Consider the following 60948-nt stretch of genomic DNA (forward strand, 5'->3'; position numbering starts at 1 on the left):
TTGTTGTGATGGTATGACTAGTCATATATTTAACTGCATTATTTAAAAATTGTTGAAATGAAATAATAAGTCATGCTGGAACCTTTATTTAATTATGGAAACTCAGGTATAGTCCTTTAAATTTAAATTTGTTTTGCTTTAATTATTTTGTTTGACTAGGATATCAGTTGACTTGTTCAAGCTTTATAACTAGACATCGAGAATCTTTTAATTAAAGGCTGTTTAGTCAGATGTGCATTCAGGAAGTCAAATACAGAGTTATATTTAAATTAAACTCTATTAGTTATTTAATTAAAGGCTGCAAATTAGCAGTGGTTTTATAATTGAAAAGATTATTGATTTCATTTTGAGTTCTTACTATAGTTATTTTTAAGAGTTTTACTTTTGTTAATTTTATCTTAATTTCACTCGTGTCTTTATAGAAATTTAATGGGGTCACTTTTCCAAAAGCAATGTAAGTTTCTATTGTGATGGCAAAGTGATTAGGACATAGTGATTGTTATGCTTGGGTCTTGGCGAGAATGCTTTCCCATAATTGTTTTTTTCAGTTTCATTGAAGTTTGTTCTAGCTTAAAACTTGTTTTGCTGCAGCAACTAAATTTGTTTTTTATCCTTTGAAATTCATTAGATACAGAAGAAGTCTGTGAAGTACAAATTTCGCTGATGGAATTTTCAAATCTACCAAGCTATTTCTCCCCAGTACTGGGCTTCATTAACCAACATATAATAAGTGTCATTGACCAACATATAATAAGTGTTATTAGATTTCTAAATTTGTGACAACCTAGGTTTGAATCTCTGAAACAGCCTTCTGACTTGTTAATGGTTACTTTTGCTTCCTTCATCAATTTTATAATTCATGCTTATCGTGGTAGCATGGTGTTCTTGAAATCAGTCTGGATCTGATGAGAGAAGTATACCTGGGAACACTGTTGCTGTTCATGCAGACATGCCGTTTGGTGGCCTGACAACATTTGGAGGGGCGTTCTTATCAAAATTTGAGTGTGCTCAAATGCCACATCCAGTGAGTTAAATTTTGCTTTTAAGTTAAGTTGACTTGTGTCTATCACCTATTTACTCTGGTATTTATCACAATCACTGTTGTTAATTTGCTTACAGTTGCTAGATGAAATCACAATTGTTGACACCCCTGGAGTTCTATCTGGAGAAAAGCAACGAACACAAAGGAGTTATGATTTTACTGGTGTTATATCATGGTTTGCAGCAAAATGTGATCTCATTCTTCTGTTGTTTGATCCTCATAAGCTTGATATAAGTGATGAGTTCAAGAGAGTAATTGCATCTTTGCGTGGTAATGATGATAAGATCCGTGTTGTTTTAAACAAGGCGGACCAAGTTGATACACAACAGGTTAGATGTTTCATTCCACAACTGCCTTTACTTTTTAGTGGCAGAAATTTAATAAATATGAACAATTGCTCACTTTCAAACGTCATTTTATAGTTGATGAGAGTTTATGGGGCACTAATGTGGTCACTTGGAAAAGTTTTAAATACTCCAGAGGTTGTGCGTGTTTACATTGGGTATGTCCTTTATCCTTCACACATTATTTTTTCTCATTAACTAAATGTGTCCTCGTACTAGAAAGCTACCATTTCATTAAATATTGTATATTACTTCAATATGTAGCAGATGGGTGAAAGACGGGATAAAAGGTTTAATGCTTTTGGAGCTTCAGTTTCTACTTGCTTCATGCGATTCACAAACTTGTCATTTTGAGATTTTCTTTTCTCAACATAAATTCGAAGTTCTCTCATGGGCCACAGTGCTTATTTTTAATTATAACTACCAATTTCCTTTTGGTTGCCTTTTATTGCGTTTGCAGTTCGTTCAATGACAAGCCTATTAATGAAGAAACTGTCAACCCAATGTTCCGTGAACTTTTTGAAAAAGAACAAGATGATCTTCTCATGGACTTGGTTGATATTCCAAAGAAGGCTTGTGATCGGCGTGTATGTATGCTAATGCCCTTTATGATTTTCATTATTTTGGAAATACGCATACTTAAATTCTATCTGTGAATGTCTTATGTGCTTAGGGCTATGAGTAGGAAATGATGGTTTGTTGTTACTGTAGATAAATGAGTTTGTGAAGCGTGCTAGAGCAGCTAAGATCCATGCCTACATAATTAGCCATCTTAAGAAAGAGATGCCTGCCATCATGGGGAAGTCTAAGACTCAACAACGGCTTATTGATAATCTTGAGGCGGAATTTGCAAAGGTCTCTCTATCCTTCTCCACACTTTGCTTCATTTGTTCCGCATGTGTGTTCGTATTGGTTGAGTGTTTACTTTTCATTGAGCAGGTCCAAAGGGAGCATCATTTACCAGCTGGAGATTTCCCGAATGTGAATCATTTCAAGGAAGTGTTGAATGGTTATAGCATTGATAAATTTGAGAAATTGAAGCCTAAGATGATACAAGCTGTTGATGACATGCTTGGCCATGAAATCCCAGAGCTCCTAAAAAATTTTAGGAATCCGTATGCGTAAATGACTATGGATTGGAAGTGAAAGGGTAGTGAATCATTCTATGGTTATTGTTCCTGAATGATGTTTGTTTTGAGAGCGATGGAAACTTTGAAGATATTCGAGATTTGAGCATAATGATAATTCACTTCCTGGGTATTAATCTTGCTTGTGTTAATTTATTTATAATTTTATATCCAGACTTGAAGCAGATATAACATTGGGCTTGACTATTCTTCATAATAATATGATTAATAATTAAAACTTTATTAATGGAAAAAAAAAAAATCAAAACTGCCCTCGCCCATTCTTCTCGTCTCTCTTAAATATTGCTCACTTAACCTTCCTTTTCCTTATTCAAGTCCCTTGCTCTCTCTTTTTGAGTCGTCTCATTCAATTGCATGTGTTTCTATTTGTTGTTATTTGCTAATTTAAGTCCATCCAATCTCTCTTTTTTGCGGTTGTTATTGCCATAAGTTTTGGGTTATATGTTATGAGTGTCATTTTGTATCATTTGGATTTGTTGAATTTGAGTTGGTTGTATAATTTGGATTTGCTTGTATACAACAAACCTGGGGATTAAGTTAATTTTGAATTTCAATAAATTGAATCAAATCAAATCGATTTTTATAGGCTTATTTTGATTTGGTTATTCATATAATATTAATTCAGTTCTGATACTACACAAGAATCGTTCAAAGTAGGCTGTAAGCTGTCACTATAGAACCTTATGGCAAGAATATGATAGGTGAGTAACGCGGTTCCACTTGAGGGAACAAAGATCCGAACACCTCAACACTCGGTTCATCATAGAGACTCGCCTTCCTCTGAATAGGTCAAGTCTTGGTATAAAATTACCATTATCAAGCATAGTCTAGTGTATCCCAATTATGCTTGTGATCGTGGGATCATCAATCTATTAGCTAAAAATATCCTTTATCAAGCAGCCGGCTATATTATCTTCGGATCATTAGAAAATGGTATATTTATTTTCATCTTCTTACTCTAGTATACTGACTTGAGTATTGGACTGGCTATCGTGGGTATTCACCACCTCACGTTCTCTTTCTTGCAGGTCTAGCCAATCACAGCATAACTCTGTTTTCTGATCACATCATTTGGTTCATTGCCGGGAAATTCATTGAATCCTCTCTGTTCATTTGGATTATGATCTGTCTCTTACTTTTTTTTCTCGAAAAAAAAATCTCTCTCTTTTCTCTCTCAAAATAGCCAGTAGTTCATAAGTTGCTGCTAATATTGCTATCAATGAGAGCATCATCATTTCTTCCATCCCTAGCAGTGGATAAAACATGCCCCTAATGGTCAATGAAACATATCTCAATAATCTAAATAACAAGCAAATGCTCTAATACATCTAAAAGTTGCAGGCTACCCTCGAACAGCATAAAGTTTAGGGGGAGGCATTAAATATAGCTCTCAGGAGAAGAGAGGTGTAACGACCCGAAAATCGGACCGCTACTGGCGCTAGGATTCAAATCGACTTAAGGTCGTCGGAACCCATAGCAAGCCTACTATACATCCTGTGTACCTGATAAAAATCTCATACATGATCATACATTTTCATAAAAATTTAAACTTTTCATATATCAAGTTCGACCTGTGCATGCATCATATACTGCACACATAAAACCCACACTAGAACCCTCATCAAATGCTCTAGTATGGTAAACATCACGTGCCTCAAGCTTGGTTCAACATAACTTATCATTAAAACTTTTACATAAAAATCATGATAAACAGGGATTACAAAACATATACTAGGGCCAAGCATATTTCTAATCCATAAAAGAAATTACATGTCCACTCTATACTATTACATAAGCTATACCAGCTACTATACCGACTTCCCGCTCTATCTCTGATCCTGCAAATCTGGGGTTAGGGGAAACGGATAAGCTACAAGAGCCTAGTGAGCAGAACCATAAAAAAACAGTTTAATAAACATATGCTCATATGAAATGCGTCACATCACAAACAATACACATCAAGGATGGACTTGTCACCAGTAACCCTCTACATATTCCAAATAATGCCCGGCCCTCGACAGAGCTCCTCAGGACTTCCTCTTAAACATATCATAACATATCCAACTGTGCCAGGGGCATAGAATGGGCAAGCCCTGGTCTTTCCCTTATATCGTGCCAGGGGCGTAGAATGGACAAGCCCTGGTCTTTCCGTATCATATCCTATCATAACATCTCGAGGGCTAGTGGGTCATCCAACATCCATCCACACCAACAATAAATTATGCAATACAGCATATTCGTGAATTCTAATGCAAACATCCTAATACATAGACATGATATTCATGATGCATGAACATGCTTTAAAAGTTTGATTACTTTAAAACAATAGATTAGTTTAGTTCTACTCACCTCTGACTGACGCTCGACTACAACTGTAGCAGCTGACTCACTGCTGGCCTCTACGGTCTCTCGGGTCCGATCCTACACAGGTGGACTCAAGTGAGGGACCAAACACAGCTAAAATGTGACTCCATACAACTCTCCAAAAACCCCCTAAAACATCACAAAACATGCATGTAAAACAAGCAAAGGAAGGCTGGGCAGAGGACTTTCGGCGGCACCTTCAGCGGCCGAAGGTCCGCTACAGATCCGAAAGTCGGGGTCCTTCAGGGGCAGGTTCGGCAGTCGAAACTCCCTTCCAGATTCAAAAGTGCATGCTTTCGGGGGCATGTTAGGCAGCCAAAAGGCTGCCTTCCATGCAGGTTCGGCAGCCGAACCCTGCTTCGGCGGCCGAATCTGGGTTCTCCAGAATGGCAGAACCCGATTTTGCCTCATGCATTTCAATCCCGAAACTCTCAAACCCTCACTCCCAACTTCCTACAACATGCATACTCACTCCAACATGCATAAGGGGTATAAAAACTAGTCTAAAACCCTAATAAACAACAACAATACACAAGAGAGAGCATACACTCATCAAAACTCAACTCAAAGCCTATAACCTTAGATCTAGCCATATCATGCATTTTTAACCCTTACCCCTTTTAAAACTTACTTAAAACATATAAAAAGGCAAGGATCTACACTTACCTCTTGAAGATCTAAGGTAGATGCGACCCAAGCTTGGAGTTGAGGAGAAACGGTCTCCCAAACTTTAAAATCTTTGATCCAAGCTTAAAACTTCAAAAAAATAAACGAAAACTCATGAAAATTTGAAGGAAAAGCATAAAATCATCAAAGGAAAGGCAAGAACTCACCTTTGCCTGAAAATGGAGAGAGAAACTCCCCCATTTTCGAACTGGAGGCCTGTAATACCCGGCTAGACTCCGGTATCGGAATTCCTACCGTCCGGTGGAATCTCGGATGTCGGAGACCTCTAGAAGGGTAAAACCATGTTTTCATAAAATGTTTTAATGTGTTTTATGGTTTTAAGCAAGATGGAAATGAGTTTTTGCATGAAAATAACCTTGGAGGAAAATCCAGGTTCGGCCGCCGAACATGCAGGCATTTCGGGTGTGCCTTAGGCCCCCGAAGGCATAAGTGAGGGAAGTCCAGGTTCGGCCGCCAAACATGGCATGCATGCAGAGGCACGTTCAGCCCCTGAACGTGGCCTGGCCAGCCACTATAAAAGGGTCCCTTAGCCGAAATGGGCGAGCTTTTCTCCCCATTTTTGGCCAAGGTGAGCTCTCCGCCGTCCCTCACCAATCTTTGAGTTCTTCCTTCAAATATTTCACGATTTTCACAAGTTTTTATCTTGTTTTGAAGATTTTCAAGTTTTGAGCAAGTTTTGAGCTTGGAGACCCAAGGAAGTTGGAAATCTCCCATCTCCAAGATTAGGTCGTCTCTCTCTCGATCTTCAAGAGGTAAGAGCCGATCTTAAGCTCATTACATGTTTTAAATAAGTTTTATGAAGATCTATGGGGTAGAATGCATGTTTAGCTTATGGTTAGGTTTGTGAGTTTATGTTACGTTTTTGAACAATGTGAATGTTTGATGTGTTGTAGATGGGGTTTTAGATGGTTTGAAGCCCCTAGGAGCTTGTATGCTTGTGTATGTGTGTTGTAGAATAGGTCTATGCATGTTTGGTTGGTATGGGAGGCGTATATGCATAGAAGAGCTGAGTTTCTGCCACTATGGGAAAAACCAGGTTCGGCAGCCGAAGGAACTTTCGGCCGCCGAACATGCTTGTGGAGACAGCCTTCGGCTGCCGAAGCTTGCTCCCGAAAGGAGACTTTTGTCTCTGTCTGGGAGTTTCGGCCGCCGAAAGTGCCGCCGAACATGCATGAGTTTCGCCTCTGTCTGGGAGTTTCGGCCGCCGAAGGTGCCGCCGAACCTGCCTGACTTTCGGCTCTGGAGGGACTTTCGGCCGCCGAACCTGCCGCCGAAAGTGCCCTGTCCAGCCCTCTTTTGCATGTTTTTCTATGATTGTTTCATGATGTTTTAGGGGTTTTTGGGGGATGTTTTTAGAGTTATGTTCATGTATGTTTGGTCCTTCATTTGAGTCCACCTGTGTAGGTTCGGACCCGAGGAACCGAGGACCCCAGCAGTGAGTCAGCTGCTCCAGTGTCTAGTCAGAGCTACCCAGAGGTGAGTGGAATAACTTTCTTTGCTTTAAAATAAATAAATCAGTTTTAGCATGATTCACGCATTATGAATGCCATGAGATATAATAGGATGTTGCATTAGAACTCACGAATATGTTGCATTGCATAATATGTTTGATGATGTGGATGAATGTTGGATGATCCTTTAGTCCTCATATGTTACGATATGATGATGATACGGTACGGAAGACCAGCGAGGCCCATTCTACGCCCCTGGCACCATGTAAGAGAAAGACCAGTGAGGCCCATTCTATGCCCGTGGCACAGTTGGACCATGTTATGTTATGTTATGTTATGTTATGTAAGGGAAAGACCAGCGAGGCCCATTCTACGCCCCTGGCACAGTTGGACCATGTAGGGGACTATTGGTGACAAATTCATCCTTGATATGATTAGCTGTGATGTGATGCATTGCATGTTATCATATGTTTTAAATGTTTTATTATTCTGCTCACTGGCTTTATAGCTCACCCCTCTCCCTTAACCCCCAGGTTTGCAGGTACAGGGTAGACCAGGAGGTCAGCAAGAGTAATGAAGTCTTGATTATGTAATAGATAGTGTGGACATGAAAAATGTTGAGATGTTATGTATAAGTATAGTATAGAATATAATGATGTTTATGGATGTTAGAGGTGTGCTTGACCATAGAATGTTGTTGTCCCTTTTAATACATGATCTTAGATGTTTTATGATGTATATGTAAACCAACTCAATGCATGTTATGTCACCCATTGGGACATTGATGAGATCCCAAAGAGGGGTCAATGTTATAACTATGTTTATGTTCAGTGCATGCACAGGTTGAGGTTGGTACTTGAGAAATGCACAAAAGAAAAGTTTTAATTTTTATGTATGTTGTTGATCATGTATGGGATTAAACAGGTTCACAGGATGTATGTTAGGCTTGCTACGGGTCCCGGCGGCCTTAAGCCGACCTGGATCCTAGCGCCGGTAGCGGTCCGATTTTCGGGTCGTTACAAGGCCTCTTATAGGTGGCTGGCCAGACCACCTTCGGGGGGCCAAAAGGAGAGCTCCTGCGGCAGCACCATGTTTGGCGGTTGAACCTGGACTTGTCCCTCAAAAATATTTTTCTTTCATTTTAAAACTTTAACTCAAAACCAAATAATAAAATCATGAAAAACATTTTGTAAAAATATATTTTACCCTTCTAAGAGGTTCTGGTATCTGAGATTCTAGATTCCAACGGGACTCCGTCGAAAGGTTAGAATTACGACACCGGAGTCTAGCCGGATATTACAAGAGCAGGCATCTGTAAACACCTCAAAGGTTCAGACAAAAGAGGTCAAATCAAACGAAGCTCCGAAAGGTATTGATTGAAAGCTAGTGCGGGCTGTGCAAAGGTACCAAAAGGAACAACAAGAGGATTTCGGCCTAGATGATGCCTCACCTCTTTTGGAAGAAATCTTAGCGGAAACATACCCAATCAAGTTCAAGCTGCCTAGCTTGGACAAGTATGATGGAACATTAGATCCTAGAAGCCACATGGTGATATTCAAGATGACTATGCAGCTTCGAGATGTCAACGACTTTGTGTTATGCCGAGTGTTTCCATCAACACTCACAGGTTTGACTTAGAAATGGTACCAACATCTAAGCTCAGGTTTAATTCAAAACTTTGTGAAGTTTGCTACATTATTTAAATATAGATTTATTGCTTGTATACCTCTAAAAAAATTTTCTCTGACTTGCGAAAGATCCGCCTAGGAGAGAGCGAGTCTTTAAGGATTTTTATCTTACGGTTTAATGCTAAAGCAATATAGGTGAAAGAATTAAATCATGAGATAGTGTGTGAAGTATTGAAGAAAAGAACACACAACATCAAATTCATGGATTTCTTAATTAAAAACTCAACCGCAACATATCAACACTTGATAAATAAAGTCCAGAAGTATATCAGGCTAGATAATGAAGTCCAAGTATTAAGAGAGGATAAGAGGGGCGAACCAAAAGCAAAGTCAAAAGCCGAAAAGGCGAGAATATGAAGGAGATCACAGAAGTTATTCCATCTCCTGAAAGAGGAATGGCCAAAGTAAGTATAAGAATTATACTCCATTGAATGACTCACGAACAAGTATTTTAATATGAGTAAAGAAAAATGATAAGGAAATCAGGTGGCCGTCGAAGCTCAATCCCGAGAAAAAGGAGAAGCAAGACAGGACCAAGTACTGCTATTTTCACGAAGATCATGGTCATACGATGGAAGAAGTATCGAAAACTAAAAGATGAGATTGAGAGACTGATAAGAGACAACACCCTTTGAAAGTTCACCAAGAAGGACAGAGAAGAGAGGAGACATAAACTCGAGGCAACAACTCCCGAAACCACCCATGATCGAGAACCTGTAGGGATTATTTATGTAATAACGAAAGGACCTAGGAATAATCAGCGAAAATAAGTAGATTACAAATGTAATTGCTGGTTTGATAAGTTGGGCAAGAACTGAAAAAGACCGTTTAAAGTCTCGAAGGTCATTCACCTAGAGTCTTATAAACTGGCCAAATTAGATGGCTGAGTGATTCTCCAATCCCAAGATATTTGTAATATAAGAAAATTTTATCAAGTTAACGAGGTATTTTTCCATATGTTGTGCTCTTCAGTGATAAAAAACGATGGGATTGCCTTCCTAAAAATTGATAGAGGAGATAAGAAGATAGCCACAAGGTGGGTTTTTCCATACCACAATCAGGGCATTGATCCCACTAAATAATACCACAAGGCAGGTTCTGCCAGGCTAGGTCATAAGACAGGTTTCACTAGACCACAATTAAGGCATTGGTCCCACTAAATAAGGCCACAAGGCGGGTTCCACCAGGTCAGGTCACAAGGCGGTGTTAGTGTAAGTTCTAGTCCCATGTACATTGTAGAGACATTTTATCTACGATAAATAAAGATGAGGCATTTGTTTTATCACTTTGTTTATTACTGTGCATATTAAATTGATAAAACATCCTTGAATGTTGGTCTGTTCAAGTTATCAAATGTGAGGCACTTAATAGTAAAACCTTGAAACTTTAAATAATAACATTCTAAACTTTCCTAGTCAATCATTGTCATGGAAGTGACATTGAACTAAGACTAGTATAGTCTCTGTGAGATGATTATGTTTTACGAGTCATAGGATATTGAATATCAATCAAAGAACATAAATACAAGTTAATAATGTTGTATTTGGAAATAATTCACTTATGAGAACACTACATGGTTGAAAGTCATAAGTGTCTCTCTAGTGATACTTGTACTAGAAGTTCTTAGATTGGAAATCTCTATGGATGCCTAGATGAGTCCTCGTATACTTTGACTTACACCTAATGTGCCCGTAAATGGATTGGCAAGTACGAGTATGATTGGGCATGCCACAATTCATGCTAAGCAATATGAGAGAAGTGAAAGGATTGCCTCTCTCGAAGAAAGAGAAAATATCATCGGCCATTTGACTAGTGAAACTGAGAAGAGTATGGCCACACCCAAGTTGTATGATAAGAGTTAGCATTAACTTGATTGATTTAGTATCACTAATAGGTCAAGAAAAATAATTTAGCAATGAGTAAGGATGATTTGTTTCATATCTTATGCAAATTATGATGTCTTATGGCAAAAGGATTGTACTAATTCACTAGTAAAGTGGTTTTCTTAGCAAATTCATAACTATTCAATTTGGATAATTATAATGTCTTATTAGAGAACAATTATAATTTATGGGCCTTTAAAATCTATTGCCAATATTGAGTAGTCCTACAAAGTCGCACATGATAAATTTTGGATAAATGGTACTTTAGTCTTTTCCTTATCGGGCTATTAATAAGTGTTATATTTAAAACATTATCAACGGGTTCATGTGAATTTTGGCACACTTTTTTAGACTCACTTAATGTGGCTTAAGGTATGATATAATTAGTTAATTAAAATGTTTAATTAATTAGTTAAGGGAGAGAGAGTTCTAATAGGATTAGGACTTATTTTAAGAAAGTTTATTTTGAATTAAATATCAATATCTAATTAGATATGAATTCAAATTAAATCAAACTTTCTCTCTAGGTTTTTTTCTTATTGAGACCAAATTTGAGTGACTATAAAAGGAAAAATAAAACCCTAATTCGTGGCTCAAGAGATGCGGCTACATAAGTGAGAAAAAGGAGAGAAAAACTACAACTTCTTCCACCTCCTCTTTTTTGTCGAACCTCTTAGAGAAAAGAAGATTTTTCTCCTACTTGCTCTAAATTTTTTAGCACTAAACACATCAGGGATTGATAAAGATCAGATTTTTAATTTTCTATCTAAGCCGAATTTACAAAACTGAAAGGAAGAGACAAACATTCAAGGTGCTAGCACACTTCCTTTGGCCAAGAATTTTAGTATGTGAAATTGTAGAGGGGAGTCACTATTGGGCAGTCCCTTGATCACGTTTCGTTACTGGAGAGGAGATCAAAAAGGTGATTTTGATTCGTTTCATTTTGGTCTGGTCTTGCAAATAATTCAGCAAAGATAACTCTTGCAACTTTAATGTTATTATTGCATGTATCGACTCTTGATTGTTCTTATGGATTAAAATTATTTTGTTTTCCGCTGTGCCAATCTGATATTAAGCTCATAAGATTTCCAACAAGCGGGTTCTGCCAGACCACAATCCAGGTATTAGTCCCACTAAATAAGGTTATAAGGCGGGTTCCGTGACCATAATTCGGGTTTTGGTCCCATTAAACAAGGTCACAAGGTGGGTTCCGGCAGGCTACAATCCAGGCGTTGGTCCCACTAAACAAGGCCACAAGGCGGATTTTGCCAAACCACAAGACTGGACATTGGTCCCACTAATAAAAGCATTCATAAGAAGCCACAAGGCGGGTCACGTCAGGTATTAGTCCCCTATAAAAAATTCTAAGGCATGTCCAAGACCACAGGGCAAGTATAAGCCAAGCCAAGCCAAAAGATCGAGCGTTGGTCCTACTAGTCGAGGCATTTATACCATGCTACGAGGAAGATTTCGCCAAACTCAATTACTAAGTGATAGTCCCATATAAAACTTTCGAGACATTTGAGACCCAAGCCACAAGACGAGTGTTCATGGATGAGCACTAGCCTCAAACTGATAAGAAATCCTATAAGGTATTTCAAACCTGAGCTAGACATTCGCCAGTAGGGGTGTGTGCATCGGTCGGTTTGGTTCGATATCAAATCAAACCAATCAAAATCAATTTAACTAAACTTATTGAATCTACAGATTGAACCAACTCGAACAAGTTAAAAAATCAAATTGAATCGAATTAAACTAATTCGGTTCGATTCGATTCAGTTTGAAATTAGTTTTTAGGCCTTTTATGAGCTTATTTAATTAGACTTTGATTTCTCTAATTTCATTGAATTCTACTATAATTTGGACCTAATAACATTTAATTTGACCCTAATATATTTAATTAATCATAAAATTCAATCAAATTAATCATAAAATCCACTGATTTCTAACCTAATATATTTAATTAAACATATAAGAACAATTAAATTATACTTATCAAAATAATTCAAACAACATCAAAATATAATAGTAAACAGTCCACATTCCATATTACATATAGTCCATATACTTCATATAATCCACCAACAATCATATATCCATATCCTCCATTTAATAAACATAAAATCAAATAAAGTACTTAATTCTAAAATATCTATCAATAACCATATCACCAACCATCAAGTCTCCATTCTTCAAACGCCAATTGATTTCTATAAAAACATGGAAAAAAACATTAGAATTGTTAAAAAAAATGAACAAATTGATTAATTGATACATATATATATATATAAATAATTACCTTCAACTATCCAAATTTTCCATATTTTCATTTGTACCGCTTATGTCCACATTTGCAAATGCTGAAAAATTAAAAAAAGTAAGTAAATTATAATCATGATTAATATTTCAAATAAAAATAAATAAAACATAAAAAAGTAAATTAAATAAGATTAATACATACATTTTTCAAGTCTTTCAAGATCTACAATTTGTTCTTCAATCGGTTTGTAATGTTGGGATTTTCACAATCAATCTTGTGTGCATATTAAGGCTTCCACTATTTTAGAAGTTAAAGTACTTCTAAAACAATCAAGCACTCTACCTCCAGTGCTAAACGTTGATTCTGAAGCAACTGTAGTTATAGGAATTGCTAATATATCTTTCATCATGTGTGATAAGATAGAAAACCTATTAGCATTCATTTTCCACCATTTTAATATGTCAAAATTCTTTTTTCTCATCCAACACTAAAATGTCCTTATTCAGATAAGAATCTAAGTCAGACTTGCTCTTTGCTTCACCAATCTCTATTTTATGTTATATGAATTGATGTCCCAATCTCATTCTAGGTTTCTCTTTTGTTCCTTCCTTAATGCTCTCACTTACATTTCCAATTTGTTCATTTGCATTTTCATATTGAAATATTCTATTGTAGTCATCAAACAATTTAATCTTCTTTACCAACTATGTACCTTTTTCTTTTCCATATACAGTTGAAAGAGCAAATTGCATAAATTCTAACTTATATCAAGGGTTAACCACTACTGCAATGTATATAATTTTTATTCATCTTATCAGGACCCTCCCAATATTTATCAAATTTAAGCTTCATCTTCTCTCCCATTCATGACAACTCCAAGTCATTACTTGATTTCCACTCTTGCAATAAACAGTCAACAGAACTAATCTCTTCAAAAAATATATTAGAAGTAACATATCTAAATCCAGAAATTCCCAAAGTAAGTTTATAAAAATGTACCAAAAATTCAATAATCTTTTCAATATATTCCCATTCTAAAATATCTGGCACCCCATTACCTTCATATGATTAAAGATCAATTTTAAAGTATGGATCTACAGTTGCATATCTCTCAAATGCATTTTCAAACTTCAATGCAGAATTTAACATCAGATAAGTAGAATTCCATCTATGGACATATCTAAGCATAAAGGACTTTTACTTTGAATCCCTTCTATCTCACAACATGTCTTAAACCTTTGCAACCTCACAAGAGATTGCCTAATACACCTAACCACATCTCTAACCTTTTTAATTGGAGCAAGACCATCCTTTATTCCATAAATAACAACTAAGTTGATTATGTGGGTAATGCATCTCATATGAAGATATTTGCAATTTAGAATGCTAAACCCCAGGCATTGATTTTCTTTTTCAAATAGAAAATTGCAACATCATTTGAACTGGTATTATCTACTGTTACAGTAAAGACTCTCTTAATTCCCTAATTAAGCAAGCAACTTTTAATTGTCATCCCTATTTCATCACCTTTATGACTTGTAATAGGACAAAAATTAATAATTTTCTTCTGCAGTGTCCAATTATCATCAATAAAATGTGCAGTGACACACATATAATTGATACTTTGCAATGAAGTCCATGTATCTGTAGTAATACAAACCCTTTGACTAGTCTTCTAAAAAAATTTTTAAAATTTTTTTCCCTTCTAAATACAAGTCATATCAATCCCTAGATACTGTCCAATTGAATGGTATTCGAAATATAGGTTATGTGTATTCAACCCATTCTTTAAACCATTCCCCTTCTACAAACATAAATAGAAGCTCATCAACAATAATCATCTTAGCTAGTTTTTGTCTCGAAACATTCTGATCAAAATATCATGTACTTAATGTAGCTAATTGTGTCCCCACCTCCCTCTTGTGTACTACAAGTAGGTTGCATAGACAGTTGGGATTGTCTTGTAGTCATACTATAAGGGTTCTTTATACATGTGGACATATGATTTCTAAGTGAAGTAGTACCATTCTTTTTTGGATCAGAAAAAAATTCCGTTGATCAGTCCAAATTTAGACCATTTTATTATGATGTTATTAATGTTAATTTACACTTTTTCTGCTCAATTTTGTGGTTTTGATCTTATTTTGCAGAAAATAGTGTAAAAAGGTGATTTGGTGAAAATGCTTCCAAAACTGCCTAAAATAGGATAAAGGAGAACAAGCATTCTTGCACAAGCCAAGTTGCAGCTGAAGAGGAGCTAAATAAGGAAAGTACATTCAGCCAAGTAATTTGAAATTCAAATTTCAAATCTTCAAGAACATTCAAAATTCAAAATTCAAAATTCAGCTTATTCAAGAAGCTAAATCTCAAGAAGATGCACTTGCCTCTCAAGCATGCAAAATTCAAAATTCAAAAGAAGGCTCCACCTCATAAGGAAACTTAGGGCAACACTTTCAGCCTATAAAAGCTTCAAGTGCCACACGCCCCATGCTTTCCCTTCTCCTTCAGAAGATTTGGCCGAACCTCTCTCTATCTCTCCCATTCGGCCACAAGCCGCCCATCTCTTCCCACCGCCGGCCACCTCTCTTCTTCTTCCTTTCTTTTATTTTTGATTTTGTTTCAGTCATGAGTAGCTGAAACCTCTTTTTCTAGTTGAAGATTAGGTGAAACTTTAGTTTTTTTATGGATTGGGAGATCTGAACATACATTGTTTATCTTTTATTTTTTAATATTTATGCAATTTCATACTTAATTCCATTGTTGCTTTGTGGCTTAGATCAATAGGGCCAATTGATTCTTGATTGCAAGATAATAATTTATTAGTTTAGGATAGTTTTAAGTCCGTAATTGCTTGGATTATTCAAACACAAGTAACTCTTGGTATAAAAACTAAGAAAATTGCATGATCTAGCAATATCACCATGCGTTTGGGTAGCTAGAATTAGGTCTCTCTATTTCTTAATGCAATTGACAGTTGTTAGATGCCAAAGGCCTAAGGACGTTCCTTGGCAACTTGTTTATTAGTAATTAATTAGAGGATGTTCCCCAATTGATTTATGCTTAAGGAGGGATATGGTGGTGAGAAGCGTATTCCATCTTCATAACTAATTTATTAAATCAAACAAAGGAACCTAAGTATCAATGATCAATCCCAATAACTGAAGTAGATCCAATTCTTCAACTAGAGCTTTTCTCATATTTGAATTCCTTTGCTTTAATTATTTGCTTTATTATTGCTTTCAGTATTAATTTAATTCAATCAATCTCAAAACCTCCCTTTTTATTTTACTTTCAGTTTATTTACTTTCAGTTTGTTTGCTTGGTCTTGATAAGGAAAATATGTAAGTATCAATTCCCTGTGGATTTGATCCTTTTGTCATTATCTGCAGTTGTAAAATTGTTGACAACCAAAAAGGTTATTTTGACCAGTTTCGACAACCGCTCAGTCAACTATCGATAAACTTGGTGAAGTGATCCCAAACAGTTGATCTTGGCTTCATACTCTTTCTCTTCAATTTGGAAGTAACTTCTCATGCTTCTGTTTGACTTGAAGCAATTGGAGGTTGATTAGACATCAAAAGAGGATTATTTGGTACTCCTTGTTGTGCCTCTGTCATCTTCAAATAAAGATTATTCTGTATACATTAAAAACATAAATAGTTACACAAGTGGCAGAAGGATGTTAAGGCATTATATAGGTCTTAAAAGCAGGATAGATTAGCTTTATGCCGATGAATAGGTTATGCTGGATGAATTACTAGCAAAATTAGAAGTGAAGAAGACATGAATAAATTAACCTGAGCAAAAAAAATGGGATTTTGCAAAAATGAATAACTAGGAATCGAACAACAATTATGATTTGGTTATGTCCCATTTTTCAAATTCTGAAGTGCTATTATAACTAAAACCAGTTCTTGAAGCCAAACAACAATCCTTTTGATGCAAAGTACAGTTTTTTTTCCTTTCTTCGCATTAAATTTCGCTTACTGTTGAAGCATCATTAGTTAAGCAATTAAAATTCTAATGGCAAATTAGATCCCAGAGCTACAATTCTAAAAAAACCCTTATGAATATGCAATCTAAGAATTTGGAAATGCAACTGCTCAAATCACCCAACACTTGAAAGAAAACAAAATCCATGTAAATTAGGATCAGAAGCTCAAAGAGCTTCTGATCTTGAAATTACAGTAGCAAACAACAAATGACAAGTAAATTGATTGCCCACTTCTCAAACAAAAAACAAAATCATAATAATAATTAAAAAATCAAATTCAAAATCACAAAAAAAAGAGAAGTCTCAGAGAATTAATTAACAAACCTTGCATTGGGCTCCAAGTGCCTAACAGGGCTAGAAACCTTAGGAAGGAGAACAGAAATAGATTATTAAGTTAAAAACATAAAACAATGGGATTAGAAAATACCTGAGTTGAAGATTAAGATCTAAGATAGCATCGGAGAGATCATGAGCAATGGCCGTGAGAGAGACGCGAGCAACGGCCATGAAAGAGAGACGTGACCGAGGATAGAAGACTCTAGCTCTAGCGTGTGGGACTGGCGACTCGCGACAGGGTGGGTGGGTGGCTGCAGGACTGGACGACTACTGGTCTGAAACTTTCAACAGCGAGTCCAAGCCATTATCTTTTAAGTTTAACCTAATATAAAATGCACCGTTTATGACAAAATTCGGTCGGTTTGGTTCAACCAAAATATTTTGTCTCCAAAATCAAACCGAATCGATCAACTTAAAATTTTCAAAAATTAAAACCGAACCAAACTGATTTTATATTAAAATCGAACCAAATTATTAAATCAAATCAGTTCGGTCGGTTATTTCGGTTCCAACCAAATAGTGCTCACCCCTATTCGCCAAGCCATATATCCAGGTGTTAACTCCACTGTTCAAAAGTTTTTAAGTTATTTATCACCATTATGATGGACAGGTGTTAACCCTCGGTTTAATATGGTTATTAAGGCAGACGAATCAAAAAGCCACCAAGATTCTCCAGCTATTAGGATGTAGTTGGGCAACTAAAAGCTTGTAGTACTGAAGAACATCAACAAAAAATGGGTCTATAGGGAACCAAAAACCTGCCTTCAGCTGCTCCTCGAAGACCATAATAATATCCTCTACAGGAATCAAGTCATTCACACGAACGCATGGGGAAGGAGTAAAGACACGAAAAGTCTTTCGAGGAATTTGGTAGATATCATAAAAGCAGTCTACATCTTGCTCCGATAAGATAAATGGGATGTCACGCCTCCCTCAATGGAACGATAGGGGCTGGGGCATGGATGGGGCTATCAGAGAATGAGCTTAAGGTGGAACCTCCACTAGGGTAAGAGAAGAGAAAGTATTCCTATTCATTCTAAGAGGAAAGAGAAAACATAAATTATCATGAAAGCAAGAAGAGTATGATCGAAAAGGAAGGAGCGATCGTGTAATACCCGGCTAGACTCCGGTATCGGAATTCCTACCGTCCGGTGGAATCTCGGATGTCGGAAGCCTCTAGTAGGGTAGAAACATGTTTTCATAAAATGTTTTAAGGTATTTCATGGTTTTAAGTATGAAAATTTAATGAGTTTTTGCATGAAAAGTCTTTGGAGGAAAACCCAGGTTCGGCCGCCGAAAGTCAAGTTCGGCCGCCGAACATGGCATGCATGCGGAGGCACATTCGGCCCCCGAATGTGGCCTGGCCAGCCACCTATAAAAGGGTCCCTTAGGTCCGCACGGGCGAGCTTTTTCTCCCCCGTCGTCGGCCAAGGTGAGTCTCCACCACCCCTCCCTCGATCTTGAGTGTTTTCCTTAGATCTTCTATGATTTTCACGGGTTTTAACTTCTGTTTTGAAGATCTGTGAGTAAAAAGCGAGTTTTGGGTACTTGGAGGTTCAAAGAGCTCAATCTCTCCATCTCCAAGCTAGGATCGCCTTTCCTCTCGTTTCTTCAAGAGGTAAGCTCGGATCCACCCTTGTTATGTGTTTTTAAACAAGCATTAAGTTGTTTTATGGGTAGAGATGCATGTTTAGGCTTGTTGATGAGTTTATGGGTTTTGATGTTTTGATGAACAATGTATGTTGATTTTTGTGTGTTTGAAGTGTTGTAGTTGGGGTATATGCTAGTTTGAGAACCCTAGGTGTAATGTATGAGGTGTATGCATGTTTTAGAACAAGTTTATGCATGATTTGAGAGTTGGGAGGCAAATGTGCATTTAGGAGCCAAGTTTCTACCCTTTGGCAGAAACCAGGTTCGGCAGCCGAATGCACTTTCGGCCGCCGAACATGGCTGGGGAGGCAGGCCTTTCGGCTGCCGAAGTTGCCCCCAAAAAGAGACTTTCGTCTCTGTCTGGGACTTTCGGCCGCCGAAGGTGCCGCCGAACATGCATGAGTTTCATCTCTGTCTGGGACTTTCGGCCGCCGAAGGTGCCGCCGAACATGCATGAGTTTCGCCTCTGTCTGGGAGTTTCGGCCGCCGAAGGTGCCGCCGAACTTGCCTGACTTTCGGCCGCCGAACCTGCCGCCGAAAGTGCCCTGTTCAGCCATTTCTTGCATGTTTTTCTATGTTATTCCATGATGTTTTAGGGGGTTTTTGGGGAGTATATTAGAGTTATGTTTATGTATGTTTGGTCCCTCATTGGAGTCCACCTGTGTAGGTTCGGACCCGAGGAACCGAGGACCCCAGCAGTGAGCCAGCTGCTACAGAGTTTGTCAGAGCTAGCCAGAGGTGAGTGGAATAAACCTTAAGTTTTAAAATAAATGAAATATGAATTTTGAGCATGATCCATGCATCATGAATGCCATGAGATATAGTAGGTTGCTTGCATTAGTATTCACGAATATGTTGCATTGCATTTATGATGTTGATGTGGATTGGTCATTGGATGATCCTTAGTCCTCATATGATATGATGATGTTATGGCATGATATGGTATGGAAGTCCAGGTTGTACCCATTCTACGTCCCTGGCACAGTTGGACTGTATGATATGTTACGTTAAGAGAAAGACCGGTTGTACCCATTCTACGTCCCGGCACAGTTGGACTATGTAGAGGACTATTGGTGACAATACCATCCGAGATGTGATTTGTTGTGATGTGTTGCATTTCATGAAAGTATGAAATTTTAATATATGTTTTCACTATTCTGCTCACTGGGCTTTGTAGCTCACCCCTCTCCCCTAACCCCAGATGTGCAGGTACAGGGTAGACCAGGAGGTTAGCCAGAGTTTTGAAGTATGTCTATGTAATAGTTAGATTGTGGACATGACCATTGTACTTTGATGTAATATAAGAGATTTCAGTATGTTATGTAATGAGGTATATCGAGGTTATAGATGTGCTTGACCCTATGAGTATTGTTATCCCTTTTGATACATGATCTATAGAAATGTTTTATAATGTTCATGAAAGCCAACTCATCTCATGTTGTATCGCCCGTTGGGGCATTGATGAGATCCCACAGAGGGATCATGATTATGACCATGACTATGTACATGTATGTTCAGGTTGAGTTGGATGTTTAAAAGAAAAGTTTAAATTTTTATGCCTATTGTTGATCATGTATGGGATTATACAGGTTTTCAGGATGTATGTTTGGCTTGCTACGGGTCCCGGCGGCCTTAAGTCGACCCGGATCCTAGCGCCGGTAGCGGTCCGATTTTCGGGTCGTTACAGAATGGTATCAAAGCCCTAGGTTCATAGGATCGGACCTAGAGTGTCGGGCTCATAGATGTTATAGAAGGTCAAGCACAATAGGAAGATCATGTCCACTAGGATAGGATGTGGAGTCCTGTCTTGTATGATGATGTGAAATGCCATGGTTATATACATGTGCATTGATGCTATGATATGAATGATGTATATGTGATGAGGGTTCATGTGTGCCCACATGAACCATGTGATGCTAATGTTTGTATGATGTGTACTGTTTTTCAGAAAACAGGATGAGAGGAACTCATCGATCTGCACGATTGACTGGAGTGCCACCTGAGGATGAGGGCACGAGCGCCCGTCCTCCTACATTGCCTAGGGCAATGTCTTGTAGAGCCAACAGAGAAAGGGTGTCAAGGGACCCTAGAAGGTCTTTTGATGTTAGCAGAAGGGGGACTGATAGAGGAGGAAGTTCTTCAGGAGTGAGGGAGGTTATGGAAGAGGATCAGAGGAGGGATGGGAACCTGGATGTGAGCATGGAGGAAGAAGGGACAGGGGAATCTCAGGGAGGCATTCAGGCCTCGGGGTATGATTTTCCACCCCACTATCCACCCTTCCCACAGGGTTCAGGGTATCCGATGGGAGGTACATCGGATTACTCCAGCTTTAACCCCTACCCTACCTACATGCCTTATCCACCTTTCTATCCGCCCTACACACAGTACCCAGCTTATCCACCCTCACCTTTCTATCCAAACCCGGCAAACCCCACCTCGGGGAATGCTGCACCTCCACCTCCACCACCTACAGAACCAGCAGCCCCAGTTACTCAACCTCCTAGACCTAGCTCAGCTGATGGGAGCAAGGTAAAGATGATAGATTACCTCAAGCTAGATGCTCCCAAATACAAGTCAGGGGATGACCTCTTTGAGTATCTGAGAGTGGTGAAGACAATAACTGATGAGCTAGGGGCAAGTGACAGCAGGGCCATTCAGATGGCAGGGTTCACTTTGAAGTGCAAGAAGGCACGGGAATGGTTCAAGTGTTATGTGGACCCGAGACTAGACGGAATGACATGGGAGGAATTTGCGAATGAGTTCGCTGGATGGGCTTTTCCAGACAGTTCCAGAGAACTGAAGATGATTGAGTTTGAGCAACTGAGGCAGTCAGAGCACATGGGTGTAGAAGAGTTCACGGATAAATTCTTGGAGCTATTGCCTTTTTCAGGACAAGCTCTAGATACAGATACGAAGAAAGCCAAGAGGTATGTTATGAAGCTGCATTCCAGGTACTCCTCACTGATTCAGTCAGCTGAGAGAGAAAGTTTCCACACTGTGGTGGATATGGCTCGAAGAATGGAGGCAAGTGCTATAGTTGAGGGGTCAGTGAAGCAGTCAGTGACCCAGTCTTCAGGGGTTAAGACCCTAGGCAGAGGAGGACCAGGTTTCTCTTCTCAGAGCTCAGGTAAGAAGAGGTGGGATAACACCACCAGGAAGCCGAAGAAGAATAAGTTTTGGAACAAGTTGAAATCCGGTCTGGGATTTGGCGGTGGCTCGAGCTCAGGCTCAGATGGTACAGAATGTCAGAGATGTGGAAGACCGCACAAGGGAGTGTGTCGAGCTGGGACTAATTCATGTTTCAGATGTGGATAGGAGGGACACATGGCTCGGGATTGTCCTAGAGCGCCTTTTATGGGCCAGCCCCAGCAGACAGCTTCTGGTAGTGTGGCACAGCCAGCAGTTCCAGCCACAACTCAGGGCAGTGGCAGAGGTAGAGGGAGAGGGGCAGCCTCTTCTTCGGGTTCCCGAGGTGAAGGTCCATCAGCTCCAGCCAGGATCTTCACCATGACTCAGCAGGAGGCTAACACATCCAACACCGTGGTGTCAGGTAATCTCGTCATTGGGTGTTCTGATGTGTATACATTAATGGACCCGGGTGCATCTCATTCACTTATTACTCCGAGAGCCGTTGAGAGGTTGGGACTGATAGTCTCTGGGTTAGAGTGTCCCCTATGGGTCAGTGGACCCAAGTGTGACCCGTCAGTGGCAGTGTCAGTCTGCCAGTACAGTCCAGTTTTTGTTGAGGGAAGATGCCTCTCCGCCGACCTTGTGGTTCTAGATTTGACAGACTTTGACGTCATTCTAGGGATGGATTGGCTATCTACCCATGGTGCTACCTTGGACTGCAGGGACAAGGTAGTCAGGTTCAGAGATCAGAACGGGTCAGAGGTCGTCTTCAAAGGAGACATGAGGGGCACACCTAGAGGTCTGATATCATCTCTTCAGGCTCGTAGGTTGCTTAGGAAGGGATGTCAGGGGTACTTAGCTCATGTGAGAGAGCTAGACAGTCAGGTCAGGGAGCCGGCCTCGATGCCAGTTGTCAGAGAGTTTCAGGACGTTTTTCCAGATGAGCTTCCAGGATTACCACCTGCTAGGGAGATAGAGTTCGAGATAGAGTTGGTGCCTGGAACTAGACCGATCTCTATCCCTCCCTACAGGATGGCCCCAGCCGAGTTAAAGGAGTTGAAAGAGCAGTTGCAAGAGCTGGTAGAAAAGGGTTTCATCCGACAGAGTACCTCACCTTGGGGTGCTCCGGTCTTGTTTGTGAGGAAGAAGGATGGGTCCCTTAGACTTTGTATCGACTACAGGCAGTTGAACAAAGTCACTACCAAGAATAGGTACCCTTTGCCAAGGATCGATGATCTATTCGACCAGCTAGCCGGAGCAGGTTGTTTCTCCAAAATAGATCTGAGATTGGGGTACCATCAGCTAAGGATAAGGGATGAAGATGTGCCGAAGACAGCTTTCAGGACCAGATATGGGCACTTTGAGTTCCTTGTAATGCTGTTCAGGTTAACCAACGCCCCTGCAGCATTCATGGATCTCATGAACAGAGTGTTTAGCCAGTACCTGGATCACTTCGTTATTGTCTTCATTGATGATATCTTAGTGTATTCCAGGAATGCAGAGGAGCATGCCCATCATCTGCGGTTGGTCTTGCAGACCTTGAGGGAACATGGCTTGTATGCCAAGTTCTCTAAATGTGAGTTCTGGCTGAGGAGCATTTCGTTCTTGGGGCATGTAGTGTCAGAGAATGGGATAGAGGTAGACCCCAAGAAGACAGAAACTGTGGCTAACTGGCCTAGACCCACTTCAGTGACGGAGATCAGGAGTTTCTTGGGTTTGGCAGGTTACTACAGGAGGTTCGTTCAGGACTTCTCGAAAATAGCAGCTCCTCTGACCAGACTAACCAGGAAGAATCAGAAGTTTCTGTGGACCGACCAGTGCGAAGAGAGTTTCGAAGAGCTTAAGAAGAGGTTGACTTCAGCACCAGTTTTAGCTCTGCCATCTAGTGATGAGGACTTTACAGTCTTTTGTGATGCGTCCCGTGTGGGACTGGGTTGTGTACTGATGCAAAATGAGAGGGTGATTGCTTATGCTTAGAGGCAGCTAAAGAAACATGAGTTGAATTACCCCACACATGACCTTGAGATGGCAGCAGTAATATTTGCACTCAAGATGTGGAGGCACTACCTCTATGGGGTAAAATGTGAGATCTTCACAGATCATAAAAGCCTGCAGTACATCCTGAGTCAAAGAGATTTGAATTTGAGACAGAGGAGATGGGTAGAGCTGCTGAGTGACTATGATTGCAAGATTCAGTACCATCCGGGTAAGGCGAATGTCGTGGCAGACGCCCTAAGCCGAAAGTCACTAGGCAGTTTATCCCACATATCGGCAGAGAGGAGGCCAGTGGTGAAGGAGTTCTACAAGCTTATTGAGGAAGGTCTACAGATGGGGTTGTCTGGTATAGGTGCCTTGGTGGCCCAGATGAGAGTGGCACCCGTGTTTCTGGAGCAGGTGGCTCAGAAACAGCACGAGGACCTGGAGTTAGTGAAGATTGCCAGGACTGTTCAGTCAGGCAATGATAGTGAGTTCAGATTCGACAGCAAGGGGATCCTCCGCTATGGGAGCAGACTATGTGTACCAGATGACATAGGGCTAAAAGGAGACATTATGAGGGAGGCTCATAATGCAAGATACAACATTCACCCCGGAGCCACCAAGATGTATCAAGATCTAAAGAAGGTTTATTGGTGGCCAGCTATGAAGAAAGAAGTGGCACAATTCGTGTCAGCCTGCGAAGTGTGTCAGAGGGTGAAGCTGGAACATCAGAAGCCGGCTGGAATGCTTAACCCGCTACCTATTCCAGAATGGAAATGGGAAAATATAGCTATGGACTTTGTAGTGGGGTTACCGGCGGTGTCCAACAGAGTGGACTCCATATGGGTGATTGTGGACAGACTCACCAAATCTGCTCACTTCATTCCTGTCAGGAGTAGCTACTCTGTGGACAAGTTGGCGCAGGTATATGTGGATGAGATCGTCAGGCTGCATGGGGTTCCTGTTTCGATAGTGTCAGATAGAGGGCCCCAGTTCACCTCCAGGTTTTGGCGGAGTCTGCAGAATGCCATGGGTACTAGATTGGATTTTAGTACTGCCTTCCACCCCCAGACTGATGGACAGTCAGAAAGGACCATCCAGACTATCGAGGATATGCTCAGAATGTGTGTGCTGGACTTTGGCGGTTCTTGGAGGCAGCATCTACCTTTGGTGGAGTTTGCCTACAACAACAGCCATCATACTAGCATCGGGATGGCTCCATATGAAGCTTTGTACGGAAGGAAGTGCAGATCACCTGTTTGCTGGGAGGAAGTTGGAGAAAAGGCCTTGGCAGGGCCTGAGCTAGTAGAGATCACCAGCAGGGTGGTACCCATAATCAGAGAGAGAATCAAGACTGCTGCAAGCAGACAGAAGAGCTATGCAGACGTCCGCAGAAGGCAGCTAGAGTTTCAGGAGGGGGATCTGGTATTGCTTAAGGTGTCTCCTATGAAAGGAGTGGTTCGCTTCGGGAAGAAAGGTAAACTAGCCCCACGATACATTGGACCCTTTGAAATCTTGCAAAAGATTGGGAATGTGTCATACAAGCTGGATTTACCTGCTTCAATGCAAAGAATCCATCCGGTTTTCCATGTTTCAATGTTGAGGAAGTTTGTGTCAGATCCGAGCAAGGTTCTTAGTGAGCCTGATGTGGAGGTCCAAGAGGATCTCACCTATGTTGAATAGCCAGTACGGATCATAGACACCCAGATCAAAAAGTTAAGAAACAAGGAAATCCCGATGGTGAAAGTCCTTTGGAACCACCACAATATGGAAGAGTGCACTTGGGAGACACGGGAGTCTATGCTCCAGCAATACCCTCATCTCTTTTAAGGTTAGATCTCTATGTGTTTATGTGCTATGTATGTATGTTGTGTTTTATGCCATGCTATATGTGCTAGTTGAGGTACATTCGGGGACGAATGTTCTTAAGGGGGGGGAGAATGTAATACCCGGCTAGACTCCGGTATCGGAATTCCTACCGTCCGGTGGAATCTCGGATGTCGGAAGCCTCTAGTAGGGTAGAAACATGTTTTCATAAAATGTTTTAAGGTATTTCATGGTTTTAAGTATGAAAATTTAATGAGTTTTTGCATGAAAAGTCTTTGGAGGAAAACCCAGGTTCGGCCGCCGAAAGTCAAGTTCGGCCGCCGAACATGGCATGCATGCGGAGGCACATTCGGCCCCCGAACGTGGCCTGGCCAGCCACCTATAAAAGGGTCCCTTAGGTCCGCACGGGCGAGCTTTTTCTCCCCCGTCGTCGGCCAAGGTGAGTCTCCGCCACCCCTCCCTCGATCTTGAGTGTTTTCCTTAGATCTTCTATGATTTTCACGGGTTTTAACTTCTGTTTTGAAGATCTGTGAGTAAAAAGCGAGTTTTGGGTACTTGGAGGTTCAAAGAGCTCAATCTCTCCATCTCCAAGCTAGGATCGCCTTTCCTCTCGTTTCTTCAAGAGGTAAGCTCGGATCCACCCTTGTTATGTGTTTTTAAACAAGCATTAAGTTGTTTTATGGGTAGAGATGCATGTTTAGGCTTGTTGATGAGTTTATGGGTTTTGATGTTTTGATGAACAATGTATGTTGATTTTTGTGTGTTTGAAGTGTTGTAGTTGGGGTATATGCTAGTTTGAGAACCCTAGGTGTAATGTATGAGGTGTATGCATGTTTTAGAACAAGTTTATGCATGATTTGAGAGTTGGGAGGCAAATGTGCATTTAGGAGCCAAGTTTCTACCCTTTGGCAGAAACCAGGTTCGGCAGCCGAATGCACTTTCGGCCGCCGAACATGGCTGGGGAGGCAGGCCTTTCGGCTGCCGAAGTTGCCCCCAAAAAGAGACTTTCGTCTCTATCTGGGACTTTCGGCTGCCGAAGGTGCCGCCGAACATGCATGAGTTTCATCTCTGTCTGGGACTTTCGGCCGCCGAAGGTGCCGCCGAACATGCATGAGTTTCGCCTCTGTCTGGGAGTTTCGGCCGCCGAAGGTGCCGCCGAACTTGCCTGACTTTCGGCCGCCGAACCTGCCGCCGAAAGTGCCCTGTTCAGCCATTTCTTGCATGTTTTTCTATGTTATTCCATGATGTTTTAGGGGGTTTTTGGGGAGTATATTAGAGTTATGTTTATGTATGTTTGGTCCCTCATTGGAGTCCACCTGTGTAGGTTCGGACCCGAGGAACCGAGGACCCCAGCAGTGAGCCAGCTGCTACAGAGTTTGTCAGAGCTAGCCAGAGGTGAGTGGAATAAACCTTAAGTTTTAAAATAAATGAAATATGAATTTTGAGCATGATCCATGCATCATGAATGCCATGAGATATAGTAGGTTGCTTGCATTAGTATTCACGAATATGTTGCATTGCATTTATGATGTTGATGTGGATTGGTCATTGGATGATCCTTAGTCCTCATATGATATGATGATGTTATGGCATGATATGGTATGGAAGTCCAGGTTGTACCCATTCTACGTCCCTGGCACAGTTGGACTGTATGATATGTTACGTTAAGAGAAAGACCGGTTGTACCCATTCTACGTCCCGGCACAGTTGGACTATGTAGAGGACTATTGGTGACAATACCATCCGAGATGTGATTTGTTGTGATGTGTTGCATTTCATGAAAGTATGAAATTTTAATATATGTTTTCACTATTCTGCTCACTGGGCTTTGTAGCTCACCCCTCTCCCCTAACCCCAGATGTGCAGGTACAGGGTAGACCAGGAGGTTAGCCAGAGTTTTGAAGTATGTCTATGTAATAGTTAGATTGTGGACATGACCATTGTACTTTTGTAACAGCCCGGAAACCGGTACCCCTCTGTAGCGGCTCCGACCTGCTCGGCGCTAGGATTCAGATCGGCTTAAGGCCGCCGGAACCCGTAGCAAGCCTCTAAACATCCTGAACTTTAGGTATAATCCCGCGCATGATCAAACTTTTTCATAAAACTTAGGCCTTGGTCTCATAAAAACCCTTAAACTTGTTTTCCTTTCCTTAGCTTGACCTATGCATGAAAACATAGAACCTCATACCAAATGGGTCATCAAGCTTTCTTTAAAAATATAACCGCTTTGGGTCAAGGGATTTGAAACCCTTTCTTCCCTCACGGGCCATTCAAAACTCATAACATTAAAACATCTCATATAACTTGAAAACATTCTTAAAACATTTCTTTAACTTTCATATTGATCATGCAAAACCAAGGGATTTACCAACACTCCTAGGCAAAGCACAATTCTATACATCTCAAGCATATACTTTTCTTACTTGGCTCTATCTCTTTATAACATTACTCTTTCTATTCTTTCATATTCTTTATATACATAAGGACCATACAACAAGTCCATCTATCATGTCCATATATCATCATGTCCACAACTAAACTATACAAGCATACAAGCATTCATAGCATTACATAACATATCATCTCTTTAGCAACTTACATTACATACTATCTCCATAAACATATACAATAAGCAGCTAAGCTATTACAACCAAACATGGCAACCCATGCTTGAACCTCTTCTATCCCATAGCTCTTTCTGACTTACTCTGGCTTACTTACTCTGGCCCTGCAAAACTGGGGTTAAGGGAATGGGGTGAGCTACAAGAGCCCAGTGAGTAGAAACAGAGAAAAACATTTGATTTAGTTCCTCCATTTTTAGGTATATTATTATGCCTTTTATTGTTCCACCCTTTTTATGTATTTTATTATAAAGACATTTAAATCAAATCAATTATTCTTCTTATTCATGCATTCATGAAATGCGTCATACCACAAATATATCACAACAAACATCTCACCCCCGCTTGAGTTCATGCTAGCAAATCTCTTCCTCTTGCGGGTGATTTTAGAGGGTTCACGTAACGTCCTTCCCCTCAGGGTTAGACATGACCCCAACGTTCCCTCTGTCAAAACTTGGCCCCGAAGGAGCTCTCATGGGGCTTTCCTACATGTACTCGCCCGATTGACAAAGACTCATTGACAGACTTGCGGGCTATTGAGGTCGCCTTGGTCCACCCATCACATCATATACGTAGCACATTATGCAATGCGTCACCTTCGTGAAACTAGTGCAATCATCCTATAACATATAAACATGGTGCATGAGCATGGTGAACTAGTGCAAACATCCTATTACATAACATGATGTATGAGTATGCTTTAGGCATTAGATTTTCTTAAAAGAAAAGATTAAGTTAGTTCTACTCACCTGGAGTCGCTGCTCAGCTAACTCTACTGGCCAACTAGCACTGAAGCTAGACACCTCGATGTCTCAGGTCCGATCCTACACAGATGGACTCACATGAGGTACTAAACACATTCTAACAACTCATAAGAAACTCCCCAAAAACCCCTCTAAACATCACTGAAACATGCATAGAAAACAGCCATGAAAAGGCTGGACAGGCACTTTCGGCGGCACCTTCGGCGGCCGAAAGTCTCCTCCAGAGACGAAACTCGGGTAGGTTCGGCGGCACCTTCGGCGGCCGAACCCTCACTCCAGAGACGAAAGTCAGGCACTTTCGGCGGCCGAACATTACCTTCGGCGGCCGAAAGTCTGCTTTCAAGCCACAACTCAACTTTCGGGGGCAAGGTTAGGCGGCCAAACCACGCATCCATAGGCACGTTCGGCGGCCGAAACCACCTTCGGCGGCCGAACCTGAGTTCATCAGAACTCAGCCTTCGTGCATACCAGCCTCCTAAACCTCACAAAACAACCCCAAACCTCACATACTCTCTCCCAAGCATGCATACACACTCCCACAAGCAAAGAGAGCAAAGAAACTAACTTAAACTCCTCAACACATCATCACATAACATACATTGGGCATAAAACCCACATAAACCCTTAACATGCACATCTACCCATACCAACATAAAACCTTCATAAAACTTACTTAAAACTTCATGAAAACTCAAGGGAAACCAAGATCTACACTTACCTCTTGAAGATCGAGGGTTGGTGCGATCCCTAACTCGGAGGTGTGGAGAATCCAAGCTCCAAAAGCTCCAAGCTCCCAAAACTTCTACTTTAGCTTCAAAACTTCAAACCAAGGGTAGATCTTATGAAAACTTGAAGGATTTTGAAGAGAAGACACACAAGCAACCAAGGGAGGGCAGAAACTCACCTGAGTTCGAGAATGGGGAGAAAACTCGCCCATTTCCGATCTGAGGGCCTTATATAGGTGGCCTGGTCATCAACCTTCGGCAGCCTAACGTGCCCCCTAAACTCATGCATGTTCGGCGGCCGAACCTCACTTTCGGCGGCCGAACCTTGGCTTGCTCCCACAAGACTTTCGGAGGCCAAAGGCGCTCCCGAAGCCTTCACATGTTCGGCGGCCGAACTTCACTTTCGGCGGCCGAACCTGGCAAACGCCTCCTTGGTCTTTCCTCTTCAAAAACTCAACTCTTTTCTATTTAAAACCATAAAACACTTAAAAACATTTTAGAAAACCTTTTCCTTTACCCTTGCTCTACCCCCCAAAGAGGATCCGACACCCGAGATTCCACCGGACGGTAGGAATTCCGATGTCTGAACGAGCGGGGTCTTACATTCTTCCCCCCTTACAGAACATTCGTCCCCGAATGTTCAAACAAAAACACAAAAACAAACAAAACCTCAAACTTGCGCTTGCACGCCACAAGCTTCTGCTGCGCTACTCTGATCCTTACTCTTCTTCTTCCTTCACTGATCTTGCTCTTCTCTTCTCTTACTCTTCTCTGCTATACTCTTACTCTCTGCAGGTACCATCCCGAAAGGAAAGAGAGAAATGGTTATGGGTACCAAGCACCACCTCTGAACCAAACTCTACCTCCCTGATTGATGGCCAACCTGACACTAGCCTGAAACCTCTGAACACTCGCTCTATCTATGGCACCAGGGCTGGTTCCTAGACCTGCCTGCTGCCCTCTCAAACTCAACTAAAACTCTCTACTAACCATTCCCATACACTCTACGAGCCTGACAGCTGACATCAACCTTCTAGGCATCCTACACGGTCCTCTCTGAAGCCTACCTCAGACCCACTCTGCATTTCGATCCCGACCACCTTGCGCTGCAGACGCAAGTATCACCAGCTCCACAAGTAGAAAACCAATCCATCCCCCGGCTGACATCCAGACACTCAAGTCTAGGACCTCATGCACGGGTGGAAGGCATCTACTCTCATCGGACACTGGCCTGAATCTCAGCCACAGATGGATCCTACCCGGTCTACAAACCCAAAGAGAACACTCTACACCCAGAAGCTATCAACTCAACCTCTCAAAGGCTCCTAGAGCAACAACAGAAAAGGGAAACACACTAGAGCACAAACACACACATCAGAACATGAACAAGTGAGCGTACCTGGCATCACTGCTTTCGATGTGTCTGCTCCCCTTCCTGGAACACTGGCTTGAGCCACAGCACCTGAAACTCGCTGCTGGGACCACATTCTCCTGGGCGCAGTAGGACATTCACGTGCGAAGTGCCCTTCCTGACCGCACCTGAAGCATGCCGTTGTCCCAACTCGACAAGGCCCTCTGTGCAACCTTCCGCACCTCAAACATCTTGTAGGACCTTGGCCAGAACTCGAGCCATCTTCAGCATCAAGCCTAAACCTCTTCCACAACCTACCCTTCCTAGTCCTGCCCCATTGCTTAGGGGCTCTGGCTCTTCCCCACTTCCTACCTCTCTTGGTAGCTGTACTCAGCATGGAGGGATCAACTTCTCCTGAACTTGAACTCTTAGAAGCCTTAGACTTTTCCATACTTTCCTCATCCATGTTCACTTGCAAACTAACATCCCTCCTCTGCACCATAACTTCTCTGCTGACTTCTACAGACCCTTCAGGGTCTCTTGCTCTGTCATCTCCACCTGACCTTGCAAGGGAAAAAGGCTCACTTTCCCACTCAGATGGATCTGACTCCATAGAGCTCCTAGCACCTTGCATCTCAGCTTGTCTGAAACACAACAGGCACACAAGCACACATAAGCATCACATCACATCATGTGGTCCATGACAAACACATGAACTCACAACACATAGCATAGCATCATATCATATGGTCCATGTGATAAACACATGACCCCTCAAGCAACATATATCATGGATGAACCTGTCACCTACAGCCTCAACATAGCAGAACATGCCATGACCAACTGTGCCAAGGGCCACACCTGGTCTCTCAGCTCATCTCATATCAGTACATATCATGCCATCTCGCAGCTAAGGGACTATCAACATCCATAATACAACATAAATGCACATGCATCACACATGGCATTACACATCATCATACAAGACAGGACTCGACATCCTATCCTAGTGGACATGATCTTACTCTTAATCTTTCTTAATGTGCTTGCCCTCCTAACATCTAGCACAACCTCTTTCCGATGTCTGAGCATCTTCGCATCAAAACACCGTACTCTCGAGGAACCGATGCTCTGATACCAACTGTAACAGCCCGGAAACCGGTACCCCTCTGTAGCGGCTCCGACCTGCTCGGCGCTAGGATTCAGATCGGCTTAAGGCCGCCGGAACCCGTAGCAAGCCTCTAAACATCCTGAACTTTAGGTATAATCCCGCGCATGATCAAACTTTTTCATAAAACTTAGGCCTTGGTCTCATAAAAACCCTTAAACTTGTTTTCCTTTCCTTAGCTTGACCTATGCATGAAAACATAGAACCTCATACCAAATGGGTCATCAAGCTTTCTTTAAAAATATAACCGCTTTGGGTCAAGGGATTTGAAACCCTTTCTTCCCTCACGGGCCATTCAAAACTCATAACATTAAAACATCTCATATAACTTGAAAACATTCTTAAAACATTTCTTTAACTTTCATATTGATCATGCAAAACCAAGGGATTTACCAACACTCCTAGGCAAAGCACAATTCTATACATCTCAAGCATATACTTTTCTTACTTGGCTCTATCTCTTTATAACATTACTCTTTCTATTCTTTCATATTCTTTATATACATAAGGACCATACAACAAGTCCATCTATCATGTCCATATATCATCATGTCCACAACTAAACTATACAAGCATACAAGCATTCATAGCATTACATAACATATCATCTCTTTAGCAACTTACATTACATACTATCTCCATAAACATATACAATAAGCAGCTAAGCTATTACAACCAAACATGGCAACCCATGCTTGAACCTCTTCTATCCCATAGCTCTTTCTGACTTACTCTGGCTTACTTACTCTGGCCCTGCAAAACTGGGGTTAAGGGAATGGGGTGAGCTACAAGAGCCCAGTGAGTAGAAACAGAGAAAAACATTTGATTTAGTTCCTCCATTTTTAGGTATATTATTATGCCTTTTATTGTTCCACCCTTTTTATGTATTTTATTATAAAGACATTTAAATCAAATCAATTATTCTTCTTATTCATGCATTCATGAAATGCGTCATACCACAAATATATCACAACAAACATCTCACCCCCGCTTGAGTTCATGCTAGCAAATCTCTTCCTCTTGCGGGTGATTTTAGAGGGTTCACGTAACGTCCTTCCCCTCAGGGTTAGACATGACCCCAACGTTCCCTCTGTCAAAACTTGGCCCCGAAGGAGCTCTCATGGGGCTTTCCTACATGTACTCGCCCGATTGACAAAGACTCATTGACAGACTTGCGGGCTATTGAGGTCGCCTTGGTCCACCCATCACATCATATACGTAGCACATTATGCAATGCGTCACCTTCGTGAAACTAGTGCAATCATCCTATAACATATAAACATGGTGCATGAGCATGGTGAACTAGTGCAAACATCCTATTACATAACATGATGTATGAGTATGCTTTAGGCATTAGATTTTCTTAAAAGAAAAGATTAAGTTAGTTCTACTCACCTGGAGTCGCTGCTCAGCTAACTCTACTGGCCAACTAGCACTGAAGCTAGACACCTCGATGTCTCAGGTCCGATCCTACACAGATGGACTCACATGAGGTACTAAACACATTCTAACAACTCATAAGAAACTCCCCAAAAACCCCTCTAAACATCACTGAAACATGCATAGAAAACAGCCATGAAAAGGCTGGACAGGCACTTTCGGCGGCACCTTCGGCGGCCGAAAGTCTCCTCCAGAGACGAAACTCGGGTAGGTTCGGCGGCACCTTCGGCGGCCGAACCCTCACTCCAGAGACGAAAGTCAGGCACTTTCGGCGGCCGAACATTACCTTCGGCGGCCGAAAGTCTGCTTTCAAGCCACAACTCAACTTTCGGGGGCAAGGTTAGGCGGCCAAACCACGCATCCATAGGCACGTTCGGCGGCCGAAACCACCTTCGGCGGCCGAACCTGAGTTCATCAGAACTCAGCCTTCGTGCATACCAGCCTCCTAAACCTCACAAAACAACCCCAAACCTCACATACTCTCTCCCAAGCATGCATACACACTCCCACAAGCAAAGAGAGCAAAGAAACTAACTTAAACTCCTCAACACATCATCACATAACATACATTGGGCATAAAACCCACATAAACCCTTAACATGCACATCTACCCATACCAACATAAAACCTTCATAAAACTTACTTAAAACTTCATGAAAACTCAAGGGAAACCAAGATCTACACTTACCTCTTGAAGATCGAGGGTTGGTGCGATCCCTAACTCGGAGGTGTGGAGAATCCAAGCTCCAAAAGCTCCAAGCTCCCAAAACTTCTACTTTAGCTTCAAAACTTCAAACCAAGGGTAGATCTTATGAAAACTTGAAGGATTTTGAAGAGAAGACACACAAGCAACCAAGGGAGGGCAGAAACTCACCTGAGTTCGAGAATGGGGAGAAAACTCGCCCATTTCCGATCTGAGGGCCTTATATAGGTGGCCTGGTCATCAACCTTCGGCAGCCTAACGTGCCCCCTAAACTCATGCATGTTCGGCGGCCGAACCTCACTTTCGGCGGCCGAACCTTGGCTTGCTCCCACAAGACTTTCGGAGGCCAAAGGCGCTCCCGAAGCCTTCACATGTTCGGCGGCCGAACTTCACTTTCGGCGGCCGAACCTGGCAAACGCCTCCTTGGTCTTTCCTCTTCAAAAACTCAACTCTTTTCTATTTAAAACCATAAAACACTTAAAAACATTTTAGAAAACCTTTTCCTTTACCCTTGCTCTACCCCCCAAAGAGGATCCGACACCCGAGATTCCACCGGACGGTAGGAATTCCGATGTCTGAACGAGCGGGGTCTTACAACTTTGATGTAATATAAGAGATTTCAGTATGTTATGTAATGAGGTATATCGAGGTTATAGATGTGCTTGACCCTATGAGTATTGTTATCCCTTTTGATACATGATCTATAGAAATGTTTTATAATGTTCATGAAAGCCAACTCATCTCATGTTGTATCGCCCGTTGGGGCATTGATGAGATCCCACAGAGGGATCATGATTATGACCATGACTATGTACATGTATGTTCAGGTTGAGTTGGATGTTTAAAAGAAAAGTTTAAATTTTTATGCCTATTGTTGATCATGTATGGGATTATACAGGTTTTCAGGATGTATGTTTGGCTTGCTACGGGTCCCGGCGGCCTTAAGTCGACCCGGATCCTAGCGCCGGTAGCGGTCCGATTTTCGGGTCGTTACAGAATGGTATCAAAGCCCTAGGTTCATAGGATCGGACCTAGAGTGTCGGGCTCATAGATGTTATAGAAGGTCAAGCACAATAGGAAGATCATGTCCACTAGGATAGGATGTGGAGTCCTGTCTTGTATGATGATGTGAAATGCCATGGTTATATACATGTGCATTGATGCTATGATATGAATGATGTATATGTGATGAGGGTTCATGTGTGCCCACATGAACCATGTGATGCTAATGTTTGTATGATGTGTACTGTTTTTCAGAAAACAGGATGAGAGGAACTCATCGATCTGCACGATTGACTGGAGTGCCACCTGAGGATGAGGGCACGAGCGCCCGTCCTCCTACATTGCCTAGGGCAATGTCTTGTAGAGCCAACAGAGAAAGGGTGTCAAGGGACCCTAGAAGGTCTTTTGATGTTAGCAGAAGGGGGACTGATAGAGGAGGAAGTTCTTCAGGAGTGAGGGAGGTTATGGAAGAGGATCAGAGGAGGGATGGGAACCTGGATGTGAGCATGGAGGAAGAAGGGACAGGGGAATCTCAGGGAGGCATTCAGGCCTCGGGGTATGATTTTCCACCCCACTATCCACCCTTCCCACAGGGTTCAGGGTATCCGATGGGAGGTACATCGGATTACTCCAGCTTTAACCCCTACCCTACCTACATGCCTTATCCACCTTTCTATCCGCCCTACACACAGTACCCAGCTTATCCACCCTCACCTTTCTATCCAAACCCGGCAAACCCCACCTCGGGGAATGCTGCACCTCCACCTCCACCACCTACAGAACCAGCAGCCCCAGTTACTCAACCTCCTAGACCTAGCTCAGCTGATGGGAGCAAGGTAAAGATGATAGATTACCTCAAGCTAGATTGAGGAGGAGGAATTGTCACAAGATAGCGCTTCTACACATGCCGCTTCTGGATTGAGGAGGAGGAATTGTCATGAGCCTGGCTTCAGTCGACGACCACCAGCGACTATGAAACTGTAGAAGATGTGTTGAAGGACAGAAATGATGGCAATTCTGAGGGCAAAGATGTGGTCGAATGGAGGATAGAACAGATGGGAAATGGGTCTGTTGAAGCTGTGACGCAAACAAATCGCAGATTGGAGGAACCAGATCACTGATTGATGGGACCAAAGAGACGAACGATGGAACCAGATGGCATCAATAGGAGGGGAGAGATAACAATCATGCAAGTAAGAGAAGGTGACCCAAGGAAAAAATCTTGGGCGGAAATGGTGAGCAATCGATCTAAGAAATCATACTACGAAATGAGGTATTTTTCGCCTTCAATTTCCAATGGTAAAAGGGTAGTAAAATTTCATAATTCTGAGTTGAAATCTGAAGAAGAAAAATGGAGGACTGCTCTTATTGGAATTGTTATTGGAGCTGCCCCTAGATTTATTTGGATAGAGAAATATGCTATGAGTAGATGGAGGAGGCATGGTTTGAGGATTGTTCACATGGTGAAAGCAAATGTATTCTTATTTGTAAAATTTCATAATTCTTAGTTGAAATCTCAAGAAGAAAATGAAGGAATGCTCTGATTGGAATTTTTATTGGGGCTACCCCTAGATTTATTTGGGTAGAGAAATATGCTATGAGTAGATGGAGGAGGCATGGTTTGAGGACTATTCACATGGTGAAAACAAATGTATTCTTGTTTGTGTTTGATAGTGAGGAAGGGAGAGATTTAGTTATGGAATGGCCATATACTTTTGATAGGCGACCGTTTATACTAGTGCCTTGGCAACCCAGAATGAAGATGGAGATTGATAAACTGCAAAAGTTACCAGTTTGGGTCCAATTCCCATATTTACCTTGGAAATTTTAGTCTTTTGAGATGCTTAGCAGAATTGGGAGTACTCTAGGTAAGCCATTATTTTCTTATTCACGTACTTTTGAGAATTTGAAATTGGGCTATGCTAGGGTATTGATTGAGAAGGAAATTAATGGTGGTTTTCCAAATGAAATCTTCCTTGAAAATGAATATAGGGTACAATTGTATCAAAAAGTTGTGTATGAATGGAAACCTATTAGATGTATAAATGGCATGGGCTTTGGGCATGAGGCATCCTATTGTAAGTCGTGGGCTAAACAAGGAGGACAAGGAAAATGTGAGAATGGGGTTGGAAAGGTGGAAGGAAATAGTAAGGGGAAACAGATGATCTCCAATGGAAGTGCGAGAATGAAGGGGCTAGGGAAAACTCTAGTGAGATAGATGAGCACAAGAAAATGATTGAGGTGGCAAAAATTAAAGGGAAAACTAAAGTAGGGGTTATTAGTTCTAACAATAGTGAGGGGGAGAGTATGGCTAGATCTGAGATTATAATGTCACATAGAGTAGAGAAAGGAGATGGAGGGAGGGAAGTGGGAAGGGTGAGGATTTCCCCTTTCAGAAGGGGATGATTGGTTCCTAAAATATAAGGGGTCTTAATGACCCCAGAAAGCAGTCAGAGGTTCACTCTCTAATTGTGAGGTCTAATTGTGAGGTGTCGGTTAAAGGTAGTAGTAATTTTGAAGACAAGAGTTAGGGAGTATAATAAAGAAAATGTTCAAAAAGGCTTGAGGCTGTGTGGATGGGATGTGGTCTGTAATTACCAAAATGCATATTTAGGTTGGATTTGGGTTTGTTTTGATATGCATTGGGTAAAGCTGCATGTAATTATGGCTACTGATCAGCTGATTCTCTCTCATGTTGAGGTGGAAGGTAAAAGGTTTATTTGGACAGTCGTGTATGCAAATAACACTAGTATGGAGAGGAGAAGTTTGTGGGAAAGGATTGAGCATATTTCAAGTAGTACGGAAGGAGTATGGCTAGTGCAAGGAGATTTTAATACTACCCTTGTTGCAAATGAGAGGTTGGGAGGATAGAAAACTATGAATCTATATGATAATTTCAAAGACTATATTGATAATGCGGGGTTGGTAGAGGTACACACGAAAGGATTGTAACAGTCAGCTACCTGCTTCCGCTGCGGAATCCGTCGGGAGATTATAGAAAATCAAAATTGTATATAATAGCTAGCATGAAACTACTAAATAACTTGGGTTAACCATTTTGGGCCAAGTGGAAAGTGAGTCTAAAAGTTATTTAGGTCAGTTTGGGCCGGACTGTTTCAATTGGTATCAGAGCCACCCTGGGTCAGACAAATTGTGCAAAGCTAGTGGGCCTGCGAGGAAAGGGCTATCTAGAGAGACGAGGTGGAGCCGCTTGAGGTACTAGCGAACCACAATACCCGAGGGTCTAGTTCTGGTTTAGCAATTATATCCGATTCAGTTGCGACGAAGACATCGCAAAATTTAGCGGGACCGAATGTAATGGTCAGCTGCCTGCTTCCGCTGCGGAAGCCGTCCTACATTGGGAGATTATAGAAAATCGGAATTGTATATAATAGCTAGCACGAAACTACTAAATAACTTGGGTTAACTATTTTGGGCCAAGTGAAAAGTGGGTTTAAAAGTTATTTGGATTAGTTTGGGCCGGGCTGTTTCAAGGATGCTCTTTTACATGGACAAAAAATCAAGCTAGGGAGAATAGAATCTGGCGGAGGCTTGATAGATGTCTGGGTAATGTCTACTGGATGGATGAAATAATAATTGTTGAATATGAAGCTATGCCTCTAGGTGTTTCAAACCATTCACCTTTGATTATCAGATTTATGAGTGTTGTTAATAGGAGAAATGTCCCATTCTGATTTTTTAATATGTGGGTGTCACATCCTTAAGTATGAGGAGATTGTGAGAAAAGTTTGGCAAGAGGGAAAATGCTATGTTTAACCTCTGGTATAAGCTAAAGGAGCTCAAAAGAGAATTGAGAAAGTTGAATAGAAGAGAATTTTCTCATATATTAGGGAGGGTTGATAGTTATAGGCAGGTATTAGAGCAGCTACAAGAAAGGTTACAGAGTGATTTGATGAACCTGTACTTTTGGATGAGGAGAAGGCTGTGATAAATTTTTTTAGAAATTTGTTAAAATAGGAGGAGAAGTTTTACAAGCAAAGGTCACGGCTCATCTAGGTCCAATCAGGAGATTTCAATACCAAATTTTTTCATAATTTAATGAAAATCAGGCGGGTAAGAAATTCAATTCCTAATTTAGTAGTTGAAAATGGTGATGTTATTGAAGACCAAATGCCATTAAACAAGCAATGGTGGGTTATTATCAAGGTATTATGGGAGTTGAAGTGTCATTAGGTGCCATGCAAATGCAAGAGTTATCACTGCGGGTCTGGTGGTTTAGGAGAATGAAGCTTTGGTATTGTGTGAGGAAGTGTAGGAGAAGGAAATCAAGATGGCTTTATGGTCTATTGGGAATGATAAGGCGTCAGGCATTGATGGTACAATAGCTACTTCTTAAAGAAGGCTTGGGGGGCTATAGGAAGAGACATTGTGAATGTGGTTAGAGAATTCTTTTAGACTTGTAAGATATTGAAGAAATTTAATATAACTACTCTAACCATAATCCCTAAGACGGAACATCCTAATAGCCTTAGGGATTATAGACCCATTGCTTGTTGTACAGTCATCTATAAAGTTATTAGCAAAGTGCTTGCCGGAAGACTAGGGAACATTTTGGGTAGAATTATTAATCTCAATCAGTCTGCTTTTGTCATAGGAAGGAAAATTATTGACAATGTGTTGATTGCACATGAGATTATTAGGAATTATCATAGGGAAAATGGTCCTCCTACATGTGCATTAAAGGTAGATTGCTATGTAGTATTTGTCCAGGTATTTGGTAGTGAACCGCCCCTTGTCTTTTAAGTTTCACAAGAACTGTAAATGTGTGAATTTGAATCACCTATGCTTTGCGGATAATTTATTTTTGTTCAGTTATGGTGATGTGAAATTTGTGAGATTTTTTACTGGTGCACTACAATACTTCCAGAATGTACAAGGTTTACAGATTAATAAGGATAAAAGCTTTATTTTCTTTGCTAATATTGATAAGGAGGTTAAAGTTCAAATTTTACAAGCGTTAAGTTGCAATCTGCCTATGAAATATTTGGGATTGCCTCTTGTGTCTACTGCCATAAAAAAAGTGCATTGCCAGAAGTTAGCGGATAGAATAGTTGCAAAAATGCAGTGTTGGTATACAAAGCATCTATCGTATGTAGGGAGGGCTCAATTAATTAATGTTGTATTGAGAAGTATGTCTGTTTATTAGTGCAATGTGTTCATTTTACCCAAATTAGTTGTTAAAGAAATTGATAAGAGATGTAAGGTGTTCTTGTGGTCGGAAACAACTGAAGAGAAAAAGGGAGGGGTGGTTGCTTGGAAGAAGATTTGTAAACCTAAAAATGAGGGTGGTTTAGGAATAAAAGAGCTTGAAACATGAAATAAAGCGGCGGTAGGGAAACTCATTTGGGAATTGATAACTTCTGAGAGTTCCTTGTGGGCTATATGGGTTAATAGGAATAAATTGAAGCACTTGAGTTTTTGAAGGGATTACTAAACCGTTGGATGTAAACTGGGCCTAGAGACATACTATGAAGATTAATAGTGTTTTCAAGTAGTTTTATAATTACAAATTGACAAACTGGGCAGGGGGTGACATATCCCTCTAGTTTGACCCTTGATTGAATGGTACTAGTATTTCTGATAAATTTCTTGACTTCAATTTTGAAAATACACATGCGCCTAAATATGAGAAGGTAAATGACTTATGGAGGCAAGAAAATTGGAGGCTACTGGACCCTAGTGATATAGGTACTGTGGCAGCTTGGGAGGAGGTGAGGAATTACGGGGTGGCTGATAACCAAGATGATGTCATTTTATGGTAGTTAACTCCCTCAGGTAAGTTCTCTATTGCTACTGCTTGGAAGGCAATAAGAGAATCCAATAATAAAGTGAGCTGATGCCAATTAATTTGGGACAAGTTTGTTGTTCTAGACATAATTTTATTACTTGGTTAGCATTGATGAATAGGTTAGCTGTTAAAACTAGATTGGTGAGATGGGGAGTTATTAATAACTCTATTTGCTGATTATGCTTAAGTGGTGTTGAAACGGTTGAATATATTTTCTTCTTTCTCTAAGAAGATGTGGACCATTATTTTGCGAAAATGTAATATGAACAGGTTTATTATGAGATAGAGAAGGGAGGTAAGTTGGTTTGTGAGGAGAATTAGAGGGAGGAGTGGGTTGGCCGCCTATAGGAGAATGGCTTTCAATGCGGCAATTTAATTTATTTGGATGGAGAGGAATGCTACTATTTTCAAGTAACAATCTCTTTATGTAACTAGAGTTTTGCAGAAGATTTTTTTCATTGTTAAACTGAAATCAGGTGAATTTTACAAGTCTATAGATTGGCAAAAGTGGAAGAGAATTGAATTTTATCTAGAATGTCGAATGTGTATAGTGTTATGTGGTTCTATTTTTCTATTTAATGGTAATTTGTTACTTTGGTTTGCAATAAAATACTGCTTATTAAAAAAAGTTTTGAAAATTTTAAATAATTTTTTTCAACTGGGTTAAGAAATTTGTTGAATCATTAAATAATTTTAAAAAACTTTCTTTTCTTCTAAAATAATGAAAATTACTTTTTTTTTTTTCTCATTCAATTGAATAGCTTCAATTTTGTTGAGGATGTCGATTGAGGAATATGTCTGGAATATTAGTGTATTAATATTTAGCATATTTTCCTTTGCTTCCGACGTTCAAATTTTAGAGGGTTTGATCATCGATGCCAGGATTACTCCCGCATTATTAAAAAGTTCAAGCAATTGAAATCTTTTGGCATTCAAAATAATGTTTGCTCTTTGCATTAATAGTTGGTAATGAGGACGGGAGCCTTTTGTCACCATTCGAGAGGAAACCAACCGTGAAGCGTTCAAAAGTAGTACTTGGTGTCTATAAAACTTTTAATTTTTTACAAAAATATTCTGTTGAGATGATCGTTTACTCATTGTACAATGTGTTGCTCACTACTCATGTATATGTATGCCTTTGTCTTGTCATGCGGAAGAAATCACCCGGTCCTAATTGATTGCAAGTGTAACAGGACGATTAAAATTAACTTAAATAATTTTTAAAGTTATTTAAGAAATTTTAAGTTAATCTCTTTATGTAGGAATGTTACAACTCCAATTTCTTTTACTCAAATTTGTGATGTCTTTATTATAATTCTATTATATTGAATTGGATATAATTATTAAAATAGAACTCGTCAAATATTGCAATTCACTAGTGTTTAAGATAGCTCCACTTTGTAATTTCTTTTTATCTATTCTTACTTGTTCCGCATTATTTTTCTGATTTTTATCTATTCTTACTTGTTCCGTATTATTTTTCTGATTCAAAGTGGATATGATATCAATAGTAAAATCTTGTTAAAACTAATATAAATAACTTTTGAAATCACATAATGGTTAAACTTATTCATTAATTCTAAACTAATTTTCTGATTCATTAATTCTAAACTAATTTTCTGATGTGGGATGCAGGGAAGGTAACTTGTTTTTCTTCTCTTTCCATTTATATTTCCTGAATAGTCATTAAAGTACCTTTCTTAGGGGTTTCTGTTTCCTCAATAGTCATTGCACATGGTTCTCAAGATACTTGCATCCTTGTGGGGTGCTTGAGAAAATTACAAAAATGGTACCTGTCGTCGATATTTGATGAGTACCAGAGGTTTGCTACAGCAAAAGCTTGAGTTTCTGATCAAAGGTTCATAGAGTTGTTTGATTTAGAGCTTGAAGAACACACCAATCACATTTTGAGTTTTGTTCTATGGATTATGATTAGATACTAATAATTTGGTGTTGGGGTTAAGGGTTGATGTTAGGGGTTAAGTTAGGGATTAGGGACTGAGGCGAGCGGTTATCAGATTGGGGTTTAGAGTTAGGGTTTAAGTTATAAGGTTATGGTTAACCATTAGTTCTTATTGGTTAGGAATTTTTTAATTTAGATTAAAGATTAGGGATTAAGGTTTAGATTTAGGGATTTAATATTAAAATTTAAATTTATGATTACATTTTGAGATTAAAGGTTAGGAGTTTGGTTTTATAGTTTAGGGGTTATGTGCTAGAGTTAGGGTATAGCATTTGGGGTTAAGCATTAAAAATTATGTGTGAGATATTAATGTTGTAGTGTAAGGATTTAGGATTAATGTTAGTTTTATTGATTATATTTAGAATTAAACCCTAAATTCTGAACTCTCAATCCTTAACTCTAAACCCTTGAATTCTAAATGCTAAACTCTAACTAATAATTTGGTGTTTAAAAGTTAAGTGCTAATAATTTAGTGTTAGATTTAGGGGTTAGTGTTAGTGGTTCTAATGAGTGTCAATTCTTAGGGTTGGGGTTTGACTGGTCCAATTCTTACCTTTAATGTGATGATACTGTTGTTTGAACCATGCATCTCTCTCTGTGAACGAATTGGAATTATACCAACTAGTTCTGATAATTCACCAGTATGGACTGATGGGATATTGTTTAGTTTGCCTCTTGGCATGGACAATAGACGGAATGACGGGGATGATGAAACTCCAAACTTTTTTTCTAAGTTTCTAAATTAGGAAAAAAATTACTTCATATAAAATAAAGTGAAAAGTCTTTTTGGTATTTATAAAATTCAAAGTTGATCAATTATTTTTTAACCAAATAGGCCCCTTTTTATTTTTTTAAAAAAAAAACATCAAATAGACACATTCCTTGTAAAATTAAATAAACAAGCCCATATCACCTCACGTGAACAGACAAACTTGTCCATTTACCGTTTGTTTCTCATTCTCTCATGGTCATTTTGCCATCACACAAAATCTTTTGATGTTATTATTTTACTTTTGACAGCCTAAAATAAGCTTTTCTTTTTGTTAAAAAAAAAAAATCAGCTTTGAACTCAATTAGCGGTCTGGTGTGAAATCTCGTTACAAAAGACGTTTTACATGAAATTAGACTAACAAGATTTTAATGTTAATCATGTAAAAAGGTCTATTTTTAACACGCTGTCACATTCGCATCAGCAAATTGCCGCCCGCTACTTATCTCTAACGGATAGATGAGCAATCCTAGAAGGCTAAATTGATCATGTTTTTCGGGGATGCATTAGCAGCACCAAGCCCTGTCGGTGCAGTTTATTTAGTGGTTTGCTCAGAAAATTCTTAGAATTTTCAAAGATTTTAAGATTAAGGGTTAAAAAATTTTTTATAATAAATATTTTTTATATTTTCCAGTATCTAAAACACTCATAGAATTTAGTCAAAAAAAATATTTTTGAATTAAAAAAATAAATTATTTAAAAAATTAACTCCCTTTAAAAATTATTTCCAGAGTTTTTTAAATTTTTTATATATAATTTATTAATAAATTTTATTTTTTAAATTAAAATTAAATAATAAAAAAATAAATTATCTTATTAAAAATCATTTTCCACTGAAAATATTTTTTAATATAAATTTTTTCTACAAATAAATAAAGTTTAAAAATCTAAATAAAATTTATATTGATTAGTGAGTTTCTTCTTCGTTTTGCTTTTATTTTTTTTAACTTCCATAGACATTAAATATTTTAAAAATATATATATATATATATGTGTGTGTACCAGGTGAACAAAACCACCAGGGTGCTTTACAGTATTAACATTACAACTAATCGATCAATCTGATGATATAAGAAATGAAAACAGAACTACAAAACACAATTTCGAAATACATTGAACAGCTCATGGCAGCAAAAATAAGAGGGGGTTACACAATGGAACAAAGCAGGAGAAAGCACAATAAACAACAGGCACCTGATACATGACCTCAGAAAACATTTACAAGGGCCTCACATATGCAATGGCACTATTGTGAAGGACTAAAAAAAAGCAGTATTTTCTTGCTGGCTTAAAACATTCTCTTCATATATCAATCACTATTGGGAAACATCGAAACAATCTTGGAACCTTGCAACAAGTTCAAAAGGTGGCTCAAGGTTTGTTATATGTGATTGCTTGGGGAGCGACCAATGAGTCTGCATTGTTCTGGTAGCAAATAGGAAATTACTTGCCCATTAAGCGGAAAAAGCTCACCATCAATTCCGCAACCATTGTGGGTGTGCTTCCCAGCCTTTATCTTCACAGATTTCACCTGCAGAAGCTTGGTTAGATGGTCTCAGCACAATCAATTTTACCATTCAAGACTATGCTGCCACTAAGAGGAACAAGAAAAACCAACACGACCAATTGCATTTTCATCAATTCGTACATCAATTAATAATTGTAAGCAAGGGTAACCTTTCCATCCAAAAACAAAAAGCAGAAGATGATAATTCAGCATCCCCATGCACACGTGCATAAGATCACTGCACAGATACCCAAAAACAAAAACCACAAATATCTCCTTCTCCCTCTCTTTCCTGTCTTATCTTTTTATCTTTTTCAGTTTCATTCTCAATGACTTAGATTTGAACAACTTTCAGTTGTGGCATCATTTTCAGATCTCAAATAACCTGCCAAAGTAGAAATGCACCAAAAACACCCGACAACTCCATGATACATATGTTTCCAGTGTCAAGTCCAACTCAAATTTGGGAAATGGCTATATTGCTTTTAGTTTAATTTTATTGAAGTAATTCCAGACACAATATGGAGTTGGATTTAAAATAAACCTCTATTTTGAAAGTGCACAAGCATCTCTAGAGCACATGTTCATACCTTGATATATTCAACATATGGGAGTGAAAGATGCCGTCCCATCTGCAAGAGTAAGAAAAATCTCAATAGCCTTAGTCGCCCACTACCATGAACTAAGAGCATATCCATGGTGTTATCATCATGCTCAGCACTTGGTGCTACCACCTGGGAACTTTGAACAGTTCTGCAAGCATGGTTACAGATCAGGATGCCAAGAAATTGACCCTTCTTCAATTCCCATTTATCTTCAAACCTAGGTACAACTTCCTTTTTCATTCCTGCTTCTACATCATCTGATGGCCCTGGCAATTCAATAGGGTTTTCTAGATCCCAATTAGGTTCGGTGTCCCATTTTGGTTCAGCATCCCAAATTGGACCTGGATCAGACAATGTTGAAGATATATCCTCTCTATCATTTGTCGCTGCATTTCCCCAAGAACATCGAGAGGGATCATGTGCAGATGTCAATCCAGTCCATCCTTTGTCTGTCCTTGACTTTGACCTGGTCCTTGGCCAATTTGGAGTTGTTGACAGTGGTAACTGAGGATGAATAACTTCTGGCTCTGCCATTACGTTACTCCTTCCAGATGACAAGCGTTTTGCTTTTGGATCTAGGCCACGAACATACTCAGATGGTTCAGTGCTAGCATGAGTGCTGCTGCAGGTTGTGTCCAACTCACCTCCAGACATTCTGCTAGGAGTCATTATTGAGTCAATACTTGATAAGCTAGAGGCTCTAGGCATGCCTTCTGTGTTTGTCCTCTTCATGACATCTGTGTATAGGTCTGACAAGTCAACTACCTCTCGCTCAGGCTGTTTTCCTTCTCGGTCTACTTTTGATGCTGGAAGATATTCCACTTCATAGCTGTATTTTGGTAAGCATAAGAACTTGAGAAATCCAGCAACAAAGTACCGAAGAGGACCAAAGCGTTTCTGATATTTCTCAGAAAGTTCCAACACTGAAGAACATAGGAAATACCAAAAAGATTATTAACAAATAATTTTACCATATAATCATCTCTGAAGAAACTTGAGTACATGCATCTTTCTAGAAAGAAGCTACAAACATAATTCTAGTCTTTATATGCAAAAGCAGAATATAAATTGCTCTCTAGAATTTAAATATCTAATTTCTTAGCAAGCATTTTCTTACCACTAAGATAATGGATGACACAAACGGAACCTTCATAAAGTATTTGGTTTTTTGGTTTTCTGTGCAATTAGAGAGAATCTTTTCAATTCTTTTCTCATCAAATGTCTCATATGCGTCTCAAAACATCATACGTAAGGTGCATAGGATTCATATTCTTAAATTAGTGGTATTAAGGTTTCTACACGCTTCATTCAATTTCTAATGTGTTCCTTCCTCCAGTCAATCAAAAATTCATAGAAATAAGGAAGTGAGTGTCAGAGACTTAATATACCACATGAGACCTTTTCTTAATATTTTAATTTGAATAAAAGTAACTGCTTGTCAAGTCTTTGAATACTTTCCCCATGGACTTGGATGATAATCAAGAACTTACCATCACCAACAAAACCATAATATGAAACAGTCAATCCAAAGTGAATAACACCAGTCTGAATCCACTCAACAGCAAAGACATCTGTAGCAGTTAGACCACCCTAAAACAACAGAAATAAATCAATAAAATATAATTTCATAGGACTTTATGTACATAACCAGAATATCGGAAATTCAAAGACAGTGAAAATATGTCTGTGCATGTGCACCAGCACAATGAAACAATTAGCAGCTTCTTAAAATATTTAAGGGCTTCTCATGCGGAGAAATTAAGTGGGTGTGCTTGACTTTGAGTAAGATGTTGTCTCCTATTTTGAAAGGGATTTCTTGTTGTCTCCAACTTTGACTCGAATTTCTTCTCTTTCTTATTCCTATGTTATTTAGACTTAGACTTCTTATTTAAGTTTCCTACTATTTCTCAATTAGTTTTAAGATTCTTTTATTTTATTTAGGAAGTTATTTAGTAAATGCTATATTTGTTAGGATTAGTTTATTCCTATTTTAGTAGAAGTTGTCCTCCTAAATTATAGAGTTCTATTCTATCCTAATGGGAGCTAAAACTGTATACATATTATATACCCTATTATCTTATGTCACAGCAGTTCATATTTCACTTCAATAAACAGTACAGCAAAGAATTTCTTTCCACAAGTGTGTGTGGGAGTGTAACTTAACTACGCCACATCAGTTTCAGATCTAGGGAAAATTAAGTTAACACTTGTGATGGACGTTTGTTGCCTCATAGTTCAAGTTGGGGTTTGAAACCCCTTTCAAAATTTCCTGATACATGGTATGAGACAACGAGCTATTAGATTTTGTTTTCTTCCAATTTAAGCATACACAAATAATCATAGCCGATTCCATTTTTCTTTCTTATTTCCATGTTTACAAATGCAAATAATTGAAGGGTTTTATGGACATTTGTTAAAATATGTAGGGAAAAAGTTGCATTATGTGTTTGGTTGCCAAGCTAACAAAGGAAAACAAAAGAAAATAGTTCAAGTTATTTTTTAGATTTCTACTCAAATTAATATAATATTATAAAATTACAAATGAGTTCATATATCCATAGGTTTGAATTGGGAAGTTTCTATAGTAACTTTATTTTTATATTAACAACAAAATCTGATATAATGGTGAAAGGAACAACAAATAAAAGAAGTACATTAACAACAAAGCAACTACAGAAAACACCTTTAATTAGATTTTCCATGTAAGCATGCCACCTTAGCGTGGACACATGGCTGAAAGAGAGAAAATTGATCTGTGACTATAATTCTTCCAAATTCCAAGTAGCAAAATTTATAACAACTGCTCAGAATTTATAAAGAAGTGGCTAGAGTAGAAAACTTGCCCTCATCTTTTTTTCTTTTTCTAAATCATTCACCAATAAAAACTTTATGAATAAATGAGATACATACACCAGAAAACTAAACCTTTTAAATATCTAAATTACAGAAATTCCTACTTATACTATTATCTATGATTTCCATCTATAGCAAATTACTGTGCAGGCCACCACCCCTTATAATTCATGCCTAGGGTTGTCAACGGATTGGATTAATACCAAAGTAAGGCATACATTAAAAATGAGACTAATAATAAAACAGATTTAACAAATTTACTTCTTCCAGTTTATAATTTCAAAGCTCATCAACAAATTATTACTTTAAATAATTTATTAAAAGAACTAACGAAATATGATATGTGGAGAATTCTTTCAATATATTTGACACAATTAAATATAATGAATTATGTTATCCAATACTCATAAATAAACACAGACAAAAAAACAAAAGACGGGAATAAATTGAACAGGGATCATAAGTGCAGTAAATAGAAGTTCTAAATTTATTAATTCTTATTTTCAATAGGATCAGTACAATCCATATCCGATTTGTTGATAGATTCATTAGAAACAGATCAATTTTGAACCAAAATCCAGTCCAGCAACAGCCCTATTTCTACTCCCCAATTACCAAACCACCCACAAAAGAATAAGTAAATAAGTGTAGGGACTCAACAATTCACAAAGGTTCTGAATCATCACTTCATCATGTAAATAGCAACTTGTCTCCAAAATTGGTTCACACTGTCCACAGTACCACAGTACTACAATCAATGTTACTTGGATGCGGATACATGTGTCAGAAATGGGTGCATATCCCTAAGTTTGACTTCTCAACCATCTAAATAGAAAATAAAGGGATATAGATTTAAGTTTAGACACGAGTGCTTGGATACGTTATGTTATATAAACAAACTAGAATAGAAAAATATAAACTTATACAATAATAATTATAGTTTAAATAGATAATCAAATACAACTAAATACATTACCCAAAATACAACCAAATAATTATTTTTATCTAAATACATGTTCTTTATCTTGAGAGAATGCTAAATATGCATGAATATGTCAAGTGTTGGAGTGCATGAATATGTGTGGAGCACATATTTCATACTGTATCCCATGAAATGTCATGTCGACACTGGTATGGCATGGAAAAATGAAAAGTTGAAGTATTAAAGACTACATAAAATAAACAATGAAATAGAAGTTGAAGTTTCTGTAGTCAAATGCATAAATGTGTGGAAGAGAGTTTAAGTGCAGAAACAAAGTAAATCAACAATTGAAATCTGTTTTAATCCTGAGTGTAGCTATCTAGCAATAGGGACCACAAATGACTATTCTTTCTGCCTACTCCCTCCCCCCCCCCCCCCCACAACAACCCCCTTTTTTCCAGAATCAAAATTCACTCCCCCATAAAATTAATCTCACAAAACTCGAGCAGTGAGATATTATTATAAATCAAAATATTTGAATAATGACAAAAACTTCAGGGAATTAGAAAATATTTAGGATGATATTCAAATTAACATGCCAAAAACTATCCTATGCACACAATTTTAAACAAAAACTATAAATACTAAATTGGTAATGAAAATTTACTGCAATAAGTAGTTAAATACCTTCACAATAGCAATAGCAGCAGAAACTGGATCTCTAACTCCCAAAACAGTCCAAACTAGTGAATTATCAGAACCAGCTGGTATAATTCCAATTGGTATTGAAATCCCCTCTTTCTGATTATCCCTACTAAGTAGACCATTCAAAACCTGCAAAATAGCTCATAATTTCTTCCAACATGATCAGATGTCTAAAATGATCTGCGTACATCTACCACGACCTATACACACATAATACACACACACACACACACACACACACAGATTCAACGTTCAAACAATGGTATCATCACATTGAAGGTGGGAATTGGATCAATCAAACTATACTTGACTACTCACATGGTGCAAACATGAATTTTCCTTAAAATGTTAGCATACAATTAGTTGGAACCACAGTTAGTTACCAGATTCGCTACAACCCCCTGGGTTCTGCGATCTGATTTGTCCATCCCAATTCGAGGGATCTTTCTGGATCGCCAAAATGAACGAACCAATAAATCAGCAAAAATTACAGCAATAGATGGCAAGGATTCAGGGATAAGGAGAAGTAGTCAAGAAGAAAATGAAGAAGCAACAGTAAAAACAACTTCAAAATCGAGAAAAGTTAAGCAGACAAAATGGACCTGTGTTCTACTATTTAGTCTTTCTGGATGATGGTTAGGCAAGATGATATTTAATTATTTGTCTAGTAAGTGTACCTTGTTGCTTCTTTTTAATTTCTATTTTTAACTCTTCAAAATTACTCTATTGAATTATTTTAACTTCTTTAAGGATAGCTAATTAACTTTATTTTGCATTATCTATTTTGACATTACTTTATTTTGCATTATCTATTTTGACATTATATCTAATAGTCTTTCTCTAATACTATTTCATATGAATATGTTAGCCACTAAATTTCTAAAATATTACAACTGAAAAAATGTATACAAGAAAAGTATGAATGATATTAATTTTCATCAACAAACCAAAAATATTATTCAAGCATACCACGTCTGAAAGACAGAATTAACTCTACCTTCGAAATATTTAGTACAACATTCCCGTTCCCATATACAGCCCACTATGTCAAACATTCCATGTGAATAAAATTGGAACAGGTGATACATGCAAATGTCTAGAGGATATACATAGCAGGGTTTCATGGATAAAACGACTTCAAAAAGGATATGACATGATAAATTAGGAAAATTACAAGAAGATACATATATATCTCATATTGATGTCCTGGAATTTTTAAACCCTACCCCCCTTTCTCTCTCCCCCTCCTCTCCTTCCCATGGTTTGGATGGTCCAATTTTTGAACATTAAATAATGCATCATGTTAAGGATTCAAGGTTATTTGGAGCAGAAATTGGTTACGTACATGTAACGAAAATGGGAACATAACACACCACCTTTGCTTAAAAATGCGGTAGGATTGGGGTTAGCTTCTTCAGATTGCTTCACGAGAACAACATATGATTTTTAAATAAGCCATCGCATATGTAGTAAAAATATATGTAAATTACCATACAAGAATTTGATAAAAAATAACCATACAAAATTTCTAATATCCTACAAGTATAACAAATTAATTTAAAGTAAAATGCCATTTAACTTATTAAATTAAAAAAAAATACCTAATCCAAATTTCGCAGCATAATGATAAAAAAGATTACCTAAAATATTTGTTCATTTTGATTGATATTGTTCTCCGCCCTAGGTTGTTTGCTTGCCAGAATGCTAATTTTGAATTTCTAATTCACTAACTATTCATAATCAAGACCACAAATAGCCAAGAGTTTCAGCTGATATTGGTAATAGTATATCAGAGAAAGCATTCCCAAAATGCAAGTTTTAAAACTGACAGTATAATATGAGTTTTTTAGACTTCCAATCATGTTCATCAACCATATTAAATATGTTCACTTCTTAATTATAAGGTAGAGTACAACCTTCATAGAAACAGTTGGACAACCAAATCAAATCTTCTTTTTTGAGAAAAATATATGTATGCTTACTAAGTATGCATGCATGTCAATAACATCCAACAATATCAGCATTTAAAATTTACATCAGATTGATATAGCTTTTGTCAAATAATTGTGTTAGAAAAAAGTTGAAAACTTCATTTTCTTCTTTTCAAACTGTACATTTTCATTTATTAGGCAAAAAAAAAATCTTCCTCAATGACACACTTCAAGAATATAGAAGCAATAACTATGCGTTCACTTGATCCAACATGCCATAATTCAATAGATTCAATACTAGATTATATAATGCAGGCTGCAACAAAATAATTGACATATAGAACATACATGTTAAAAGAAACAAGAGTGGCAATATATTAAAGAGGCAAATACTAAGTGACTAACCTCATTAATAATTCCATCACCACCTACACATATAATCCCTGAAAGAATGTACAATGGTACAAATAGGTAAGATGGAGGAGATCCTCAAAAAGCACAACTGAAAAAAAGGCACATTATATAGAAGTGTGATTCTAGTACCATCAGGACATGTGCTGATGTCAACTGTAGATGCAAGATTCCTAGCATGACCTGCAGATGATGTTTTCACTACTTCCAATTTAAAGCCTGCAAGCTGTCATGGTTTACACTTCAAATATGAGGATTGCTACAACATTTAATAGGACAATCTGTGAGCTCATCCCTAACAATGATAAATAAGTAAAGCAAGGAAAAGATATTGCCTACCACCTGCCCCCTAGCCCACACAACCCCTCGAAAAAAACAAAAAGGTGAGCAAGAAAAAATGATATAAGCTGCAAACTGCACACAAAGAACACTAAAATGACACGTATGTGAATAAAGAATGGAGATACATTGGAGCAAAACTCGACATAATTAGCAGGATCAAACATTATACTAGTAATTCTATCATTAGGAACGAGTCAAAATATAGGTATATGTGTAACTTTATCATAACATAGTTCCCCCTAAATCCTAACTTGGTGAGGTTTGCAATAACAGTTTTATTTGTGACAGCAGTTTTACACAAAAGCTCATGTCTTCAACTTCCATATTATGAGTTGGATGGCCTGAAAATATAAGAACTCAAGAGTACATGATACAATAGCAGCAAACTAGTTTGTGAACAAGAAAGCAGAATTCTTGGGGCAATATTCAATAGAACTAGTAGGACCATCTAAGGTCAGTAACATCATCAGTGGGAACGAACCATAATATAATTTTCTAAGCCAATACATTACAAAATCCTTCCTTCAATTATTAAGGCACTAATAATTTTATCCAAATAGCAATTTTGCTCAAAAGTTCATGTCACACTCATACAAAGAGTTGGAAGGCCTGAGATGCTTAACAGTTGCACACTCAAGAAGAACCAGATTGACATTAATGTCTATAAAGCATAATGGTCTCAGCCAATTTATTCAAAGATGGGGAACTAGTCCCAAAGTTTAAATTGTTTTTACTCGAAAAGCAAAAGATAATGCACATGCTATTTACACTAGCCACGCATCAATGAATGGTACACTGAAGCAGCCTTATGATTTTTTGCAGTGCCAAAGCTACAGAGTAGGGCAATATGAGAATGTTTAACGTACACAGACTTATTGCATCAGTAATGATGACAACAATGATGTGTAGGCACTTATATTTGATGTTCAGGAATCACAACTTTTTATTATCAAAGACTTCAATATTCCCATCAGAACATAAAATTTATGGTGTCCATATATCTAAAATTGTGCTACATGTGGAGAAGCAGAGACCAAAGAGGAGTATAATCACCATACTGGCACTGGTGAAGACAGGAAGGTGATGTTAAGCCTTAAGCATTAAATGGCTAGTGACTAGTGAGGACTGACTTATGTAAAGTGCCAAGGCAATGAACAAGGCAACAAGATCATTCCAATTTGCACCTCTACTTTGAATCAAAGGGGGCAGTGTCCTGAAAAAGAGTGGGATAATAGTGGCGATAGGGCAGTAAGGCAAGATAAGTTCAAAACATGGTAATCATGGTATATGGAGAGAAGAAGCTGTTCAACACCTAAAGGAAGCCATCGTCATCCAAAGTCCTAGTGACTTCAGAATACTTTCAGCTGTGGTGTAAAATATTATATTATATGCAGGTTAAGAGTAAAACAAGTTCACTTAATATTTATATAATAAATTCACAGTTCAACTCACTTCTCCAACCTCCCCCTCCCCCCCCCCCCCCAAAAAAAAAAAAAAACAAATAAAATTATATATATATATATTAGAAAAAGAAAACAATTTTTATAGGTGGGATGAGACTTGGAAAATGGGGTAAATTGAGAAGATATGGAAGAAAAAGGATAAAGAAGTTGGCATCTAGAACAAAAATCAAATATACAAATGATATGAATTAAGAGGCATGTCAAGTTAGCATGACTTGCATATATATGAGGCTAGTGAACTAGTGACTTCAGTAGAGATTCAAAATTTTGACAGAAGACGAACAGAGGAAGAAAAACAAGAGGAAAAAGAAAAGAAACAACAACAAACCTTAAATATTGGTTCCACAATGCCATGGAAAACTTTACTGGATCGTCCACTTCCTGAGCGTGGATTTAAGATGACCAGCATTTTGGGTGGACTCTTACACTTAAAGAGTAACTCAGGAGGAGTATCTGTCGGAAGCAACTCTGAAGAAGCTTGCTTCTTTGAAGAAACCAAAGGATGAGGCAAACAATTCACGAAACAGTGCTGGTCTGCCAATCCACCAACCCACTGAAGTGCCTCTTCCACGCTAGAAGCTAGGAAACGATAATCCTTGCGACTTCTCTTAGGTTTTATAAAACAAGATAGACCACAACAACCCCTTTTAATCGGATAAGAATGAACAGTAAAATGTCTGAGACCAATATGGTATGATACCTGGAAAAGTCATATGGGAAAAATTATCATGAGTAATATATATTTCGTAAGGGGTAAAAACTCCATATGATGTTGACTTTTTTTCATTACCGAAATAACATCATCAAGGTGCAGCATGTGAGAACCCCAAACTAGAGCCTTGCTGGTAAGCTTAGCATCGAGAGCTTGTTGGTTTGAAACGTCAACAGAACTTTGCTGTTGTGCATCTTTGGCATGACCACTATCATGGAAGGTGGTCTTTCTCTTGTCCAAAATGAGTTTGCCAGAGAAGACGACACATCCCAACAAATCAGACTTCTCGTCTCCTCCACCTATTATGTCTATTCTATGCTCTTGTACCTTGCCTTTTTCCAGTGGATCATCAGGTTTGGAAGAGGCTTTGACCTTCTTGCTACGTTTCTCGGGGAAAACAATTGGGGACGAGTGCTGTCCCCCTCCCGTGGCTATTTGGGAACACAATCCCAACCTCCTTAGAGACTGCTGATGAAATAGAGATTTACTATTATTGATCCCAGTGACAGTGCCGTTAGTATTCCTCGACACACTACCACTCTTCTGCATATCTGTTCTTGTTGTATTCCTCTATAAATGCGACAGAGCACAGCTGATGAACAAACAAAGAAAAAGGAAGAAGAGGGATGGATTATTGAAATTTAATCCAGGGCACAATAAATGAATTTATTATCTCAAATGAGCTCGATCCAATTAGAAATTGCAAGACGCGGACATCGGAATCATCAGATCAGTTTGCAAAGCAATACTTCTTTTTTCTTTTATTTCATTTCTATCACCCTAAAGCGACAAATTGAATTGACGAGGAAAGAGTTCAAAAGCATCTAAGCAGGGTACAACCAGGAATTCAGAAATAAAAAATCGATAAACGAAGAAGCTTAGCTAAATTACCTTCAATTTTCTAAGGTATGGATACTGATAAGCTAAATTACCTTCAATTTTGTGAGATATGGGTACTGATAGATCCTCTGGTGCCTTTTCACGAAAGCAGCTTCTGGGATTGAATTAGCATGATTAGCAGGTGCAAAGAAGGTTCGTTCATTGAATATCGAATCTCCAACCCACCTTAGGGATAGGCCCCTCTGTTCTGGCTGTATAATACCCTTTTTTTTTCTTTTTCTTTTCCCACCTGCGGTAATGACTAATGAGTCCATCCTTCCTCAAATATTATAAAGACCCAATGATGACATTTAAAAAAAAAGTAAAAGTAGATTTTTACTTCAATTTTTTTGTGACGTGGCTTTTTAATTCTAATGAAGATAAATCAATATATATAACTGCAAAATCATAATAACTCTTTGAGATAGAAAAAAAAAAATAATCGGGAAACTCCCAATAAAATAATAAAATCTTATGGCGGACTTTGCTTTTACATGGAATAGAAACAGCGTACGAGAGAAAAAAAAGAGAGCGAAGCGAGAATAGAGAAAGAGTAAGAATATGTTTTTCGACGTCGACTCCTCTGCCTAAGCAGAGGATGCCTGGTCGAGTTTCGTTTTGTTCCTTTTTTTATTATATATTTTGTTTGTGTGTTTGTAAGTGATGATATGATATTCAATAAAATAAATAAATAAATAGGGTACATGTGAGTGACCCTCTTTAAATGATCTATCATTTCTTCCAACTGCCATATGTTATATCGGTATTATGCAGAATTATATATATATATATAGACGTAGTGTATTTTTTTTATCGTTAAATGACTATTTAATTTTTTTTGATATCTGAGTTGATATGATTTTAGATATATATATGGGGTATGTTCTTTCACTGACCCATCAAATCATTTGAGCTGGATCCCTCTCCATTGGATCTGGGTTCTACTCTATCCAGTCTGCCTGAGTGTGGCATGGACTACATGCTAGTGGACAGACCTTAGCAATTTGGATTTTAATGGGGTTATGGCCTAGTCTTCTTACGTGGTCTCAACTGCGGCCCAGGTTTCATAGGCCTAGCGGTCATCAAGTGCTCTTTTACCTGCTCATTAATTATTTGATGATTAATAAGGGGTAAATTCGAAACTCCAATTATGATCGCGCAGAATGTGTAACGACCCGAAACTCGGACCGCTACCGGCGCTAGGATCCAGGTCGGCTTAAGGCCGCCGGGACCCGTAGCAAGCCTGACATATAACCTGTAAACCTGTATAATCCCATACATGATCAACAACATTCATAAAAATTAAAATTTTTCTTTCCATATACATCAACCAAACTCAACCTGTACATAAACATTAACATAACATTGATCCCTCTGTGGAATCTCAACAGTGCCCCCAATGGGTGACATAACATAAGTTGAGTTGGTTTACATAAACATCATAAAAATCTCTAAGATCATGTATTAAAAGGGATAACAACAATCTATGGTCAAGCATACTTCTAACATCCATAAACATCATCTCATTTCATAACTATACTGATTAAGACTTTACATTACAATTTGATCATGTCCATTGCTAACTATTACATAACAAAACTTCATTACTCTATCCGGACTCATGCTCTATCCTGTACCTGCAAGCCTGGGGATAAAGGGAGAGGGGTGAGCTAAAAGCCCAGTGAGTAGGACTGTAAAAACATTCTAACACTATGCTCCATGAAATGCATCATAACACGGACAATTCACATAAGAGTTGGGTGAACTTGTCACCAATTAGTCCAAGCTAACTCTGTGCCAGGCCGTAGCATGGGGTCCTGGTCTTCCTGTCATACATACATTACTTACCATTATCCCAGGGCCTCCTCTGGGCTCCTGGTCTTCGAGTCCCATAACCGTGCCAGGCCGTAGAATGGGGTCCTGGTCTTTCATTTCCGTGCCAGGCCGTAGAATGGGGTCCTGGTCTTCCTGTCATGGACTAATTGGGTCATCCAACATTCACCCACATCAACAACAATCGATGCAATGCGGCATATTCGTGAATACTAATGCAATCATCCTATTGCATATTCATGATGCATGAAACATGATAAAACATTATATTTAAAAGATTAAATTTAGTTCCACTCACCTCTGGCTGACTCTGACAACACCGAAGCAGTTGAACTCACTGCTGGGGTCCTCGGTTCCTCGGGTCCGAACCTACACAGGTGGACTCAAATGAGGGACCAAACATACTAGAACATAACTATAAACTACTCCCCAAAAACCTCCTAAAACATCATGAAACAACCATGGAAAAACATGCAAAGGAAGGCTGGACAGGGCACTTTCGGCAGCAGGTTCGGCGGCCGAAAGTCCCTCCAGAGCCGAAAGTCAGGCAGGTTCGGCGGCACCTTCGACGGCCGAAACTCCCAGACAGAGACGAAACTCATGCATGTTCGGCGGCACTTTCGGCGGCCGAAACTACCCGACAGAGACGAAAGTCTCCCTTTCGGGGGCAAGCTTCGGCAGCCAAAAGGCTGCCTTCCCAGCCACGTTCGGCGGCCGAAAGTCCTTCGGCTGCCGAACCTGGTTTCTGCCAAAGGGCAGAAACTTGGCTCCCAATGCACATTTCGCCTCCAAACTTATCAAACATGCATCAAACCTATTCTACAACACACAAACACAAGCATACATGATCCTAGGGGTCTCAAACCATCATAAACCCCATCTACAACACATCAAGCAACTCACATTGTTCAAGAACACACATTTATACCCATAAACATAACCATAACCTAAACATGCATTCTAACCCATAGATCTTGCATAAAACTTATTTAAAACATAAAACGAGCTTAAGATCGGCTCTTACCTCTTGAAGATCGAGAGAGACGACCAAAAACTCGGAGTTGGGAGAGATTTGGTTCTTGAACCTCCAAGCTCCAAAACTTTGCTCAAAAGCTTAAATCTTCAAAACCAAGTTAAAACAAGTGAAAATCTTGAAAGATTTAGAGGAAGAACATCAAAAATGGGCGAGGGACGGCGGAGAGCTCACCTTGGCCGAAAATGGGGAAAAGCTCGCCCGTTTTCGGCTAAGGGACCCTTTTATAGTGGCTGGCCAGACCACGTTCGGGGGCCGAATGTGCCTCCGCATGCATGCCATGTTCGGCGGCCGAACCTGGACTTCCCTCACTTATGCTTTCGGGGGCCTAAAGCACACCCGCAACGCATGCATGTTCAGCGGCCGAACCTAAGTTTTCCTCAAATGCTATTTTCATGCAAAAACTCATTTTCTTTCATGCTCAAAACATAAAACAAATTAAAACATTTTATAAAAACATGGTTTTACCCTACTAGAGGCTTCCGACATCCGAGATTCCACCGGACGATAGGAATTCTGATACCGGAGTCCAGCCGGGTATTACAGAATGCTTTTGTCAAACCGTCTTCTCTTCGCCTTTACTCATTTCAAATTCATACTCTCGATTTTGCTCTCGACTCTTCTTCTTGCTCTGCTCCCGTTAACTTATTTTCTTTCGTCTCTGCAATCTCTGCTCTGAGATACATCCCACTCTTCTCATAGCTTCCGTTAGAATTCCTAACGTCTTGGACTTAGTGTCTTCTGTTACTCCTTCTTCCCTTCTCAGTTTTTTCTCTCGTGAGTACACTGACACTACCATCTATAGGATTAGGGCTCCCTTTCCTACTAAGAGGATTGTTCTTCCCAATCCTCCTCCGACGGGCTTGATAGACGCCTAGCAAGTATGTAGTTTAGTTTTCTTTGTGAAGCAACGTGATTTCGGGCTGACATTCCCCTTTACCCATTTCTTTATTGAGGTCTTCCATCACTTTAGGTTGACTCCCCATAAGCTATCTCCCAACTCCATTCTGTTCATGTGTTGTTTCAAGTCGGTTTGTCTGTGTTGGGGTTTTGCCCCTTCTGTTGCTTTATTCTCCACCTCGTCCGGTCTAGCCACAAGTTCTATTACTTTAACCCTGGGCAGGGTTATTCATCTTCACTGGTACAAGGACTCAATAAAGGATTGGGCGGAGACCTTCGTGGTTGTCAAGCAAAAGTCGTGGGCTTAGTATCTTCTGTCACCCCTTCTTCCCTTCTCAATTTTTTCTCTCGTGAGTACACCGACACTACCATCTATAGGATTAGGGCTCTCCTTCCTACCGAGAGGATTGTTCTTCCCAATCCTCCACCGGCGGGCTTAATAGATGCCTAGTAAGGATGTAGTTTAGTTTTCTTTGTGAAGCAACGCGATTTCGGGCTAACATTCCCTCTTACCCATTTCTTTATTGAGGTCTTCCATCACTTTAGGTTGACTCCCCATATGCTATCTCCCAACTCCATTCTGTTCATGTATTATTTCAAGTCGGTTTGTCTGTGTTGGGATTTTACCCCTTCTGTTGCTTTATTCTCCACCTCATCCAGTCTACCCACAGGTTCTATTACTTTAGCCCTGGGCAAGGTTATCCATTTTCGCCGAGTACAAGGACTCAATAAAGGGTTGGGTGGAGGCCTTCGTGAT

At 39.3% G+C, this 60948-nt stretch overlaps 2 protein-coding genes and 1 long non-coding RNA gene across 4 annotated transcripts in view; 2 read left to right on the top strand and 1 right to left on the bottom strand.

Annotated features, from left to right (window-relative positions):
- Window positions 1-2650, top strand: part of LOC110626129 (EH domain-containing protein 1) — a 6579-nt gene extending 3929 nt beyond the window's left edge. The window contains exons 10-16 of the mRNA XM_021771887.2: window positions 1-11; window positions 896-1024; window positions 1120-1371; window positions 1465-1544; window positions 1847-1973; window positions 2098-2241; window positions 2326-2650. The exon at window positions 1-11 is cut by the window's left edge and continues 39 nt beyond it. Of these exons, the coding sequence (XP_021627579.1) occupies window positions 1-11; window positions 896-1024; window positions 1120-1371; window positions 1465-1544; window positions 1847-1973; window positions 2098-2241; window positions 2326-2511 (929 nt within the window). The 3' untranslated portion in view covers window positions 2512-2650. The remainder of the gene's footprint in view (window positions 12-895; window positions 1025-1119; window positions 1372-1464; window positions 1545-1846; window positions 1974-2097; window positions 2242-2325) is intronic.
- A 33791-nt stretch (window positions 2651-36441) lies between these two features.
- LOC110626417 lies at window positions 36442-42749 on the top strand. The gene is made up of 2 exons (XR_002489722.2): window positions 36442-36827; window positions 42327-42749. It is a non-coding gene; the product is annotated as an uncharacterized LOC110626417 (long non-coding RNA).
- Window positions 42750-45184: 2435 nt separating this feature from the next.
- On the bottom strand, window positions 45185-56690 carry LOC110625482 (sphingoid long-chain bases kinase 1). 2 transcript variants are annotated; one of them, XM_043961509.1, is made up of 9 exons: window positions 56438-56690; window positions 55625-56138; window positions 55163-55534; window positions 53162-53255; window positions 53024-53061; window positions 50670-50816; window positions 47698-47797; window positions 46193-47130; window positions 45185-45626 (listed from the first exon to the last, which is right to left on the bottom strand). In XM_043961509.1, the coding sequence occupies exons 2-9, from the start codon at window positions 56093-56095 to the stop codon at window positions 45477-45479; spliced, it is 2310 nt and encodes a 769-aa protein (XP_043817444.1). In that variant the 5' UTR covers window positions 56096-56138; window positions 56438-56690; the 3' UTR covers window positions 45185-45476. The 2 variants fall into 2 exon arrangements, with proteins under 2 accessions (XP_043817444.1, XP_043817443.1); XM_043961508.1 differs by having other exon boundaries at window positions 56479-56689.
- Between the last annotated feature and the right edge of the window lie 4258 nt (window positions 56691-60948).

This window comes from Manihot esculenta, chromosome 11 (genome assembly GCF_001659605.2).
Source record: "Manihot esculenta cultivar AM560-2 chromosome 11, M.esculenta_v8, whole genome shotgun sequence".
NCBI classification, from domain to species: Eukaryota; Viridiplantae; Streptophyta; class Magnoliopsida; order Malpighiales; family Euphorbiaceae; genus Manihot; species Manihot esculenta.

What these genes read in the sequence shown, in the direction of transcription:
- LOC110625482 (XM_043961509.1), bottom strand. Translation starts at nt 56,095, where the DNA reads ATGCAGAAGAGTGGTAGTGTGTCGAGGAATACTAACGGCACTGTCACT. An exon ending in CATCAGCACATGTCCTGATG is followed by an intron (nt 53,062 to 53,161) that starts GTACTAGAATCA and finishes ACATTCTTTCAG; the next exon opens with GGATTATATGTGTAGGTGGT. An exon ending in CTGCTATTGCTATTGTGAAG is followed by an intron (nt 47,798 to 50,669) that starts GTATTTAACTAC and finishes CTGTTGTTTTAG; the next exon opens with GGTGGTCTAACTGCTACAGA.